Consider the following 64,188-nt stretch of genomic DNA (forward strand, 5'->3'; position numbering starts at 1 on the left):
GGGCCTCCGCCCACTAGATGCTAGTAGCACCCTCTCTTTTCCTTCTCCCTACCATCATTGCCAAATCACCCCTGGTTGAAAGCCACTGATCTAAGCAAAGTCACCTCATTTCTTCCCGTTGTGTTCTCAGGAGAGACAGAAAGCAGCTTTTCATCATCCTCTAAATAACAACCCCATGAAAGTCTTTGCTTTGTAGAGTGTGTGTTTAATTTACAACCTGATTAGAGTGATGATAATCATATTAGTGTGTCTAGACTTACGAAGGTCAAACCCCTGGCCTCTGTAAGGTTTATTCCTATCTTATATCTGACATCTCAGGAGACCACTTGGCCATCTGAAGCAGTAGCTTCTTCCAGAAGTTCAGAGATGCCTTGTAATTATAAACCCCTTTGTCAAACGGCAAATTCAACTCTCTCATTGCATTAGGCCAGAGAGATTCGTTACCCAGCAACCACATTTCATTCTCTTCAAAGTGAATTCCATCTTGGAATTTATCAGTAACTTTTTTGTAAGCTATCGTATCTTCTTCCATCTCAGAAGCTAAGCCTCTAATGAGTCAGATTACGTTAAATATTTCAGCAGTTCAACTTCCTCTGTGATCTCAGTTTTGTAAGTACTACAATTTGAGGAAGCCATTTTGCTTATAACAGCAGGAAAGATACGTAGTAATTTTCTTTCTTATTATTCAAAGGCCAAATTCATCACAAAAAATTTATAACACAGAGTCAGACTTGGAAGTCAATTTATACTTGGAAGGTAAAAGTCCACTTCTGGACACCGGTTTTGTAACAACACCCTGAAAAATCCCATAATCATCCATGCAAACTGTAATGTGAATCATAAATAGTCAGATCAATGAGCTAGAAATTGTTCCCAATGATCCACCATCTTCCACCTTCACCCTCTACTCTGTTGAACTTTCATAAAATTCTGGGTCCATGTGTGTTTTTTCTTCCAGGTAGGAATGATGTATGTTGGAGTCAACCTACATTAAAGATAATGAGTCTATATATTATACCAGTCAGAGTTGTTGGCTGCAAGCAACAGAAACTAATTATGGTTGATTAAGCAGAAAAAAAAGCATTCGTTGGTGAGTTGTGAAATAGTTCCAGGACTTTCCAACATGACTGGAACCAAGCAAGGAAAGGAAACCAGACAAGGGAAGCTTTGCCGCAGGTGGACCCCAGCCAAAACACATCACCTAACCCACCTAGTAGGGAAACCACCACCACTGACCCACCATTGAAAAATGGAAGCCACAGATTGCCTGGCAACCACAGACACCGGACTTTGGATGCTGCTGCTCCTGCTACCACCCCCTTGGCGCCTCTGGATTCTCCACTGTCTCTGCCTCTTTATGTCACCAGCTCCCAACTCAGAGTCTCTAGCAGAGGCATCTGTTCAGTCAAGCCTGGGTCACCTGCCTGAATTCTAGCTGCAAGAGAGGATGGGACAATGTCTGGGCTTTTCAGCTTCTAAAATAGGAGGCAGGTCGCCAAGGAAATGACAGGTGTCCATTAGAGGTGTGCTAAAGGGAGGTCGTTAATAATAACAGATGAAGTCTTGGGCTCTGAAGTCAGACTATCTGAATTTGAACTTATGCTCTATTACTAGTTATGTGACCTTGGGCAAATTACTTAAACCTTTAATCATTTCTTTTTCCTTATGAAGATTAAATTAAAATATCCCTGTATGTACAGTATATGGTACATAGTAAGTCGTTCTATCTATCTGTATATGTGTGTGTGTATAGACACATATGTGTGTATGTGTGTGTGTGTATATGCCAGCACGCAACATTGATAACAGAGATAGAGCTTCTCCACCTCCATTCCTTTCCCTCTTTTATAAACACCCACCAGATACTGAGACTGTACTTGCCTATCTTAGACTTTTCATTTAGTTTAATGCAGGACAAGGCAATTCAGTTTAACGACAAGGCAATTCAGTTTAACTTTGGTCTCCCCAGTTAAAGCATACGTGATCTAGCAGAGTGACACCAGTGAAGGAATAATTATAATTCAACATATGCTATTGTAGCATGAAAATGAAATTTCAGAGAAGGATAGGATTAATTTTATCTGGGGAGCTAGAAAAATCATTATAGAAGAAACTTGCCTGGGAACATAATGAATGGGTAATAAGATTTTTCCAAAGAGTTGAGAGAGAAGGATTTCTACCAGGCAGTGAGAATACCCTCAGCACAGCTGTGTAAGTGCAGGGTGTGCCTGGGAATTGGGAAGAGTTCAGAAGGACAAAAGCAAGGAATTGATGGGAAGGTGGGAAAAGATGAACTGGGAAAGATAGACTGGGGCCAGATCGTCCAAACCCTCAGGGTCACACCAGAGTGGTATTTTTTCTTCTGCTAACACACATGCCAGCAAGACTGCTAAGAACTGATCAAAAGCCCCAGCAATGTGTCTCATCACTGCTATCAATATGTTAGGTCAATATTTATTCCTGGTAAGATTTTTAATTCATTATTCAGAAGTTCAACCTGTCAACTGAAAAAAGATGCACAACTAAAAGTTGAGAATTATATTTTATTCAGCAGACTTGCTGAGGACTTAAGCTTGGGATACAGCCTCTCAGATAGCTCTGAGGGAATGTTCCAAAGAGGTCATGGAGGGGCCAGGATATATTGGAGGTTTTGCAATAAAAAACAGGTGGTCAGAACATCAAAAATTAATTACTGTTAATTAAAGAAAAAGCAGATATCTCAAAGTAATGAATTTAGCACTTTTCTCTGTATGGGAAGATGCGAGAGTCTGGGCTCATTGAAATCACTCCTTTGATATGCACCTTAACTACCTAGGACCACTGTCCTGCTTTTCTCCATCCTGAATCCCCTCAGGGTGGGTGCACAGTTGGGGGCGGCTGCAGTGGCTGATAGTTTGATGGCTGCACCATCCTTTGTTTACTGATAGGGCAGGTGACATTCTTCGTCCACAAACCCCAGGGATTAAGGTTGGCTTAACGGAGACAGGGGGACAGGCAAAGCTTGTCCCAGTCCTTCATTTTGATGAATCTTCCTGTCCCTCCTAACCTAGGTCCCCAAGGCCACCTGGAAGCCTCTGCCTGTACAGGACACCCAATGTTATACTGCCAGAGGCTTCAGGCTCCCACTTGTGCTCCCAGCTCCATGCCCTGCCATTCTTCTTCCCTAACCACTCATCAGAGCCCCGATTTCTGTCCAGGACGAGATTGAGAATGGGCCAAACAGATAAACAAGCCTCCACGGCAGCCCCGGTCCACGGCCATTCTTAGTAGCACATTGTGCTAATTGTACAGGACTCCCCAGAAACCCCATGAACAGTTCTCCAACTTCAACTTCTGTTTGCTCCTAGACGTACATTTTTCCCAACCTCTCTTCCGCCCACCCCTGCCACAGTTAGAACAGATGCTCTCATCAGATAGAACTTCTATCCACCACAAAATAAGGGTGCTCGAAAGAGGATTGCTCCAGAAAGTCTGAAGAGAGCGGTTGCTTCTTCGTTTCTTCTCAGGAACTAGAAGCAGCTTTGCGCTGGGCCTGAATCTGCTCTTTCCTTCTGGACCTAGAGTCTGGTCTCAACTTCTCCAACCCTATTAACCAACAGATCTGAGCCCAGTGGCTCCAGCCTCCGCAGGACTGGAAATGGAAGCGTTTGGCCCCTTGCTATGGACGGGGGCTTCAGCACACTGATTGCAGAGCCCAGTGGGTTTCTTTCAGCTTTTGTTTCAGCTGCCAAGAGCCCGGGGGCTCATGACCTAGGAGAAGCTCAAGAATGTCAGGGAGGAGGGGTGAGCCCAGCAAAGGCAAGGAGGCCTGGGGCTGAGGGCCATCTGCAGAGCTCAGGCTGAGAGGCCTCTGTGCCGCGGGGCCAGCCTCTTTAGTAACCCATTCTAGTAAGACACGAGGGATGGATAAAAATGAGCCATTATACGTAAGACAGATCCGTTCCTCCAGGGGCAATATATTTTCCTCACATGCTTTTCTCTTCACAGCAAGTAAATGCATGTGAAGCCAGTGACTCTGAAGTCGGTCGTATTGAATTGACTCAGTTTTCCTCAAGTCTTCAAGCGTGAAGTGTTGCAAACCTTCATATGTACACTGGGGAAAGAAAGGATGAAAAAAAAAGCTCCAAGGCAAGGCCTAAGGAAAAGCCTGTGAAAGAAAACGGTAAGATAAAGCAACACAATTTCAAATCTTAATCTCCTGAAATGGTGCCTTGAAAGCCACACTTTCCACATTTCTGAAGGGAGCCTTCCAAACTCCGTGTCAAATCACGTTATAACCTTGCTTCTTATCTGTTTGTGAGAGATTTCAAGGGCCAGTAATTCCCCCAGATGTGGCAGAAAAGTTCACAGTAGAGATGTGCACACTTGACTAAGCTTCCTGCATTGCTTTTCGTGAGGGCTGGTGTAGGAGAGAGATTTGTTCTCCCTTCAGAACTAAATCATGCCACTGCCAAGGACACAGTCTCGAAGCCAACTCCCTTGGTCAGATACTCTCCAGGACAATGACTTCATAGTATATACTCTCTGCTTTGGTCCAGCAAAACACATAGCCTGGGAGAATGTCCCTGCATTTTTTTCTACCAGCAAAAACTAAGAGGCAAGACCCCTCCTATGAGGGACGCCTTTGGGTGCCCTCTCCCCAGACACTCCTGTGGTACCCGGTCCCATAACCAGTGATGGCCTGGATATTTGGGCACTGGCTGGAGGCTGCAGTGATGACAGTACAGGGGGGCTTAGGAGAGAAGAGTCACGGAAACACTAATAGCTGTGGAGAGAGGGTGTCACCTGCCATAGGAAGGGTGGGAGACAACTTATTTGGTCTTCTCCTCTACCCACCTGGTGGCACTCTGACCGGCCTGAGGCTTCCACAGGAAGAGGCAGGCGTGATGAGCTCTCAACAGCATCCTCAGGACCAGGGGTCTCAACACAAGCGTCGACTGGGGTCAGGCAGGTAATGTCAGGGAGTGACTCACCTCAGTCGGTGAGGTGTAAGGCTGTAAAGATGGCTGGGGTCTAGAAGAGAAAAGAAAAAAAAGACAACATCTACTGTGTTATTTGTTTGTTTGTTAAAATAAAGACAACTTTCTGAAACAAAACCAAAATTAGTGCTTCTTGGCAAACTAATATACTTTCTTGTAGGCATGACATTCAGCATTCCCTTTTCCTCTTGACTGTCCAGAGGCTCAAAGCTATATTCTGTGCTTCTCTTTGATTTTTTGATTTTCCCTTTGATTTTTTCCCTCTCCTTCCCATCCTCTTCCTCTCCCATACACACACACACACACACACACACACACACACACACACACACACATACACACCTGCTTGGTAGTCTGTAAAGACGTGACATAGATAACATAGGAGTAATACTGGTTAAGTATTTCAGAGTTCTTAATTCCTTTTTATTAAGCATTAATATATGCCAAGGTCCTGTTTTTTATTTTCTTCTGTTTTATGTATTTTCATGTAAAACTCTCTACTGAATGTCCAGACTCAGTAGAAAAGACTGTTAGGTTAATTCTAAATTCTGGCTCTGCCAGTGAACTCCAAGGGATTCTAATTTTAAAAACATCCTGTTATCTTCATTATCAGGACTTAAAGTATCTCCCTTTGGAAGTTTTTTCATTTTGTTGTTGTTTTCTTTCACTCACTATCATCTCTGTCTGCAAGCCAAGATTATGAATAGAGATAATATATTTTAGGGAGGGGCCGTAGATCAAAAATTAATCTCTACCAAAGTTAATTCCTGCATAAATTAAGCTGAATGTGTTTTTCAACACCATAAATCCTGTGTAATAGGTATAAATAAAACATGAACGTGGGTTTCCTTATTTATAACTTCATATCTATGACGCTCCAGGGTAGAAAGGGCAAATTTGTTTTTTCTTTTTTAGAGCTGTTGGGCTAGCCATCTCAAAGGTGGTAGCAGACAGGGTAAAATTAGATTTCCTCTCTGTGGCTGAAACAGCTAATAATCAGAAGCTCACAGAAAAATTTCCTCTGCGTACTTCTTGTGCAATACTTCATGACCCTCCTCTTGGAACCAGCAAACCAGCAGAACTGCCAGGGATGATTTGAGAATGAGGTGGGAGAGAAACCAACATCTCTGGGGACTGGGAAGTTTGTTCTGCTCCATGAAGTCAGTGGCCAGTTGTTGGCTTCAGGTTATTCTGGGACTGTAATTCAGTTCTTAGAGAATCTGTGAGGTAGGATGAAAATAGGGCGTCAGGATGACCCTGTTGATCATCCTGTGACCTGCAGGGGGCGCGCTAGTGCCTCATCCGCTTTACTTGGCCAGAACGCACACCCCACACCCCTCAACTGTCTGAATGTCCACTGCTAACAGGGTTTTTAAAAAATTTTTATAGAAATCGAGTTGATTTACAATGTTGTGCTGGTTTCAGATGTACAGCAAAGTGATTCGGTTATACACATATATAAATATATTCTTTTTTTACATTCTATTCCATTATAGATTATTACAAGATGTTGAGTATAGTTCCCTGTGTTATACAGTAGCTCCTTGTTAGTTACCTATTTTATATATAGCAGTGTGTATATTTTAATCCCAAACTCCTAATATATCCCTTTTCCCCTTCCCCCTTGGTAACCATAAGTTTGTCTTCTATAACTTATTTACAAAACATAAATAGACTCACAGACGTAGAAAGGCATCTGTTGATTAAGGAGAGAAACGTAGAGTGAAAAGCACCGCTAACAGTTTTGCCTGGGAAATTATGCTCTACCCACCCTCCCACCAAAGCCAGGGCAGCCCATAGCCAATGAGAGCATAAGATGCTCATCCCTTCTTCTCAATTCTGACTTGGGGTTTATACTACAGGACTGCATTGTCCAACAGTAGCCATGACTCTTATGTAACTATTTACATTTTAATTTAATTTAATTAAAAATTGTATGTCAGTTACACCAACCATATTTCAAATGCTCGATGGTCCTATGTAGATAGTGGTAACTGTACTGGATTGTGCCAATTACATAGAACATTCTCCTCAGTGCAGTAACTTCTACTGGACAGCACTGCTCCAGAGTCTACCCCTATGGATCACACAAAGGCCTGTCCTGCTTCCATATCTGACTTCCCTGCCTCCCCTGTATTTTTTTATTTATCTTCTTTTTTTTTTAATAGTTAAGAGATTTTATTCCAATAGCTGTAATTATAGTGCTTGTTTGTCGAAATGAAAACTGAAAACAAGTATACAAAACAGTTGATTACTAATTGTGTATTGAAAGCCGTAAGAGGTTCCATGACACCAAATGAACCAGCTGGGAGGTTTTCCCCAAGATAAAGTTTAACAGCTCCAGCTTCTTCGGTGTTTATCCAAATACAAAAGAAAAAAGTAGAGGTTATCGTTTTTGATGGCAAATCTGACGCTTGCAGGCTAAGGGAGTGAAAGCACAGGTAGACAGGGGTTCCCAAGGGCTGGGGCTTAAGGATGACCACCCACGCTCCTGCTGGTGAGACCCCAGAGAGCCCAGAGCAGGCAAGCAAGGGGACTGCAGGGCTCCCATTCCAACCAGAACATTCCAACCAAAGTGCCCATGCTGACCCAAGAAAAGGCTCGGGTTCCTCCAAGGGGTCTGAGAGCGGTAGCTGCAGCCTCCAGCCCATCTCCTGGGCGGCCATGTAAGCACAGATACAAGCACAAATGCTGTGGTGTGTGGGATGACCCGAGACAGGGCAAATCACAGGGACCCCACTGTGACCATGCAGAGTGGATCATGGCTGGCTCTGCCCCGTTTCACGTTCCCAACAGGAAGCAGACCACTGGTGGACTGGACTCAGGCCATTACTGCAGAACCTACACTACGCACATTTCTCCCTTCTGTGTGTTCAAGTCTTCTCCTTATCTTGTATTTGTAACTGTTTTTAAAAATGCACTGAGTTTGGGTTAAAAGCCAACCACCAGAATGGCTCTGAACACAGACCTAAACCCCAGAGGAGGAGCATCGGGCTTTTCTGACACAGTGACTCCTGGATGACCCGTGTGCCTAAAATCCCTTCTCAGTACTAAACAGTGGGTTGATTTTCTTTTTGCAATAAAAAAAGCTGAGTAATATTGCATAGGAGTACCAGAAACTGCCTCATAGGAAACAAAAACTATTTACATTAGACAAAAACCCAGTTGCAGGCTGCGTCTGCACATTTACAGCATGGTGAAGCACACTGTGACTGACCATGGAGACAGCTTCTGGCACTCACACCGCAGGGGCACGTTTGCCACATGAGAATAACGTGAGGGTAGAAGGAGGGAGTGTGAGGGGAGGAGAGAGCAGTACAACTCACTTCTGGTTCCAGAGCTGATTGGACAGCTAGTCCGGTCCCTCATAGAGCCCGTCCCCGCTGGTGGCACAGGTGGCCTGAATGTACCAGTTCCTGTGGTGCAGAGAGTGTAGACCCAGCTTGTCGGTGATCTCGGCTGCATTCATGGCATTGGGGAGGTCCTGTTGGTTAGCAAACATGAGGAGAATGGCGTCCCAGAGCTTGTCTTCTGCCAGCATCCTCGTTAGCTCCGTACGGGCCTCGTTCACATGCTCTCTGTCATTGCCGTCAACCACAAAGGTGAGACCTTGTATGTTCTGGAAGTAGTGGTGCCACAGAGGCCAGATCTTGTCCTGGCCGCCGACGTCCCACACAGTGAAGCTGATGCTCTTGCATTCCACGGTCTCCACGTTGAAGCCTGTAGTGGGAACGGTGGTCACGATTTCACCCAGCTTTAGTCTGTACAGGACGGTGGTCTTTCCCGCAGCATCTAAACCCACCATGAGAATGCACATTTCTTTTTTGCCAAAAAGGCCCTTGAAGAGGTTTGCAAAGATATTCCCCGTGTCGTAGAAGGACGGCAGCAACACTGGCCAGAGAAACCCTTGGCGGCCGCGGAGCAGCTGCTGCTCTGAGGCAGGTGTTGGTTTCACTCCCACGAGATGCTTTATTTATTTTCTGAAGAGCGCTCCCTCAATGAGTCATATGCACCCAAATCCCTGTGTCAAGCTCTGCTTCCAGGGAATTCTATCCAAGACACCATCTCTATTGCTTTCAGCTCTAGGCTCACCGTAAACCAACAACTAAGCATTAACATTTGGAAGCCTTAGATATCCTTACTCTAAAAGATACTCACTCATGCGTGCTTGCTTTCTAAAGCACAGGCCCATAAGGTCAATGGGCCAGGCTTTTGTAAAATCAAAAGCTTTCTGGGACCACAGTGAAGTAGTTTTCTTGCTGGTTTGTTTGTTTGTTTTTGAATTTTATTTTATTTATTTTTTACACAGCAGGTTCTTATTAGTTATCCATTTTATACATATTAGTGTACACATGTCAATTCCAATCTCCCAATTCATCACACCACCATCTCCCCACCCCACTTTCTCCCCTTGGTGTCCATACTGTTTGTTCTCTACATCTGTGTCTCAATTTCTGCCCTGCAAACCGGTTCATCTGTACCATTTTTCTAGGTTCCACATACATGCATTAATATACGATATTTGTTTTTCTCTTTCTGACTTACTCACGGTGAAGTAGTTTTAAATTGCCCAAGATTGTGACTGAGGAGTGTGAGTCTCTGCAGGAGGCATGTGATGCCCGGGTGTGGGAGATGAGAGGCCTAGCTGAGCCTAGCTGCCGGTGGAGCAGAACAGTAAGTGCCCTGGGTGTGAAAGCACATACCTGACTGATGGTTGAAGATGAGCCATAGTCTCAATGTCAACTTTTTCATCCTTAACAGGAGCTAAATATCCAACAGAGGAAATCCAGTTATCCCCTGCCCTTTACCGGGAGCCTGCTTGCAGTTGTTTGGCATGACTTCTGCCTCCACTTTCTGTACCTAAGTCTTTCCTATGAGTCTACCAATGAGTGCTTTCCTCTTCCTGAATATTTCAACACGGAGCTGTCCGACAGAAATGTAATGCAAGCCACTTATGTGATTTAACATTTTCTGGTAGTCACATTTAAAAAAAATAAAACGAAACAGGTGAATTTAATTTTAATTGTGGATTTTAATTAACCCAATATATCCAAAATATTATCACTTCAACATGCAATCACTATAAAAAATTATTAATGAGACATGTTACATTGTTTTTATCATATTAGACCTTCACAATCCAGTGTGTGATTTACATTAAGAATACAGCTCAATTCAGAGTAGCCACATTTTTTGTTTAATCAGAGTGTAGTTGATTTACAATGTTGTGTTAGTTTCAGGTGTACAACAAAGTGATTCAGTTATACATACATATATATCTTTTCTCCTTCTTCAGATTTTTTTCCCTTATAGGTTATTACAAAACATTAAGTATAGTTCCCCAGACTAGCCACTTTTCAAGTGCTTGCTGTCACGTATCGGGTATTGCAGTTCCAACCATGGCCTTAACTTAAAATCCGTCCATATGTCAGTATATCAGGAATGAGTTCTGTGAACAAGGACAAATAAGTTTGTCTTCTGGGGCCTCATCTAGAACTACTTAATCTCTAAAAACCCCTCAAGCTCTAAAATTCTTAAGCTCTGTGATGTCTATTTCCAAAATCTCCTCCAGCTGATTTAACCAGTGTGACCTGCCGTCTATCAAAACAGCAAGATTTGAGGTAGTGAGCTATCCATTCGTGTGTGTGTTTGGGCCTGTGTGCAAAAGTCGGCCCATTTTCAGATGGCATAGGCTGTCTGCAACTGGGAAAGGAGACTGGCCCATGAAAAGAGTACAGTTTGGTTCATGGCTTTTAAAGATAATTAAATTAATTTTTAAATCTTTTTTTTTTGTGGTACGTGGGCCTCTCACTGTTGTGGCCTCTTCCATTGCGGAGCACAGGCTCCAGGCGCGCAGGCCCAGCGGCCATGGCTCACGGGCCCAGCCTCTCCACGGCATGTGGGATCTTCCCGGACCGGGGCACGAACCCGTGTCCCCTGCATCGGCAGGCGGACTCTCAACCACTGCGCCACCAGGGAAACTCTTAAATCATTTTTTAATTTAGTTTAAAAGCAGTGAGCTTTACCCATCTATGTGTAAAATTTAATTGTATATCCACACAAATATTAAGTAAATATATACATACACACAGGGGTATTCATTGCAATATATATATATATATATATATATATATATATATATATATATATATATTTTTTTTTTTTTTTTTTTTTTTTTTTGCAGTACACGGGCCTCTCACTGTTGTGGCCTCTCCCGTTGTGGAGCACAGGCTCCGGACGCGCAGGCTCAGCAGCCATGGCTCACGGGCCCAGCTGCTCCGCGGCATGTGGGATCTTCCCGGACCAGGGTATGAACCCATGTCCCCTGCATCGGCAGGCGGACTCCCAACCACTGCGCCACCAGGAAAGCGCAATATTTTTTAATATAGCAAAATATTGGAAATTAATTTTGTCTACTCAAAGGTAGCTATTAAAAAAAAATAATAAGAGGCAGTTCTACAAACTAGTGGTTACCAGTGGGGAGGTGGGGAGGGGTAATATAGGAGTGGGGCAGTAGGAGGTACAAACTATTGGGTATAAGATAAGCTATAAGGATGTATTGGACAACACAGAGACGATAGCCAATATTTTGTAATAACTGTAAATGGAGTGCAACCTTTAAAAATTGTATTAAAAATTGAACATGCATGACAATAAAGCCATAAATCAACTAAAAAATAAAATGAGGCAGTTCTAGATTGAAGTGGAAAGATCCCCAAGAAATTTTATAAAGTGAAGAAAACTAGATGCAGTACAGTGTATACTATCACGTATAAGGGGAAAAGAAAATACACACACATGTTGCAAGTGCATGGAACAGTTCTGGAAAGTTGCAAAATCAACTGATAACAGTGAACAGGTGGATGTCTGTGAGGAGGGCAACTATATAGTTTCCTCAGGAATAGAAGAGGGGAGAGATTGACTCTTACTCTTGCTGTATACTTTTTCATACACTTAAATTTTGTGCCTATATTATCTACACAAAGTAAAGTGCAAATGATTAATTTTAAGTGAGATTAGAAACAAAATAATTTAGAACAAATGTTTCCAAACAATTAAACGTGTCTGCCTTACAGAGGATTTTAAGGTCAAATAATATTGTTCATGTGGATGCCCCGCACAGCCTGCCATGGAGTAGGTGTGCAATAGATTATCAATAAGCGTGAATTAAAACAAGAAAAATTACAGCTACCCTCATTTACATTAAATAGTGAATTGGTTTAAAACCTATGGCTTTCCAACTGTCATGACACTATTTCTTTGGAAGGAGTGTGATGGGCTGGAAAAAAAGAAGTCGGTGGGATTAGGTGGGCTAGACTGGAATCCCACTCAGCCACTTCCTAGATGGGTCACTTTTGACAAGGGATTTCACTTCCCTTAAGCTCCCCTCCACATTTGGGAGTGAGGCGGGGAGCGGGGTGGGAAGTCTGCCAATTTGTAGATTAACCGATTCTGTGCATGGGTTTAAAAAGACAGAGCCACATACAGAAAATCTCACCCTCTCTTAGGAAAGCAAAATTGGACACACTTAAAATGTTTTCAACGTTGCCCAGATATATGCTGCATTCACTTCTCCCTCTTGCTTTCCCTTACTCTTCTCCAGTGGAGCTCCTTTGCCATCAACCGGGCATCCAGTCTGGGGATTTGTATCAGAAAAGGACACTCCATCTGTATGATAACGGCTAGGTTTGTCCATAGAAAGAAGGAAGAAATAGATAAAGCAAGTGGGGTGAGACAAGGAGGGCAGTGTAGAACCACCAATTATCTGGACAAAGAAACTTCCTAGTCACCAGCCCAGGAGAAAAGAAATCTGGATGGGGGATAGGACAGTAATGAACTCTCCTCCTACAAAAAAGCGTAAAGGAAAGCCTCTGGATTCTCTTTTGCAGCACAGTGAACAACATTTCATCTGGTTCCGGAGTATCTCCCCTGGGATTTACGATGGCCCTGGGTGTGGCCCCAGGTATGAGAAGCAACCTCACTGCAGAGGCTCTGCCTGTAGACTGGTCCATAAGGTCATGGAAATAAACATATTCTTCAAAGACTGTGGTCTGAGACCACACAAAATGCAAGGTGTTCGAAAATTGGAAATAACAGGATAAACTTTAAACAGTCCTATTAGTTACTTTTTTAAGAATCAGCTCAGTATGTTTTCAGGTGAAATATCTCTGAATTTAAAGCAATGGGCCCAATTTTTTAAAATCCGGGGTCCAATTCTGAAAAAAATTGCAGAAAGAACTCCATTTTTAATGTGTTTCTCAGACTTGTGAACACCCTTTGGAATTTCTGGAATGTATTCACAGTAGTTTCCCACCTTATCCATGGTTTTTCTTTTTGAGGTTTCAGTTACCTCGGTCACCTGAGGTCTGGAAATGTTAAATGGAAAATCCCAGCAATAAACAATTCCTAAATTTTAAATTGCATGCACTTCTGAGTAGCATGATGAAATCTCACACCATCCCTCCCCGTCCTGCCCAGGGGTCCCCAACCACCAACATCATCTGCTCCTGATATGTAACCATCAACATCATCATGTCTTAATGATCCAGGATCACCCAAAGTCGATGATCCTCCTTGTGATGTATTTTTAGAAGGTCAATAGTAGCCTAACGCTCCGTCACAATGCCTACATCATTCACCTCACTTTATCTCATCAAGTAAGCATTTTGTCATCTCACATCATCATGAAGTGCAGTGAGTCCAGTACAATAAGATATTTTGAGAGGCCGCATTCACATAACTTTTATTACAGTATATTGTTATAATGGTCCTATTTTATTATTCGTTACTGTTTTAATCTCTAACTGTGCCTAATTTATAAATTAAACTTTATCATAGGTAGGCATGTATGGGGAAAAAACATGGTATAATATATATAGGGTTTGGTGCTATCCACGATCTCAAGCATCCACTAGATAAGGGGGGACTATTATATTACTTTTTTTTTTTTTTTAGAACTGTGTTGAATTGTCAGGACACCCAGCTGGTGTCCGGAGCATTGCTTGGTGGTGTGGAGGAAACCCCCTTCTCATGTTGGAATTGGTAACAATCCTTTTAGTAAATTAACAGTAAGTTTATCCTATAATTCCCAACTTTGCAGATATCCTGTTGAACCCCTTGGTTCAAAATGCAGACTCCTGTGCTGACTCCAGACCTACTGCAAGCGAGTTTCTGGGAGGGTAAAAATTTGCATCAGCAGCTGTCCTTCTCCCCCAGGTGATTCTTACATATACCCAGGTCTGAGAAAAGGACCACTCTGGACGGGCTGCACAGGCTACTGCATAGCTGTCAGCTAAGACAGATTCTGAGGGCCGACCGCAGTCCACCAGCTTTGATGGACCTCACAGCAGAACGGGCCAAGAGCACTAGCTCTGAAGTCGGATATGCTGGCTTGAATCTTGGCTCTACTGAAACCACACAACTCAGATGGCATTCGAACGCAGCCAGAACTCAGATTGGGACTTGAACCCACAGGCTGGGACTCAAACCCACTGTCTTTTAATTCAGCCCCCATACTTTTTGGCACCAGGGACTGGTTTCGTGGAAGACAATTTTTCCATAGATGGGGGGGTGGGTGGGTTGGGAATCATGAGAGAGGTAATGCAAGCGGTGGGGAGCGATGGGGGCAGGCAGATGAAGCTTCGCTTGCTCGTCTGCCGCTCCCTAACAGGCCTTGGACCAGCACCTGTCCTCGGCCCTGGGGTTGGGGACCCCTGTTTTAATTGAAATCACACACCTGGTCTTAGGACTTAAGAAGTTCAGGTTCTTTATGTCTCAGCGCAGAAAGAATTCAGCAAGAGGCAAAGTGATAGGTAAGAAGTATATTTACTGAGAGATAAACAATCCATAGACAGAGTGTGGACCATCTCAAAAGGAGAGAGCGGCCCTGAAATAGGGGGTGGTTAGTTTTTTTATGGGCTGGGTAATTTCATACGCTAATAAGTGGGAGGATTATTCCAACTATTTTGGAGGAGGGGCAGACATTTCCAGGAATTGGGCCACAGCCCACTTTTAGGCCTTTTATGGTCTGCCTCGGAACTTTCATGGCACCTGTTGATGGGGCATTAACTAATGTATTACAATAAGCATATAATGAAGCCAAAGGTCTATTGGAAGTCGAATCTTCTGCATCGTGGGCCTAATCAGTTCTAACTAGATTTTGTCATGTTGTCAATGGCTATGTCATTCTTTTCAAGGTTGTGCCCTGCCCCCTTCCCTCCTGTCTCACTACAGTTAGTCCACTACATAAGAACCTTCAAGTTGCAAACTTTCAAAGATGCTAACGTGCATTTTCATGTCCAATTATGTAAGTTAGTTCACGTATCTGGCTTACATTGTCACTTGTGTGCATCCTCTACAAGTGGTTGTGTTTTTGTGTACTTTCCTGTACAGTACTATATAGAGTACAGTAGTACAGTGTCTTTATTTCAAGCCCAGGATGTCGGGAAACAAGGATAAAAGCAGCAGTGATGTAGCTGGTACTGCTAAGAAGTGCCAGCTGTTGTACCACACTACTGTACTTTTTAAGGTACTGTACTGTAAGATTAAAAATGTTTTATTTACTTTTTGTGTTTGTTTTTTATGTAGTATTTGTGTGAAAAGTATTCTAAACCTATTACAGTACAGTACTATATAGCCGATTGTGTTTGTTGGGTACCTAGGCTAACATTGTTGGACATACGAACAAATTGGATTTATGAACTCGCTCTCGGAACAGAACTCGTTCATATGTAGGGGACTTACTGTACCACTTTATAGCTGGGTGACCAAGAGCAAGCTACTTAAACCCTTAACTTTTGTTTCCGCATCTACCAAGTAGGGTTAATGATTGTACCTAACTTGTAGGGTTGTAAGGATGCCATCAAGGGGAGTGATGGTTAATTCTATGTGTCAACTTGACTGGGTGACAGGATGTCCAAATAGCTGGTAAAACATTATTTCTGGATGTGTCTGTGAGACTGTTTCTGGAAGAATTGGTAGGCTGAGTAAAAAAGGTCATCCTCACCAGTGCAGGTGGGCATCATCCAATCTGTTGACAGCCTGAATAGAACCAAATGGTGGAGGGAAGGTGAACTTGCTTTTTCCACTTGAGCTGGGATGTCCATCTTCTCCTGCCTTTGGACTTCAGTGCTCTTGGCTCTTGGGCCTTTGGACTCAGACTGGGACTTTCACCATTGTTTCCCCCCGTTCTCAGGCCTTTGGGCTGGGACTGGAACTACCCCACCAGCTCTTCTGGGCTTCCAGCTTGCAGAGGGTAGATGGTGGGATTTTTCAGTCTCCATAATCATGTGACCCAACCCCTCATACTAAATCTCTATCTCTATAGATCCTATTAGTTCTGTTCCTCTGGAGAACCCTGACTAATACAGACTTCAACATATCTTTTTTAGGGGGGCACAAATCAATCATTCATTACATGATAACAGCCAGAGAAGATAAAAATCTGAGGAAGAGGACTTCCCTGGTGGCACAGTGGTTGAGAGTCTGCCTGCCGATGCAGGGGACACGGGTTCGTGCCCCAGTCCTGGAAGATTCCACATGCCACGGAGTGGCTGGGCCCGTGAGTCATGGCCACTGAGCCTGCGTGTCCGGAGCCTGTGCTCCACAATGGGAGAGGCCACAACAGTGAGAGGCCCACATACCGCAAAAAAAAAAAAATCTGAGGAAGAGTTGGGAGCTGGAAGCCATGGACAGAGGACCACATCAGGCATCAGACATCAGGCCGTGGATCGTACTTCCTGAAGTTAAGGGTTTGAAGGAGAGTGAAGGCGGTTAGATATGAGCTTCTATTTCTGTCTGTCTCCAGCAGAGGAAGCCAACTGCAATTCCAAAGAACACAAAGGGAAGTGCTCTAAAATGTGCCGCAAAATGCCCAGTTCCTGAGCCAGATGCTGTACCAGAGCTAAAAAAAGAAGAAAGTGGGGGCAGAGGGTGGCTTTGTACTTACTTTCCTCCAGTCCCAAGGGCACAAACAGTTTTAGCTGGAGACTTTTACTGCCGAGATTCTAGCAAGGTTTTTCAGAATGCCCCAGTCATCGGCACATCCATTATTGCTTGGGAATCCCAATTTCTTAGGCATTTTCCACAACCCATTCAGACTCCATCAGCAACCAAATCCTCCTACAGGGATGTCTCTTGATTTAATTTCATCAGACCTGAATGACTTGGCTGGAACCCTCAGGATGCTTCACTTAAACATTACGCATTCAGAGTGAACCATCCAAAAACATTCTGACGCACAAGCCACATCTGCTGGGCATTAACACAAAGATTCTGGCCCTTCATACTTAGAATTCCCTTCTTGGCATCCATATATGTGCTTTTAAATGCTTTGTCGGACAAGCCCTGACTATCGCTCATGAGGTCTGTCTACTGGCATTAAAGCTGAGATGCACTGGGGACCTAGAGGTGAAAATGAGTGGATTACACCCTGACACATGACCATCGATGAACTTGATTGCACACAGTGACCAGAGGGAGGGAATATCCAGAAATAAAAGTAATAACAATAATAATTGCTCCTTACATTTTCTGAGCATTTACTAAGTGCTCTAAAAGTATTATATAAGCCTCTAAGAGATAGGAACTTATTGCCCCCATTTTAAGGGTGAGAATACTGAGGCTTGAAGGAGCTAAGTGATTTACCCAAGGTCATACAACCAGTTAAGTAGCGGTGGCAGGACTGAAACACAGGCTATCTGACTTTGAAGCCAGCCCTACTCTATTTTTTTTTAATCCTATAATAATTGATACTTGCAACATATATATATATATATATGCACATATGTTACAAAGTGTAGTAGTAACATAAATACTCATAAACCCACCATGCAACTTAAAAGATATGTCATTACCAATATCTTTGAAGTGAGCCACATGTTTCCATATGTCCCATCTCCTGCCTACCCCCAGCAGAAACCACCATTCTGGGATTTTGTGTTTATCACTCTCTTTGTGTTGTAAAACAGCTTTTATCTAATAGGTGTATATCCTTAAAATTAAGTTTAGTTTGGTTTTGAGCTTCAAAAATGGGGTTATATTATATACAATCTTCCGTGACTTGCCTTTTTTTTTACTGAATATTATGTTTCTAAATTTCATCCACATTGTACTGCTTAGCTGCCCTTTCATCATTTCCACTGATGGGCTCTGTTTGTTTAAATAGACCACAATTTTTTTTTGGATGAATAAGTGTTTTATTCACATTTTAAATTATAATTCACATTTAATTGCATGCAGAAACAAGGATCTTATATTGAGAAAGATAATTCAGGATAACCTGCTTGAAACTAATTTACTAAGTTCAATCTATAATCTCTATGCAATTTCTTTCTTTTTTCTTTTTTTTTTTGCGGTATGCGGGCCTCTCACTGTTGTGGCCTCTCCCGTTGTGGAGCACAGGCTCCGGACGTGCAGGCTCAGCGGCCATGGCTCACGGGCCCAGCCGCTCCGCAGCATGTGGGATCCTCCCGGACCAGGGCACGAACCCCTGTCCCCTGCATCGGCAGGCGGACTCTCAACCACTGCGCCACCAGGGAAGCCCTGATAACACTTTTTAATAGGACTTATATCCTTAAGTTAAAGTGGCAAAATTGATAGGAAAAAAAAAAAGCACCAACAGCTTCCACCAGGTGAGGTTCAGAGTTTGGGTTCTAGAGATGGACAAACCATGTTTCCACTTCCTGCTTTGTGGCCGTGGGGCTATGGGCAAACCTCCTAGCCTCTTGAAGACTGTCCCTCGATTGCCAATGTCCACAACGATAGTGCTGACCTCAAAGTTCTGTGGTGAGGACTGAAGAATGTAATGCAGGAGGGGAGACACTTAGTATAGTGAACAGTAAATATCAGCTGCTATTATTGTCAATATTATCTTTATATATGTTATCTGGGTCAAGTCTCTCTAGAAGCAAGCTAATGGTTTTCCCTCTGGGTTCACCCTTTATGGGCTTCTTCAGTTTCAGTAGCCTGAACAGTGAGAAAGAGAATGAGGCTTCTGATGCTTCTTCTAAGCTTTACTGAGCAGATCTGGGAAATACAGAGCAAGCCTGATGGCCCTTTGCAGATAAGTAGGGACTGTGGCCGCAAGCACTCCCCTCCTGAGACTTCTGGGTATGTCCTCTTAGCCTGTGACCACCCACCTCCAGGAGCTCAGCACCCCCTGGGCGGGTGTTAACATTTCCCCTCATCTATTGTTCCCGAGTCCATTGTTCAGAGCCATTGTTCTGTGGCTGTGAGGACCAGGCCAGCTCCATTCTTACTGCAGGCACAGGCTTCCTCGAGTGTGAATGTTATCTGTCACCAGATAAGGGATGTGCTCAGCCCAGGTCAAACACTTGCTTATCTGCAGGCTGCTGAGCGCCAAGTCTCTGCTTCTGTTCCTCCAGGTCGTTTATTCGCTACCCTTATCGCCTCTGACCGTGGTGTGGTTTGCACACCGGATTCAGATTCTGGTTTGTGGCCTGAGAGGTGCCCTGCTTCTAGGGGACTGGAGTGTGGAGCGGCCTCCTCGGACAGTGCAGGGAGAAGAGCCCTGGGCCAGGGGTCAGGACATGCAGCACCCAGTCTGTCTCTAAATGATTGGATTGGGCTCAGCGGTGTCTGACGCTTCTTCCAGAGCCAACATTCTGATTTACTACAAAAGGCCCAGTGTGAGCATTCTTAGGGCCTGTGGATGAGGAGTGTCGCCTGCCCTATCAGTAAACAACGGATGTTGCAGCCATCAAACCCTCAGCCACTGCAGCTGCCCAGACTGTGCACTCTGAGGGGATTCAGGATGGAGAAGGGCACAATACTGGCCCTAGATACTTAAGGTGTGTGTCAAAGGAATGAGTTCAATGAGCCCAGACTCTTGCACCTTCCCGTACAAAAAAAAGTGCTAACTTCATTTGAGATGTCTGGTTTTCTTGAATTAACAGCAGCCTTTTGATGCTCCAACAACCGGTCTTTGTTGCAGAACTCCTGTGTATCCTGGCTACTCCCTTACCTCTCGGGGCAGAGTCCCTCAGAGCGCGTGAGAGGCTGCCTCCTGGGCTTGAGTCCTCAGAAAGTTCACCAAATAAAACATCATTCTCAAATTTTAGGTGGTGGGCTTTCTTTCAGTCAACAGGCCAAGGAAGAAAAGTTGAAGAAGATTTAAAATGAGGAGCAGGAAGTGGGAGTGTCTTCAGCCTCCTAGTGAGGGAAAACCGTGAGTCCTTCTTGACCGCACTGTGGATTTGATGTTGCTTGTTTTAGCTTGTGTGGTCCACGGCGCCGAAAGTGGGCAGGTGGAGGCCTCCCGCTCATCGACTTATTCATTCAGAAATAGCTTGTAGGGAAATTCCCTGGCAGTCCAGTGGTTAGGACTCAGCACTTTCACTGCCATGGGCCCAGGTTCAATCCCTGGTTGGGGAACTAAGATCCCGTAAGCCACAAGATGTGGCAAAAAAAGAGAAAAAGATGGGCTTCCCTGGTGGCGCAGTGGTTGAGAGTTCCCCTGCTGATGCAGGGGACACGGTTCATGCCCCGGTCCGGGAGGATCCCACATGCCACGGAATGGCTGGGCCCGTGAGCCATGGCTGCTGAGCCTGTGCGTCCGGAGCCTGTGCTCCACAACGGGAGAGGCCACAACAGTGAGAGGCCCACGTACTGCAAAAAAAAAAAAAAAAAAAAAAAAGCAAACAAAAAAGAGAAAGAAATAGCTTGTAAAAACAATGACTATATCCCAAGCAAATCCCAAACAAGGTGGGGGAAAATTCTAGAATGATGGCAGGAAGTTAAGTAATGGCATAAAGAACTCCTTACTTTAAGAAATACTTCACATTACAAACAGAACTTACAGAATGAACTGGTGGTGGGTGGTGGAGGCATATACTATTTATTTACTTTATAAGATGATTCCTCACTTTATAAAAAGCCAGATGTCTCCTCTTGGAAGTCAGCTCTCATGATGCACTAAAAGTAAGGTTGACACTATAATAAAGCTAATTAGACAACTTTTGAGTAATTAACCATTGTGTAAAACAAACAGCCATGTTATGCAGTGTTATATACGAAGTGTTTTGGTTTTTTGTAATAAACACACTCACATTTGGGGGATAAATTTCTGTAAGATAATGTCTTTCTCAAGGTCCAGTGTGACTTGTGTGCCTACTGTGAATTGAACAGTGAAGATTTTTCAGGTGCATGTGAAAGCAAAATCCATTTTCTTCTGTGATGAAAGGTCTGCAATGCCCACCTTCTTCCACAAGGCGGAAGCGTGCCACAGTGTAGTTAGTTACAGCAAAGGCCTGGGGTTGGGAATGCAAATGCACAGCCTTGGGCGAGAGTGCCTCCTTCCCCAGGGAAGACAATTCACTAAAAGTTGAGCAGAGGCGGATCTGATGGTGCCTTGGCAAACCGAAAGCCTGAAGTACAATATTTGCCAGGAAACTTTTGGCTGTTCTCCTGCAGAGAAAGGATGAAATCATTTTGCGTGATGCACATTCCTTAGACAGAAACAAATTATTTTTCCTATATAAATACAAAATTTGTCCACCTAAGTCATCAACAAATGTGATTTTAGGTAGATAACAATACACACACAATCATAAACATATTGTTTTCCCTTCAAGTTTCTTTTGTGAATTTATAGAAATGCATGAGTTAATTCATTCGTGTTCCAGTGCTTGTGTCTTTGGACAAGCCCTGGATGGAAAGAGTGCTTAAGCCTTGAAGTAAATTGTTATTGAGTAAAAATAAATTCCCAAGAAATTTAGGGTAGAAAATTAGAGTTTTGCTCTTTGGGGTTTTTTTAGGGGGAATTTTCCTTTCATATTTTTGTACTGGGCTGTACTTCCATTGAATGTATGTAAAGCATAATAAAATGATTCAACAGGTCAGGAAAACAAGTGATTCTACTTTATCTTGTCTATACCAGCTGAAGGAGAAACCAAAGGGCCTATTAGGTGCCAAGACCCAGATCTGGCCTAAAGCAACATGAATTGATCACTCCATAGTTTTCACTTCATAGGAGAACTTAGCCAGGGGGACTTTATGCTTGACTATGTGGCATCCACTTATGTCTCCTAATGCCCATTTCCCTGTCTTCCTCGGTACCAGAGCTCCCAGCTGTCAGCTGAGTATATCACTGCAGAGAATAAAGTCTATATTTCTTGGGCTTCCCTGGTGGTGCAGTGGTTGAGTCCGCCTGCCGATGCAGGGGACACAGGTTCGTGCCCCGGTCCAGGAAGATCCCACATGCCGTGGAGTGGCTAGGCCCGTGAGCCAGGGCTGCTGAGCCTGCGCTTCCGGAGCCTGTGCTCCACAGCGGGAGAGGCCACAACAGTGAGAGGCCCGCATACCACAAAAAAAAAAAAAAAGAAAAGAAAAAAAGTCTGTGTTTCTCAAACTTACTCTGTAGGTATAACCAAGCCATGGCCAGTGGGATGAAAGCAGAAATGGTGTTCTTTAAAGTGGCAGGGCATTACTTTCCTGATTGTTGAAATGTGGATGCGATGGTTGGAGCGGGAGCAGCCACACTGGGTGTTGAGGAGAAAGGTGGATCATGAGGAGGGTGGAAAAACAAGAAAGAGAAACCCAGGTCCCTCATCATTATGGAGCCATCATAGCAGCCTGGACTGCCTACCTAGATTTTTATAAAAAAGAAAAATACAAATATTTTGTGTTCTTAGTTACCTCCAGCTGAATCTCTACATCAATAGAGTTATCTTGAGAAAACAGAAGATGGAATTTTTACTCATTTTGTCATTATTTCATAATTTTTATCACCAATCAACGCTTAATTGAACATTGTGTGAAGGACGCCACTGGGTGACCTGGTGTTATCCTTAAGGATGGAGCTGGATCAGGACACCATAAGCAAAGGTCAGTTGTTAAAAAAAAATCCTTCAAGAAAATTGCTCCAGCACTACTGTATAAATGCTGCTATATGTGGTCACAGCCGTAGCTGTGTTTTCCCTGGGAGTAGAGGTTGTGTTTATCCTGACTTTCTCTTTGTGATTTAAGAACACAAAGTCAAAAGCCTGTTCCTCCCTTCAAGGCTGATGTTTGATACAAAACATGCAAAACCCATGCATACTGAATTAACGGCTGTGGCATTGTGAGGCCAAGATGCATCTGCTCCCTCTGTGCTGTTCTAATTAAGAACCACTTTTCTGGTTCTAGGTTGAGGACAGGCAGGTCATTTTCCCTCTAGATCCCTAAACAGATTCTAAATAGATGAGTTCTCGTGCTGTCCCTTGTCCACGCTAGCCCCATAGGGAAGATGGAGTGGGGAGTCCACGGGCCAAACGATTTCTCACCACTCCAGGGGTGTGAGGTCAAGGGGGGTAGGGGACATCTTCTAGCAGCCTTGAGTCCTTAGCAGGCTGGATGAGGGACAGGACTTCTGTCAGCAAGTCCCAACAGATCTGAGAGCAGCATGTGCCCAATGCTCAGGCTCTCTCAGGATCAGGATCAGGCCCTTATAGGGAATTATTATACAACTTACAGGGCCTGCTGGGTCCAGCCTAGCTCTAAGGGAGAGCTCCGTGCAAACAGGGGCCCAGCAGCCTCATCTCATCCAGAGTAACAAGGTGGGGCTGCACAACACGATGACAGTCGGGGAGGAGGCTTCCTGGGCAAAAAGAAGCAACCAGTCCCTTTTAGACAGAGCTAAAAGCCAATGGCCCACTTATTTTCCAAACTAGCCATAGCATCTGAATGCAGATGGTGGTATTATACTCATGTTGCACAAGCCAGCTTTATAAAATCCAAAGCCTACATGCTTCACCTACTTCAGGGGACAATCTGGTGACCAAAGGAAGAACATTTCTCTATGAAGCAGCTCTTGCTTGGAAGGGCCTAGGCCCCATGATGAGAATTATTCCTGGGGTTCCTTACCAAAACATTCCATAATTTACCACCACACCTAGTAAAGTGCCACATGTTAACACAAAAGAAGAGTGGAGACAAACTTGCAGTAAAAATGTGCCTGATGTCCAAGAGACTCCCTGAAGACAACAGAGAAGCATGTTTTAAAGAAGTGTTCCATCACCAACAATTTGACAATATTGTAAGAAAAAACACAAACATTAATGACTCAGTTCAAAAACTTCTTCCTCTGATTAGGAAGAAATTTGAGGAATACCATACGCAATTTATTTTGTATATATTTTCCTTTTAAAGGAAGTACAATATAATGAAAAACACCTACATCTAAATAAGTTTAAAAGAACATTCAATGAATATTAAAGAAATGCTAAGCAATAAGAAAGCATTGTATCAGTTTCATTGGCAATATTTTTCTCAGTGGTATAATATAACCTCACAGTCAATGACATCTTAGATTTAATGAAATTCAAGAGTTTATTGTCTTTGACTTAAGCTTCTCTAATTATATCACCAAATATAAGTGTTCTAAAAGAATTTCACAAATTTTTCATTTTTTCTTTGAAAATTAAAAACAAAAACAAAACCCATCAGGGATAGGCTTTTTTAAAGTTCAATTTAATTTTTACTTTCATAATTATGTCCATAGTATTGCTCTATAAACACTTTGGGAATTTCTTTTAAAGTTTAATTTTCTGAATTTTATATTCCAAACAAGTGACTTTCCAAGAACCCCCGAAATCACATGAAATTTATGAATGTTTTAGGTGGTTCTGTCTCTTGAAAGGGGGCGGTGCTTAATTAAAGGGTGATGAATTCAATTCCTCTGAGCTTAGCTACAGACATGGTGGGCACTGGAGAAACAAAGAGACTTAAGAGGTACCTATTAAGCATTTATAAAGCAAAAGAAGGGATTGTGTTGGCTTTATTACTCCTGTTAAAAGAATCAAAACTTCTAGGGCTTCCCTGGTGGAGCAGTGGTTAAGGATCCACCTGCCAATGCAGGGGACACAGGTTTAAGCCCTGGTCCGGGAAGATCCCACATGCCACGGAGCAACTAAGCCCATGAGCCACAACTGCTGAGCCTGTGCTCTAGAGCCCGTGCTCTGCAATAAGAGAAGACACGGCAACGAGAAGCCCGTGCACTGCAACAAAGAGTAGCCCCTGCTCTCCGCAACTAGAGATAGCCAGCGCACAGCAATGAAGACCCAATGCAGCCAAAACTAAAATAAATAAATTTATTAAAAAAAAAGAATAAAAACTTCTACAGATTTCAAAAACAAAATTTATTCACAAAATATATTAAAAAGTTTGACAAAAAACAGGGCTACCAAAAGCCCCACAATCTTATACATCTCACACAACATAACCACAGTCAACAACCAGAAAGTCTCAGGAATTCAAGTCCTGCTTTTTAAGTTAAAAAAGAGGTCTTTGTCAATCATACTATTTCATTTTATGAGTTAAACGGTCGAAAACAATGGCCTAAATCTCGGCTGATCATGCCATTTTGGTATTTTATAAAGTAATGTTCTTTAAAGAGATTTACTGACACTGAAATGTCTCAAAGTGTATTTATTTATGAAGGTTAATTCACAATAGTCTTACCAAGGCAAACTATTTTAAACCAAATTAAGTCACTGCTACAAAATTGTAAACTCTAAAATGCAACACAAGTATTATTACAGAATATGGAACTTTGGGGATACAAAACAAGTTTAAAATAATTAAATATAGAAAACTTTCAACTTTTTACTAGAAATGGAGGGGAGAGGAACAGAGTTGGCGCTGGAGACTGTGGTGCCCCCATGTGCCACAGCAAACCACCATCCAGTCAGGTCGCTGGACACACCGTGTGGCCTTTCACCCGGAGGGATGCTGGCCCAGAGGTTTGCATCTGGGTCCTTTTTTCATCAGTCAAATCCCACTTTGTTCAATGAGAATCAGAGGATCCCAGAACGTAGTCTAAATCCTCTGAGTGTTGCTTTGGAAGGTTTCAAGTCCAAAGTCTTCAGATCAAATTTTGTTAAGTTTTGTAACAATCAGGACTCTTACCATTTGATCAAATGAACTACAGATGCACAGACCCCTCTTATCTGGACTCCAGTCCAAATTTGAAATGGGCTGGGAAGACAATGTAACATTCTGCAGAAGGCTGACCGAACCCGCAACTCCCATCTCTACACCCTCGGAATCTTTCTTTGACCGCTGAATTGGGTATTCGCTGAAAACAAGATCAAAGTGGTAAGAGGAGATAAGTCTTAGCATTCGTCATTTTATTCTTATACATATACTCCAATAACTATTTTTATTTCTCACTTGACTACTGGAACTGATAAATACTTAAGGCACCTTTCTAATACTGAGTTGTATGGAAATAAGGAGACAGTATTTCAACCTCAATCCCAACCCCCCAAAGTCTCATAAAGAAGCATTCGATCTACTAAAAACGTTTAAACATCATTTCTGTTCAGCATGAGTAGGTATCTTTTCTTTTACTATGAAAGTTCTAGGTTGATCTAGCATTCTTTAATAAATTGACTCGGTGCTCTAGACATCACTGCCTCAAAAAAGAAAACAGGGATTCCTAGAACATTTGATTTTCTATCAGCTGAAAATATAAATTTATAAAGTAAGAAGGGCTGAAGGTTAACAGCTCATAACTATGACTTGGTCTAGATTTGAGAGAGGGAAAAATGGAACACCCCTCCCCTATGGAGGGATACAGGGGTATCCCTTCTCAGAAGGTCTTTTAAAGCCTGTTAGGTATCAACTATGATACTACCTTTATTTCAAAAGTGCTAATAAAGACCAAGACTTAAAAGGCATGAAGCAACTCAGAAGCAGAACAGAAACAGAAGTAGTGATAAGCAGATAACATTCTATTCTTTCTTCCTCACAGACCCTACACCTTCTTTTGATTTTTTAAAGGGAATAAAACATTCAGATGGATAAACAGGTTACAGAACATTTTTCATGTCTCTTGGCAGAGGCTGCAGTTACTTAGTATTTAAAAGATAACACAGGGGCTTCCCTGGTGGCGCAGTGGTTGAGGGTCCGCCTGCCGATGCAGGGGACACGGGTTTGTGCCCCGGTCCGGGAAGATCCCACATGCCGCGGAGCAACTAAGCCCATGCGCCACAACTACTGAGCCTGTGCTCTAGAGCCCATGAGCCACAACTACTGAAGCCCGCACGTCTAGAGCCCATGCTCCGCGACAAGAGAAGCCACCGCAATGAGAAGCCCGCGCACCGCAACAAAGAGTAGCCCCCGCTCGCCACAACTAGAGAAAGCCCGCGTGCAGCAATGAAGACCCAACGCAGCCAAAAGTAAATAAATAAAATAAATAAATTTATTTAAAAAAATGAAAACAGTTTAAGAGATCTCTGGGATAACATTAAGTGTACAAACATTCTAAAGGCAGCAAGAGAAAAACAAAAAGTCATATACAAGGGAATCCCCATAAGGCTATCAGCTCATTTTTCTGCAGAAACTTTGCAGGTCAGAAGGGAGTGATATAGTCAAGGTTCTGCAAGGGAAAAATCTGCAACCTAGGATACTCTACCCAGCAAGATTATCATTTAGAATAGAAGGAGAGATTAAAAAAACTTCTCAGACAAGCAAAAACTTAAAGAGTTCATCAATACTAAATCTACCTTAAAAGAAATGTTAAAGGGTCTTTTCTAAGTGGAAAAGAAGAAAGAATCTATAGGAAAGAGAAAATCCCACTGGAAAAGGCAAATATATATTAAGGGCTGACGCTCAAACGCAATGACAAGGCTTTTCCTGGAGACCAATCAGGGTCCTCATGCTCTGTGTCTGTTCTATCATAGTGATGTTACCTGAACTTGGGCAAGTCAATTATCAGGAACCAAAACTAAGAATTTCAACCCTTTTCCTTTCTTCTATAGGTACTGCTCTAATGGCTGAATTATATTTCACAAAAGCCTTTGGTCAAAGTTTTCCTATTTTTTAAAAAAACTAGCAAAAACCATGATTTCAAATCTATGAAAAGAATTGTTCATGAGCTACTCTAATATCTGGAAGATGTCACTAAAAAACATATTTGGTGTGTCAAAAGAATGTTAATATTTAAAAAGTATAAAATAAGTATATTAGTAAAAAAAAAAGGCTTAGAGAGTAATGCTTATGTAATACCATGAAATTTAAAATCATATCAAAATGAACCAAGTCAAAGGAGGAAAAACAGACAAAAAGTTCAATCGAAGCCTACTTTACACCCACAAGTAACTTAAAAAGGAGCACTGTGCGCTGGTAGGGACTTACTACTTCCAGAGGTGCAGGCTGCCGGTGCCTCCTGCTGTCAGGAAGAGCTCTCTGTTCTGTGGTAGGTGTCGGACCTGCCACACAGTAGATTTATGAGCCTGAACAGAATGAGAGGCACACAAGTGGTTTATACGTTTATACGATAAAGAAAGACTATCCTACACAGAGAACAGATGTGTGGTTGCCAAGGGAGAAGAGGGGTGGGGGAGGGAGGGATTGGGAGTTTGGGATGAGCAGATGCAAACTATTATATACAGGATGGTAAACAACAAGGTCCTACTGTATAGTGCAGGGAACTATATTCAATATCCTGTGATAAACCATAATGGAAAAGACTGTGAAAAAGAATGTATATATATGTTAACTGAATCACCTTGCTGTACAGCAGAAATTAACACAACACTGTAAATCAACTACACTTCAATAAAATAGAGGAAGAAAAAAAAAAGACTGTTGTAGAAGAGAAACCTGTAAAAAAAAAGATTTTTACCTCTGTCACTTCAACAACAATTTCAACAGCATCTATCACTTCAATTATAGTTACTATTATAAAAGTTAACTATTTTCTGGCACTTCTCTTTATAATGGCTACAGAGAGTTACAGGGGCCCATCAGGAATTAGGAAAAGAACCATCATTCCTCTTTACTGTCTTACAAAACAAAGTTCTGCTGGATTAAAAAAAAAGATTATCAGATTAAAAGTCTTAACATTTAACCTTATAGTATCATACAAATTACACAAATAGATTTTATACATTTAAATATCTCTAGCTCACTCTAAGGAGGAAAAAAGCCTCAAAATACAAAGAAATACTTCTTCCTAAAGGGAAAAAAAGGATAGATTGAACTTCTTTTTAATAGACTTTATTTTTTTAGAGCAGTTTTATGTTCACAGCAAAACGGAGTGGAAAGTACTGAGGGTTCCCATAAACAGAATGAATTCTGATGTAAAGCTCTCAGAGCCTTATCTTCAATTTACACTATTTGACTTGTCTAGTCTTCAAAGTAAGTACCAGGAGGACTTACAGACGGTGTTTACGGTTATAAGCCCAGGCCTTTATCAGTCATATTAAACAAAAAGATAGAAATGGCAACTGGATGAAGGTTAACAGCTTGTAAATCAATCCTAATAATGCTACATTCACTGTGGAGAATTTAACAAGACAGGGACGGGGGGAGAGAGAGAGAGAGAGAGAGAGAGAGAGAGAGAGAGGGAGGGAGGGAGGGAGGGAGGAAAGACTTCTGCTTTATAGAAGCAATGAGACCAGCCAACTTGAGCTAAGCCACACATAAGACACTTTGCATTTTAGTTGATGATCAGTCTTGACATTTGATTTTAATAGTCTTTGAAGAGAATTACCATTAGCAGAGAAAAATACATATCTCAAAATGCACACTTTAAGTGTGTGAGAGTCCTCAAGTGATTAGGTTCAAGCTATTAAACCTTAATTTGTTTTGTAGCTTAAACTTCTCTTTTTCTCCTGGAAGTTGATAAAAAGCAAAAAGAGGGGAAATGACTTGTTAAAATACACCAGTCATTTATTTGACAGATTTAGCAATTACTGGATTAACTAAACGTAACAGAAAAATTTTGGAGACACACTATAATTTCCAGTTAATGAGAAATGTGTTGCACTTGTATTTGGAACAATTTAGTAAGTGCTTTATGTTGTGGATAGATACTTCTGAAATGACAAAGGCAAAACAATATTATAGTGTATAGTTAGTTACCTTAAGAATATAGTTCATCAGGCAGTAACAGTAATTTATATGCAATAATTATTTTAATAATGAAATAAGACAAAATAGGAAGGTTTGGGAAGTACTACTGACTCCATGACATAGGGAAAGGGAGTAAGGGAGTGAATTTTTATTTCCTGAGCAACTTACATATTTTAATCTTATGGAAACTACAAATCTATAACTGATTTTTCTTTATTTTTATATTCAAGAAAGCTCAGAGTGACATTTCCAACCCATCTCTTACAAATGACAGGATGTTTCAGCATGAATTTTATGCAATCCCCTTACTCCAGACATCAACTTCAGCTTTTTAAACCAGTGTTTTCCATTTGTGCAGCTTTCTTCATCAATTTTTCTAACGCTGTAATACCAAATGTTTCCCTCTAAGCTACCTAAAATACAATTTGGAACAAGGCAAAGTATGCATATATGTATGCATGAATAAATAAATTTATATTTACATTGCTACTATGTACCAATCACAGTGATTAGCACTTTAAATAATCTCATTTAATATATCAAACTGGAATATAAAATATTAGCTATTAATACAAATATATATTTATTAGGAAACACCAGGCTAGGTTTTGTTGACCAAATTCCTAAACCAGCTAGTTTTCTTGTGATTGCTCCTAAACTACAAAGTAAGAGTCATTACCAACTGAGGCCTTTATTATAATCAAGAAGTCTAGCAGAGAGTGGCACAACATTGTAAATCAACTATACTTCAAAAAAAAAAAAAAGCCTAAAATTGACAAAGTTTAGAAAGGTACTCTTTGCACAGAAAAACTTGTCAAGATCCTACAAAAATATATTAAAAATAGCTCCCTTCATATAAAAACCTGGAAGGAACTTGGTGACTCATTCTATTTATTAGTCTAAAACAAGCTATAGCGAATATTCCTCTTCATAGAAAGACATTTCCCTCATATTTACCTTTTCTGAAACAGAAGCAAAACCTTTGGTTGGATGCTGTGTTCTCATGTCAAAAACATGAAACTTTCCTTCCAGAGACGTAGCTACTAACTTATTCATACTTATGTCTTTTCTATCAAACTCCAAGCTACATACCTGAAAATAGAGAATATTTAGTAGTGATCATTCATTTAATAATGATTATTATTCAAGAGGTTCTTTCAAACTAAGTAAAACAACTTTAACATTATCAGCTCATGTGAAAGCATTTTAAATAATCACTTTATCTTTGAATCCATATATCAAATACTTGAAACTATAAAAATTTCTTCTTGGTTAGTAAGATCCACAAAATCATCTAGGGTACCCTGTTCTCGTGGGTACATTTGGAAAGCCATAATTTAGCTTTTTACTGTTATTATGTAATTATTTTATAAAGTTAAGTCAAGGCTGACTAGAGAAAACAGGAGGGAACCACATTCTTCATTAAAGATGTACAACCTGGGAACCAAAAACCTGAAAGTACTTGGGAGGCTATTACAAGTTCAAGCTTCCTGATATTAGCAGAAGAAGGCCTCTTACTAGGTCATTTTAATGCCACACGGATGGCCCACAGGAGTCCACAGATGGGCCACAGGCGTAGTGACTCACCTGGACATCACACCACATCTGGGTGTGTGTTCACTTTCTGAAGAGAGCATCCTTGATTTTTATCAGACCCTCCAAGGTTAAGCCCCAAAAGGTTAAAACCATGCATGCACAGAGGGGTTTTCCTGAAATGAGTTATCAGAGGAGCTTTCCTTTTGTAGTAGTTCAGGGTGGGTAAAAACACATTCAGAGAATCTGGAAAGAATCCAAATGTATGTTACCCCATTTTTTATATTTGCCTCCCACCGTAAAGACATATTTCTGAGATCGAACAGCTTGATATCTCCGTTGTCATAGCCAGCACACACTACACGTTCCTCTTGATTGTAAGCATTGCCTGGAAATCAAAACACAACACTTCAGACCTTCATAAATGCTCATATGAAGACTGCTAAAAAAAAAACTTACGAAACTACACAGATAACTTGTACCAAATCAGGTGAAGAAATCACATTAGGTAGAATCTCATTTTATTAACCCTGACAGGACATCAAGATCACTAATTTGGTATCTAATACTGTTTACAAGAAAAAGCTCATCATTGAGATTGTATACTCAAGGGATGTATGAAAGTCTTTATTGGATTTCAAATTCTCTCTATTCTCTATTTGCAAAGACTAACAGTTCAAATGGTAGTAGGATTTGGTAGAATAAATACAGCTAGGCTTCCATTGCTTTCTTTGGCAGTAACTATATTTGAATGCCAATAGAAACTACTTTAAACTTATTTGTATTTTGCAAAATGTTGTTCTGGTGTTATCTTGTCTTTGCAAGGAAACCTCAGATAAGCTGTGGTGCACTGTGATGTATTTTTAGTTGTATGGATGATTGCACCCAAAGTAAATCTATAATCTGCAGTGAAACACATCCTGCTCGGATCCAGGGATTTTTTTTTTCCATAGTACCTCTTGCTGAGGAAAATGTGTTAGGTGAGAGGGAAGCCCCTGTTAACTGTGCCAGGCTCTGTGGGCATCTTAACCCAATGCCTTTGTTCTCTGCTGCTTGCAACTCCCTTTTTCTTATAAACTCCAGCCCTGCATTTCCACTGTAGGCTCCACCGAGATGACACGACAGCATCTGAAACTCATGATGTCTAAAACTGACCTCACCATCTTCCTTTACAAACCATCATATCCGCTGTGGCACTTCTTCAATTAATAACATCATTCACCCTACATTCAGCCTCAAAATTCAGTCACCTTGGACATAATCCTTTCCCTCGTTCCTCATCTCAAAAAACCTGCCAAATTTTATTTCTTTTGCCACAATATCATCTTCTGAATCGACCTGCTCTGCCCCCTTCTTATTGCATCTAACCTACGTGTTTCCTGGAATATTGCAAAGAGCTTCCCTCTGTCACTCACCTCTCTCCCCTACATGACACCAGTTCAGTTTTCCCAAAGCTCTGATCATACCTCATCCTTGCAAAAGCCTCCAAAGGTTTACCACTACCTCCAGACCATCGAAACACCTCTGGCCATGGCCCTGTGCCATCTTTAAGGCTATTCCTACCACCATTCCTTCTCTGTACTTTCCTCCCAATGTTTGCAACCCCCTCCCAATTTCAGTGGTTCAAATGCTACATATCCTTGGTCTGAGGTTAGTATGTTCTTCCTCTCCAGTTATCACTCCCTTGGGATTCCTTCTGCATTTATCCAAGCTTCTGTGACCTTTTATCACTCCTACCTCGTACTATAACTAATGTAGATAGCATGCCCTCTTTATTAAAATTACAAGCTTCTTGAGGCAAGAATATGAGTCTGTTTCACCTTTGTATGACCACAGCTATGCACGTACTTGGCATTTACAAAAACAAACAAATAAACAAACAAAAGATGGTCAAATCAATGGATAAATGTTCTTTCTTTAAATTTAATGTCCTATATTTAAAATGGCACTTATGGGCTTCCCTGGTGGCGCAGTGGTTGAGAGTCAGCCTGCCGATGCGGGGGACACGGGTTTGTGCCCCGGTCCGGGAAGATCCCACATGCCGCAGAGCAGCTGGGCCCGTGAGCCATGGCCACTGAGCCTGCGTGTCTGGAGCCTGTGCTCCGCAACGGGAGAGGCCACAACAGTGAGAGGCCTGCGTACCACAAAAAAAAAAAAAAAAAAAAAAAAGGCACTTATGTCCCTTAGATCAATGATAAAAAGGCTTTCATGGACCCAAAGTTAATTACTTTTTAATTATTACATAAATTTTTATATGATGATTCTAAACACTAACTCTGAAATTTCTGCACAAGTGTGCATGTCTTCAGTTTATATTATTGCTTGTAATATATATATACACATAGTAATTATAATATACACACACAATGAAATCTCCTCTCAATTTCAGTGGTAATTTATTTTTAAGATCGGAAATCTAAAACTTTCCTCTGATTAAATAACAATTCAATTTAAAAATAACATAAAAAGCTAAACAGTTCACATATATCATTTAATCTCACTTTTATGTCTGTTATCTACACTGGATTATATAAGAAAAAGGGGAAAGAAAATAAAGGTTTAAAGTGAAATATGGCCCATATCCTTTCTTCCTTTTTTTTTTTTTTTTTTTTAAATCTTTGGCTGCACTGTGTGGCATGTGGGATCTTAGTTCCTGGACCAGGGGATCAAACCTGTGCCCCCTGCACTGGGAGGGCAGAGTCTTAACCACTGGACCACCAGGGAAGTCCATATCCTTTAGTAGCAAAAATGATTGTAATTTTGGTGCTCAGTAAGAGATACAAGGGCAAACATCAATGAGTCCTACAAGATCAATATTCATTTTAAGTATATTACTAGAGGAACATGGTTAACAACTTTATAAGAAATAATTCTGTAATGGCATAACTATTTCCTAGAAAATAAACATACTCTGTATATACTAAAATGTAGGATTTGTTAGGTTACCATTCGCATCTGAGGCTCTACTTAGTTTCACTAATGGCATTTGGTTCTAAACTAGGTCAATATTACCAAGTTAAACAGAAGTACATAATAATAGCAAATATTTCTGAGCACTTAATATCTAAGCACAATTCTAAGCACTTTACATGTATTAACTGAATCCTCATAACAACACTATTATTTATTACTTCCATTTTATAAATGAAGCAAGCAAAAAACAGATAACCTGCCCCAGGTCACACAACCAATAATAGCACAGTGAGGATTCAAACCTAGGCCCCAGAGGCTGCCATTAAACACCATGTCTATTTGCCTCAATAAACTGTCAGATAATCCACAAAACAGACTATAAAGAGACTATTAGGACTTTCGTGAAGCACTGGCCTTTTTACAACCTGATACTTCAAATGCAAGGGTACTTCAGTAATTTACCAAATGCCACCGTCCAACAGTCTCTCTTGTTTTCTCCTTGTACAGGTTCCATATTAGCAACAGGATCATCTTTTTGCCTTGGGTCCCACACCTTCACGGTTCCTGACATTAAAAAAAGTGAGTTGGCAAAATTCAATAGTGAATGATGACATTTCTCTCTGCATTCTCTTCATATGGCTTCCTACGGACATGGAGATATTATAGATGTTATAATATCTGAAAAATATTCACATCTTTCTGAACTTCCAATTGGGCAAGTTGCACTTAATATCAGAGATATAACCCACATGTTACTGCTTGATTTGATTTCCAATTAATACATACACACAAAAGCCAACAACTGTTCCTAAGTCATCATCAACAAGATATGATTGACAAGGCAAACACAAATGTTATGTAATTCAAATCATGCCTTACTTTCTTGGTTTAAGACTAAAACAAATGTAGTATTTATTTAGAATAAAGCCAGTGTCATTTTAATGTTTTTTCCTTACTACTCATATAATCATTGCCATTTTTCTTATGCAGATGAATAAAGTAATTTTTACATCTATGATTTCTTATCTGGAGTTTTAGAATACCATTTCATATACAGTTAAGTTTAATTTCCCCGTCCAATAAAGAAGAGAGAAGGAGTTAATAAAAGTAACAAATAATTCTTCTCAATTTAATTTCAACTCCCTCATTTTAATGCAAATTACAGGATAACTAACTAGCTAGTGTCACTAACTTTGAGAAACACAAAGATGTAATAAAATGGCTAAAAGGCCTAAGTGAGAACAGGAAAAGGGTAAAAAAATTATTAAAAAAGGGTAATAAATCCAGGAAAAGGGAAGATATTCCACTAGACTTATCATCAGGGATAAAATAAAGTTGGTCATTAAAAAGGCTGCTTCAAGGAGAAATACATTTCCTACAAATGTGACAAGAGTTACATCATTCTACAGGGTTCATACAAATTGATAACGTTTATATTAAGTCTGTAACAGTTAAATGAGAAAAGAACACAAATAGACAATTCACAAAGCAAAATTAACTAATAAACAAATATAGAAAGAAGTTAACAGAAGTCGGAATGGAATACCATTTTATCTCTAAAATTAGGGGGGAAAAACGGAAATCAATGCTGGTAGGGTAGACTGGAAATCTACCTCATCTACTGTAGCTGAAAAGATAAACAGGTACTTTGGAAAGTTTGACAATTTTTTTAAAATCATAAAGTATGATTATTCCAAAAGAGCTCTATATACATGATACTCATTTCTTCATTATTTTAAAGTCCCTCTCCCAAAACAATAAAGAAAAACTTAAAGCAAATTGAATGTTCATTAACAGGGGCATGGCTAAGGACACTGGGACACATCCATAGGATGGAACATTATGAAGTCATTAAAATGATAATTATGAAAACCACATGGAAACAGCAATATTTACATAAGGACAAAACATTAAATAAATAAAAAGGTTAAGATACAAAATCGTATTAACACTGATAATACACATAAAATTGTATCTATGACTGGAAAGGAAAACAAATCTAATAGTTATGTTGGTGTAGCAGACTGTTATTTTTCCTTCTATATTCCACACTGTTTCTATGATTGGAAAAAAAAAATACCTGATTTCTAAAACACAGCTGCTCTTGAGAAACTATTAGAAAATTAAATTCCACTTTTCTTTGAAAACAATTTCCTCATGGTCTTGAGCAGCCACTAAAAAACTAGCTGAACCAACTAAGGTACCAAATCACTTACATAACCCTTGTGAAGCAACAAAAATTCTGACTCTGTTACATTCAGGACAGCTCAGGACACCGAAAGACCTGTCCCTTGTTCGTCACTGCAGGGGGGAAAAGCAGAGTTGGCGCTCTTGGAGCTTTCTTTCTACAATGCTCAGCGGAAAGACCACAGAACTGCAGTGTTCAACCAGCTGGCAATATGACCATTTTCACAAGTACTAATTCTGCTTTTCAAAAAAAGAAAAAAGCTGCCACCCACAGTATATCATCAGCTGCCTCAAAAACCTGTAGAGACATTTTAAATCCTCAAGGTTCAGAGGAAACTATGGTTGTTAATAGTTGAACTAGCTCAAAACTAAAATAGTAAGTGCTATGCCTCTAACTTGAAATACCCCCAAAGTCTGAAACAATTGAGGGATATGCAATCAAACCTGCCTATCAAAAAAGTAGAATGTTAGATTTAGGGGATCAAGGATTGAGGAAGATTTCCACATAGACTATACTGTTGCACAGAGACTTACCTAAAAATAAAAAAATTAAAATACACAGAATATTCTGACTTACCGTCTCGGCTGCCAGTCACAATTTCAGGAGCCCCTTCCCCGATTCCGAGTCCACCTACACCATCTATAGTATTTATAATTTCTTTATGGCCCTGTACAGAATATACTGGGATCTCTGGAGCTTCCAAATTCCTAAACAACAGAACACAGCTTCTTACTTACACATGCCCCGAATGTTTAGTATACTACTCAAATTTAAGAATGCATGCCATATTGAGATTTTTGTTTAAAAATAAGGGTTTTGCACTCAAGGTAATTTACACACTTACTTCCAAATTTTCCTCTCCACTTTAGCTTCTTTCAAGGCCTCAATGAGAGTTGTCATCATTCAACTTGGAATTCTAAATCCTGAGCCCACTTTACTCAGTGGTCCTCAAAGATGATTGATCTAGGACCTCTGCACATGAATTACCACGTATGCTTGTTAATAAATGCAGATTCACGGGCTCCTCCCCAGACATAATGAATAAGTATCTCTGGGATGGGGCCCCAAATCTGCTGACTTTCTGGTACACTGAGGTCTGATAATCACTGCTTTAAATACAGAGTACATGCAAAGTGATATAGAATATTTCCAAAGTAGTCTTGGTAGCTTGATCTTGGGATCTTTTGAGAGATTAAAATATGAGCAGTGTTTACTTTGTATACCTTTCTTCCTTAATAATATATTATTTTCTCACTGAGTTCCACACTGATTTTCAACTAGTTATGTTTTTCAGTTTATCATCATGCTGGTCACAATAAATATTATAGTCAGACTGGATGAAGTTTGTCTAATTCTAGGTTAATTAAGTGAAGGGAATGCAGGAAAGCACCCACTCCTATGTGTGTCTGAAGACTACACTACAGGGCTGGGTGAGTGGCTGAAGTAGGTTATGCTAATACACCCTTCTCTTGCCTCCCAGCCCTTCCCCCCTCTTCTGCTTTTCTACTGGAGCCTCCTTCCACATTTCTTTTTAACAAGTCAGTTTTTAACAACTTATGTTTCTTCTTTTTTAATGAACGTAGCTCTTCATGACACGTAATCCCAATTTATTACTGGGCCCAGATTTATCAGTAAAATCTTGCAAATCAAAATTTGAGAAGTTCAACCTAGTTTAGAGATGATGTTTATCTTTGTGGCGTAATTGTGGAAGCATCAAGAGACTAAACAGGACTGGGGTTCTATTTAAAGAACTGTTTTACTGTTTCCACAGACTTTGAAACATCACTTCTTTTAACATGAAATTATGACTTACCAATGAAAATAAAGCAGTAATACGTGCACTATACTAGGAAGCTCTATTAGGGAGATAGTCAACCATTATATTTGTTGCATATTCTTGTGTTGTAATATATTTATTTTAAAAAATAACACTCAGACTGGTCTCTCTCCCAAGTTCTTTGAAAGTTTATGACACAGCAGGTAAAAACTAATGCATTCTAATAAATGCTAACTTAATTATTAAGTAGTTAAAGCAAGGAGAATTAAAATAGCTTCATTCTATGTTATATTATGACTCTAAGACAGATAAATATATCAATGTAATTTAATTACAAATAGCAAATTCTAAGTTAGAATCAAGAAAGGTCACAATAAAAAACATAATGTAGGGAAGACAGTTACTCTAGAACATTGCTGTATACTTTACATGATTAAGAGATATTGTTGAAAAGTAATTACAGAGGAATTTCAATTCATTCAACTCTAATTTAAATATGAGGAAATAACTCTAGGTAAAACACAAAAATTAAAAGCACTTGGGGGATTTCCCTGGTGGCGCAGTGGTTGAGAATCCACCTGCCAATGCAGGGGACACGGGTTCGAACCCTGGTCTGGGAAGATCCCACATGCCACAGAGCAACTAAGCCCAAGTGCCGCAACTACTGAGCCTGTGCACCTAGAGCCAGTGCTCCGCAACAAAAGAAGCCACTGCAATGAGAAGCCAACTTAATGAGAAGCCCGTGCACCGCAACGAAGAGCAGCCCCCGCCTGCCACAGCTAGAGAAAGCCGGCATGCAGCAACAAAGACCCAATGCAGCCAAAAATAAATAAATTTATTTAAAAAAACATTATAAAAGCATTTGGCACAATTGTGATTTTGCTCATTCGAAACAGGTTTATCTTGATTTACTCAACACATGTGTTCCTAAAAACTTGTGTTCAGCTAAAGCATTAAAAGAAAAAGAAAAACATTTAATGAACTGAGAGTTCTATGTTAAAAAATTAAAACATACAAAAATACAGTGTTTCATTCTGTAATGCCAAGTATCTTTTAAAAATGTAAAAGATACCTGATTTTTTAGTGTTATACACGAGCATTTTTATATGTTGTATCCTTCATGGTGGAGGGGAAGAGCCCTTTATTTACAAATATGGGTATTAAATGCTAGCACCAAACAGCATGTGTGGAAATAAATATTAAAAACATTATTTGAAATAGCTAAAGAAAAATATGTTAGTATTTTAAAATGGATATTGAACATGAAATCTAAAAATATATATGAGGTAACTGTCATATTCTTATAAATTTAAAATTTAACAAAAGACATTTCAAAGTTAGAACTCTTTCAGAGGAAGAGTAACACGACTATCAAAAAAATTGCTTATCTCATGTCTTAACACTGATGAAATAATCTTACCATATATGAAGGTTTCCAGCAAAATCTCCAGTAGCTAAGTACCTCTGCTGTAAAGATGTGGCACCAAATGTTCCACATTTAATGGGTTTGGCCTTTTCAATCTTGATAGAAGGGAAAGAGAGAGGATACATTATTTATGTAAGCAGCTATCCATAATCCACGATATTTATGGCTCTATTATGGGAATCAAATAAGGCACACAATAAAAAAGGCAATTAAAACGTTTTCTGATTAAAAAAATGATCATGCTTTTCCTTTAGTCATTTTTGTATAGTTTAAAAGTACAGGCAGACCTCAGAGAAATTGCAAGTTCGGTTCCAGAACACCACAATGAAGCAAATGTTGCAATAAAGCAAGTCACATGACTTTCTTAGTTTCTCAGTGCATGTAAAAGTTATGTTTATACTATACTGTAGCCGTGCAACAGCATTATGTCTAAAAAGACAATGTACATACCTTAATTAAAAACTACTTTATTGATAAAAAATGCTAACCATTTTCTTTGCTCATCCATAAGAAGCAACTCCTTATCCATTAATGTTCTCTCATAAGATTGCAGCAATTCAGTCACATCTTCAGGCTCCATTTCTAATTCTAGTTCTCTTGCTATTTCCACCACAACTGCAATTACTTCCTCCACTGAAGTCCTGAACCCCCCAAGGTCATCCATGAGGGTTGGAATCAACTTCTTTCAAACTCCTGTTCATGTTGATATTCTGACCTCCTTCCATGAATCACTAACGTTCTTAATGGCATTTAGAATGGTGAATCCTTTCCAGAAGGTTTTCAATTTACTTTGTCCAGATCCATCAGAGGAATCATTAGCTATGGCAGCTATAGCCTTACGAAATGTATTTCTTAAATAATAAGACTTGAAAGTTGGAATTACTCCTTAATTCATGGGCTGCAAAATGGATGTTGTGCTAGCAGGCATGAAAATAATGTTAACCTCATGGGTACATCTCTATCAGAGCTCTTGGGTGACCAGGTGAATTGTCAATGAGCAGTAGTATTTTGAAAGGCATTTTTTTCCCTGAGCAGTAGGTCTCAACAGTGGGCATAAAATACTCAGTAAAATATGTTGTAAACAGATGTGCTGTTATCCAGGCTTTATTGTCCCATTTATACAGCACAGCCAGAATAGATTTAGCATAATTCTTAAAGGCACTAGGATTTTCAGAATGGTCAATGAGCACTGGCTTAAAATTAGAGTCACCAGCTGTATTAGCCCCTAACAAGAAAGTCAGCTTGTCCTCTGAAGCCAGGCATTGACTTCTCCTTTCTAGCTATGAAAGTCCTACATGGCATCTTTTTCCAATAGAATGCTGCTTCATCTACACTGAAAATCTGTTGTTTAGTGTACCCTCTTTCATGAATTATCTCAGCTAGATCTTCTAGATAACTTGCTGTAGCTTCTACATCAGCACTAGCTGCTGCATCTTGTACTTTTATGTTATGGAGACATTCGTGTATTCACTGGAGAACTTTTAATTTCCTTCGAGGACTTTTCCTTTGCGTTCACAACTTGGCTGTTTGGTGAAAGAGGCCCAGCTTTTGGCCTATTTCGGCTTTCAACATGCCTTCCTCCCTGAGCTTAAACATGCTTAGTTTTTGATTTAAAGTGAGAGACCTATGACTCTTCCTTTCACCTGAACACTTAGAGGCCATTGAGGGGCTAATTTCAATATTGTTGTGTCTCAGGGAATAAGGAGCCCAAGGAGAGGGAGAGGGACAGGGAAAGGCCAGTCAGTGGAGCAGTCGGAACACATACAACATTTACCAATTAAGTTTGCAGTCTTGTCGGGGTGTGATTCGTGGCGCCCCAAAACAATTACAACAGTAACATCAAAGATCACTGATCACAGATCACCATAACAAATATATTGTGAGAATTACCAAAATGTGACACAGAGACACAAAGTGAGCAAGTGCTATTGGAAAAATGGCGTCGATAGACTTGGTCAACACAGGGTTACCAAAACCCCTCAATTTGTAAAAAATGCAGTATCTGCGAATGCAATAAAGAGAAGTGCGATAAAAGGAGGTATGCCTGTATGTCCAAAGAATGAGTTTTGCCTTTCCTCTCACCTCACTAATGAGACATTCAAATGCTGGCACCTCTAACAACTTCACTGGTTTGCAAATATGCAGATTTCAGCATTTAATGTGGTATTCTTCTTTAAGATCCTCAAAGAATAAGGACAAAATGAAGGTATTATTCTTTCCAAGTGACTAAAGAAACAAAAATGCTTATGTGTCTCTTATAGTTTTCCCTGCAAAACCCTATAAACAGAATGGTTATGTCCTCTGAGACCCCTTCAGTACAGAGATTTGTATACCTGTGTGCACCAAAGGCACTGTTATCAGCATGGATTAGCCAATCTTTTGAGGTTTCTTTAATTTGAAAGGCTATTGGGAATTCCCTGGCAGTCCAGGGGTTAGGACTCTGCGCTTTCAGTGCCGAGGGCCCGGGTCCAAACCCTGGAGGAGGAAGTAAGATTCTACAAGCCACACAGTGCGACCAAAAAATAAAAACAAAAACAAAAACAAAACTATTGCTCCAAGTATTATATATAACAGGTGACCCTTGAACAGCACAGGAGTTAATCCACATATAACTTATAGTCAGCCCTCTGTATCAGAGGTTCCTCTGCAACCGTGGATTCAACCAACCTTGAACTGTGTAGTACTGTAGTATTTACTCTTAAAAAATACCTGAGTATAAGTGACCCGTGCAGTTCAAACCCATGCTGTACAAGGATCAACTGTAATCACATCAGTAAAACAACCACAGGCAAACTCCACCTGCCCAAGTCACTGATGTCTCTCTTGGAGTCTACCTGTCCGGCTGCCTTGGCCCCCCAGAAACTCCAGGCAATATGGAATTGAGGGCTGCCTCACACCACACTCTAGATGTATAATAGCACCTTCCACTTACTGTCAGCCTCAACAGGGTAAAACGATTTCTCTTATTTAGTCTCTTACAATCTTTTTTTTTTAATTTTTAATTAATTTATTTTAATTTTTTTATTCCTAACGTTCACAAAAGTAATACATGTTCCCTATAAAAATTCAAACAAAACTGTGGAATCTAGAAAAATGGTACAGATGAACTGGTTTGCAAGGCAGAAATAGAGACACAGATGTAGAGAACAAACATATGGACACCAAGGGGGGAAAGCGGGCAGGGGGGGAAATGGGAGATTGGGATTGACATATATACACTACTATGTATAAAATAGATAACTGATAAGAACCTGGTGTATTAAATAAATAAATAAATAAAAATTAAAAAAAAAAATCAAACAAAACCAAAGACTGAAGGATGAAAAGAAGTTTCCCTTCGACATGCCTCAGAAGTAATCCCCATTCTTCTAGACCCTTTCCTACACATTGACAACCACATATAGATTTGTTTTAATATACAGAGGGTCATAATATATTGTTCGTTGACTTGATCTTTTTTCACTTAGCAGTATATCTGGCTGAACTTTTTTCCCCTCCACAGAGTTCCCCAGTTTCTAGGGCACCTCCTCTTGTAACCCTTCAGTTGCTGAGCCAATCTTCCCCACCCCACTAGGGCTGGCCCGATTCACATACTTTGTGAAAATAACTTCCCTGCCACTTTCAGTGTTTGATTGGGCATTTCCACATAGGATATACATAGCAATTTTCAAAGAAGAAAATAAAATTCACTTAACACAAACTATAACTGAACTTTTCTTTCATGATTCAAAAGACATCAACATATGCTCCAGGGCTTTGGAAACTCCCAGCTTGCTGAGCTTTCTCACTGTTTGGGATCTGGATAAATTAGCAGTTACTATGTAGCCTGGTCTAAAATAAAGCATTCATAGCCTCCTTGGAATTGTCCGGTAAACTTTGATTAAATTGTGTTTAATCAGTCGCCTATAATAACACGGTTGTAAAAGACAATATTGATGAGAAGCACAGAACCACAGAATGTTATTTTTCTCCTTTTTAATATAGGTGGTCCAAGAGAGCATCAGTTATTCACTACACCAGAAAACTGATATTCATTTATTTCAGCTATTTTTCCAATTTTATGAAAAACCTATCTCACAATGGGGCAGCATGGAGATCAAAATTTTATCAATTTAATAAAGCAGACAGTTTCCAACTCCAAATCACTTATGTTCTCCTCACCATCCCCTCCCCCAAATAAAATTACCTGAAATAACATATTAATAGTGATATAGCGGACTTCCCTAGTAGCGCAGTGGTTAAGAATCTGCCTGCCAATGCAGGGGACACAGGTTTGATCCCTAGTCCGGGAAGATCCCACATGCCGCAGAGCAACTAAGCCTGTGCGCCACAACTACTGAGCCTGCACTCTACAGCCCGTGAGCCACAACTACTGAGCCCACGTGCCACAACTACTGAAGCCCATGTGCCTAGAGCCCGCGCTCCGCCACAAGAGAAGCCACCGCAATGAGAAGCCCATGCACCGTGACAAAGAGTAGCCCCCGCTCGCCGCAACTAGAGAAAGCCGGCACGTAACAACAAGGAGCCAACACAGCCAAAAATAAATTAATTTTTTTTAAAAAAGGAAAGCTTTGCTTAAAAAAAAAAGTAGTGATATAGCTAATCATCCTTAATTAACTAATTAATCACTGTAGCTAATCACCTGATCACACTATTAGAACACACTTTTTTTTGGCTAAACTAATTCAGACTTCCAACTGAGGCCAACTGATAAAATAGCTACCCACCTCTTCCTCCCATTTGTCTCCCCCAGCTCCAAGTCACTGATAATGGCTCCCATGATCTAAGGCAGAGGGTGAAGACAGGCCTCTCAGGCAAGAAACAGGTGGGCCCTGATGGACAGGAATATGCTTCCAAGGATTCGGGTATTAAGAGCTGCAGGAGGGCTTGCACCATACACTGATATAACTCTCTGGGAAACTTCTTCCCCAAGTAGCCCTGGGAAGACTGGTCCCCCATTTTCTTCTCTTCTACCAGCTAGAGCATTCTGCTTCCTGTAATTCCACTGCTATCCCTGGGAGCCTCTGATGGGATCTCTATTCTTCTTAGGCCATGGAAGAGATAAAAGCTGACCCCTGCTTTTCAGTCCCTACAGTAAGCACACAGTTCTAAGAGTTTACTGCTGCTAATAAAAAATTGGGAAGCAAAAGCTTTCCTCTCTGTTACGGCTTTACCTACCTTTTGCCTTTAGGCCCTTTGGAATAGAGAAACCATGCAACTGGAACCACTGATCTTCCAGTACCAACATAAATTTTCTTTCTCTCTCTCTCTCACACACACACACAGCTAATGGATATGTTTTACTCAAATTTAAGTTTTCTTTAGTAATTTTTTAGCTTGTCTATTAGGAAATACTAGCTAATAAACACCAATAAGAAAACCTGGAAATGAGGATTAAAAATTTTATGTATGGGGCTTCCCTGGTGGCGCAGCAGTTGAGAGTCCGCCTGCCGATGCAGGGGACACGGGTTCGTGCCCCGGTCCGGGAAGATCCCACATGCCACAGAGCGGCTGGGCCCGTGAGCCATGGCCACTGAGCCTGCACATCCAGAGCCTGTGCTCCGCAACGGGAGAGGCCACAAAAGTGAGAGGCCCGTGTACCGCAAAAAAAAAATAATAATAATTTTATGTATGGTTACTTCTTGTGATCTAAAGGTAAGAGTATGTATAATATAGTCAGATTTTTCTACTGGGAAAACCCTTCCTTGTGCAGAGGTGGAACTGATTATCGCAATATTTCATGGTGTTCTAAAAACAGCAGCACAATGTCCAGATGTTCTGACACCTGAACACATCTGAGAATTCCTACCTTAGGAGAAACCAAACTGGGAACCATTCCATTACATGATGGGCCCTATACTAGTTTCACATTTGTCATTGCAGATTCTAAAAGTGGGTTTTATTGCAAATACAATGAATGAAATGAAACAACATGTATCTACTTTTAGAGGCACAGACTCACAAGAGTAGCACCAAGGCCTGTGGTATATAAAATGTACAAAGCCCTTTGAAGTCTGGCCGTGCCTGTCTCTTTGACCTCATTTCCTGCTTCTCCCCTTCCACACTCCAGCCACACCTGCGGCTTTTTGTTCTTCAGATTCACTGAAGTCATTTCTACCTCAGGGAATTTGCATTTACTGTTCCCACTGCCCGGACTGCTCTTCTCTCAGGTCATCATGTCCTCTCCCAACTCAGATTTCAGTTTAAATGTCACCACCTCTAAGAGGCCTTCCCTACCCTTCCAAATCTGAAGTGAAACCCCCAAATCACTATCACTTGCCCTCTTTAATCTTCATTTCACTTATCAACAAAATTCTTTTATTCATTCAATTATCTATCTCCTCCCTTTCTAGAAGGAGTACCAGGGGAACGGGGCCGTGCCCTACTTGTTCAACATGTAGATGGTGTTCAACATTTGTTAAATGAAAGTATAAATGAACATGGATTAATCCCTCAGTCCTAGTGCTGGGGAGAGAGAAACCACTGCCAGAGGTCATGTTCCTCTTTCTCCCACCATGTTTTCACCTGACTGTACAGTTTCCAGTGTCGTTTATAAGCAATAATGAAAATGGCATCCATACATGGAACACTAATGTATCAGACACTATTCTGGATGCTCTTCTGTACTAGACCATCCTTTCTCTTTCTAACACATGCAACTGCAAACTAAGTGTTTGAGACACCCCTTTCCAGAGGAGGAACAGGCTGGGAGGACTAAGTGACTTGCCCAAGGTCCCCAGAGCCAAGTAGATTCCAAGCTCTTCTACTAAACTAGGCTGTCTGCAGGCCTGTATGTTAATCAATTAAATAAACATTTTCTTACGTAGCCCCCATTCTGTCAACCTGAGTCATTGGAAGTACCAAAGAAATGTTCCAATCCTGAACTAGACTGGTGAAGTAAATGAGGCCTGAATTAAACCTACTTTCAGATTTGTGTCCTTTGGTCTTACCTTCATTCATGTCTTTATAAAACACAAATATATGGTATTCATGCTTCCCTGATGTTCTCTTTCATCCTTAAATCAAATCTCTTTTATCCTTGTATATTTATATCAAAGATTTTTAGGTACTAGTGGTCTGTTCTGCAAGAATCAAATTAAACTCAAAATACAGAAACCTACTGAAAAATAAACTCAAATGTATAAGCATCTTGTCATCTGCACTGCAGCGAGGGCTGCACTTTGCTCAGAAAGGCTGAGCTATGCTGGCCAGTGGACTTAAAAAAGCAGAGGTGTTTGCTCTTTCCTTAGACATTCAAGGAAATCATAATAGTAGCTAAATTAAGAGGACATTGGAATGAAGCTAATTTTTTTCTATAGTTCATAAAAGGGCCCCCTCCCTGTCCCTGTTAAATCTTTTACCTTTGGAAAAGGAAAGATGCAAAGAATTCAGCAAACACTTAAAACTTTTCTTGCTGGAAAACTGGTTAAAAGAAAATAAAGATCTATTTTGCGAAACTTGTCTCACAAAAAAATTGGTATATATTAACTTTTGCCATATGATACTGAAAATCACCACCAGTGATGAGCATATTTGACCTAGCTGTTGGTTCTCTTTGCTCTAATAAGTTAACCTGACTAAGGAAGCCCATGATCCATAATTCCCAGCAGAGCTATTTTTGTTCTGTCTGTGGGTGGGTCTAGTACAGCTTGTCAGTGTCTCCTCCACCACATCCTGGCACTACTTAATTAATGTTAAAAGGTTTAGTCACCCAAATGTTAATAAGCAGGGAACTCTGCTGCACAGGGGCTAAAAAAGCAGAACTTTATTAGCCTATTACTAACTTTTAAAGTGTAAACATCCCCAACTGTGATTCCACTTTGCAGGGCCACCCCTAGTCCTTTGGGCCAATTAGAAAAAAAGGTGCCCGCTATGGGCTGAAGGAAGTCTCACACACGCAAGGCTTGATGAGAGACAGAGATGGATTTCAGCTCTCACTTGAACCCTTGGCCAGACACCTGTGTGCACTTCAACAAACTGCTTAACTATATATGAAGGCCCTGCCTTCACTCCCTATCTATCTGCTTAGTAACAAGATAAGGAGGCACCAACAAATACCCATTTGCTTCCTTCATTTTATCTTGGACAAGGCTTGAGTTCTACAAGGATATAATCAAGTATGTTTCCTAATATTTTAACAAATAATTCATCTAGCCCAATGATAGTCAACCCTAGTACTTATTAGAATCACCTGGTGGAAGTTTAAAAAATACCGATGTCCAGGACTCACTCTAGTCTAGAGGCGAGAGTCCTGGTGCATCAGAATTTCTAGGGGTGGGACCAAGGCACGAATATTTTAAAACACACAGACACACACACACTCCACAACAGCAGCAATACACATTCGGGTGATCCTGATGCACAGTAAGAGTTGAGAATCACTGAGATTGTATTTAACCTATATTCTTTCCACTGCATCATCACAGCTAAATGCAATGTAAGCTCTCAAATTTGTTTGTGCGTTTGTTTTATCCTCTCTTTAGACAGTAGGTTCTTTAGGAGGAGGGACTCACCTTTCAAATACCTTTGGTTCTTCTTTAGCACAGTACCTTGAAATGATAGGTTCTCAATGGACCGTTTATGGTAGAAAAAGAGAAGAGCCGCAGGATACAGGCAAAAATATAAAAAGTGGTTTTACTCCTAGTGTGGAGATGGGTGACATTACTTTTCTCCTTTTTCCTATCTATATTTTTGGTATATTCTATCATGAACACACATTACTTTCATTAAAAAGCAAAGTTATTAAAAAAAAAAACCTGGTAGAATCTTCCAGAATCTCTAGAATAGACAAAGAGCACTGTTTCTCTCTACAGAACAAGTGTATTCCTGAAATGTACCCAAGTCATACAGCCTTATAAAAAGAAGTCAGGAGTCTATAGATACTCTCTGGTTAAGCTTTGACTAGTATTTGTTCCTAATAATTCACTTTTCTTTCTGCAATTCCAGTGTTTCCTATTTGTTCCAACTCCTGACCCCAAGTGATTAATGAACCAATATTTAAATGTCCCAAGTTATATCTTTTTACAGACGTAAATTTACTCATTCTTTAAATAAGTAATTTATTGAGCGGCTGCTCCTTACATAACACATTAAAGAAAGAACTACTGTCCTTACTCTCCGGGAGCTTACAATCTAATTAGAGACACATGGGACAGAATGATATATTTCTGGCACAGATAATAAGTACTATAGGAATGCAATGTAAAGAAAAGTTACTTTGTGTTGACGGGGGACTAAGTGATGAACAACATAAGGAAAGGTAGAAAAGAACACGCCATGTTTAGGAGTAGAGTGGCTAGAGAAGACAAACTGAACAAGAAAAGTGGCATTCACAGAAATTTAAAGTAGGATGAGCCTTATGTACCTTCTAATGTAATCCTTCCTATTGCAAGTGTATTCATCCTTTACCTACCAGTTTAAGCCCTAAAAGCCCTAACTCCTCCAAGCAGATTCTCTCCGTAGCTTTTGGTCCCTGGAGTTACAGACTTCCCTGCAGTCTATTAGGATTCTAAACATCTGAGTATGACTGATCTTTTCTTTTTTTCAGGCAACCCAAATAAAGGCATTTTAAAAACTGTAAACAGGTATAAAAGTGTTATTTAATATCGTTATTCTCCAATTCTTTCACTAGTAATCTTTTACAAAACTTGTAAACCTGATCGTGCCACACCCTGCTTAAAGCCCTTCAGTGATGTCCCATTTTTCTTACAAAAAAAGGCATACATCTTTTAAATGACCTACAGCTCTTGCAATGTCTGGTCCCTGCTTACTACTCTTTTTGTTTCTTAAGGAGATAAATGTGTCTCCCATCGCTGAGCTGCTTCCTCTGGAACTATCCTCTACGCCTAATTTGGCCTAGTTAACTTCTACTCAACCCAAATCTGGTTTTTTGTTTTTGTTTTTGCTTACTCTCAAAGAACCGTGTTCCTTTAGGTTAGAGAATTCATCTCGGTTTGTGTTTTATGTATCATTGGTTTGATTTTTTAACTGATTCTCTCTCCCACTAGAAAATAAAGTCCATGATATCGGGGACGTTGTCATTTACATGCCTAGGAATACCAGGCAATCAGCTGATACTTGTTGAATGAATAATTGTTGTCAGATTGCCTCCTCCAATTACATAGCAGGCAGTCCAGTGCCTGCTTTGGCTCTGCTTGTCTGAAAAAGCATTTTACTAACTTGTACCTATTAAGAGACTCTCCACAAACAACTGCGCACTGCCCAGAAGGGCCTCGAATTTAAACAGGAAGTCGTTACGTCACTTCCACGGGCTTCGCTCTAGACTGGGAGAGTGGCTCGGAGGTGGCCGGAGGAAGGGACCCGCAGCGCGCGGATGAACTAGCCCGACGAGAATTCAAGTCTCCAACCAAAGCGTTTTGCCTCCGAAGTATTCCTCAATCTCGGTCAACTTAGCTACTCCCGCGCAGCTCGAGCGGAGCTTTGGGGGGACGCTGGGCAAACTCTTTGGCCAAAAGGAATGCAGACCCCCCGACCCCCAAGATCCGCACTCTCCCCCCAATGGCAGTCCCAGATCTTGGAACTGGGCAGTCTCGAGCCGGCACCTACCTCCCGAAGCAGTTTTAGGTCCCCCTGCTGGATTTCGTACAGCTGAATGACGCCGGTGCCGCGTGCGAAGTTGCCCATGGTCACAAATTTGGCGCTGCAGGGCACCCACTTACAGTCAAACGCCGTGTAACTGAGGCCCTTCTGGATATGGGTGATGATCTGAGGCTTCTCGAAGGCCGACATGGTCCAGCCGATTGATTTCGCCTCCGCCAACAGGCACACTGCCGACAAACCCTGACAAAACACTAACCTGGAAACCAGACTCCAAACAGTCAAGGATAGTTTGTCCCTCCCGCTTGCCGTACGCGCCCCCAGACGCCCTAGCAAGTTGGTTTTAGGTGTCTCAGATAATGCCGGATGCTCTACTGAAGGCACAGAAGATTTTTCTTCACCAACAACACAGACTTGTTTATGCTTTTACTTTTACCTTTCGTACATATACAGGTTAGAGATTACAAAACGTTTTGGCTGCGAGCGGCGGGGCAGAGGGCGACCATAAGAATCAGGCATATTTTAGGACAGCCCTTCCCCCTTCCCAACAAACACAAACTCCTGCTCCAGGTCCCTTGCATGGGACTTCTTAGGAAAGGGGGCGGAGCCCTAGGGCTGGTTGGCGAAGGCTGGGTCCTGCGAGGCGCGCCTGCGCCATGCAGCCCTGCACGTGTTCGAGCCGCAAGCTTCCGCTGGCGCTGGAGTTTCTTGAGGATGCAAACCGAGATGGAGGCACAGAGTCCCTTGGCAGAGGCCGGCTTCACCCAGGTCACCCGAAAAGGTGGCCGGCAGGCGAAGAAACGGCAGGCTGAGCAGCTGTCCGCACCGGAGGAGGGCGGGGACGCATCCCGCATGGACACCGAGGAGGCCCGGCCCGCCAAGAGGCCCGTCTTCCCGCCCCTCTCCGGGGACGGGTTTCTGGTACTGGCGGGGACCGAGGGACAGGAACGGGGCAGGGGCCAGAGGCGGGTCAGGACGGTGGCCTCTGGGTGATGTTGAAGCTTTTTCTGGAGTGAAGCTCTTAGAGAGGTGACTCTCCTGATGTTTAATTCGTCCAGTTAAAGGGGGCTTTTTGATAATCAGCTGTTGTTTCATATCTCCACCCACCCACTGTTCCTCCAGACAACTCCTGAGTTGTGTTTTCTTGTATCATAGGGTGGGAAAGAAGAAACCAGAAAAATTCCAGTCCCAGCTAACAGATATACTCCCTTAAAAGAGAACTGGATGAAGATATTTACTCCTATCGTGGAGCATTTGGGACTTCAGATACGCTTTAACTTGAAATCGAGGAATATAGAAATCAGGGTGAGGATGATATTAACTATTTTCAAATATACTGCGGTTTCTCTTTTCTACGGGGATGAAAAGGCATGAATAGACTTTACTTAATGAGGCTTATTTTGTTGAATGATTTTCTTCCAGTTTTCTAATATATTTTAGTGTTTGAACCTCTCAAATGCCTTCAGAATCTGCATGCAACACAATTATTAGTTGAACTCATAAGTTCGGCCTGAAATCATACTAAAGTACTAGCTGTGTCTTAGAAGACTTTTAATAATGTTCTGTTTTAATTGAGAAAAGGCTTAGTAAAGAGGTTGTCATGTTTCAGAAGTATTTAAATAAGCAACCAAAGTACTTGCTGCAGTACAGGTGCTATATATTTTAGTGGTATTTTTTGAAAAAAAAGTATTATTTTAAGAATAAGTGTAAATTATGTATAAATGTGTTTATTTACGTATTCATTTGTTCATTCCATGATGTCAGTCTGGGAGTTAGACAAATAAAATTAGTAAACTTTGGGGTATTTTTTTATTATTTATTTATTTATTTATTTTTGGCTGTGTTGGGTCTTCGTTGCTGCGTGCAGACTTTCTCTAGTTGCAACGAGCGGGCGCTACTCTTCGTTGCAGTGCGCGGGCTTCTCACTGTGGTGGCTTCTCTTATTGGGGAGCACAGGCTCTAGGCGTGCCGGCTTCAGTAGTTGTGGCGCATGGGCTCAGTTGTTGTGGCACACGGGCTCAGTAGTTATGGCTCAGGGCTCTAGAGCGCAGGCTCAGTAGTTGTGGCGCACAGGCTTAGTTGCTGCGCGGCATGTGGGATCTTCCCAGACCAGGGCTCGAACCCGTGTCCCCTGCACTGGCAGGCAGATTCCTAACCACTGCACCATCAGGTAAGCCGGGTTTTTTTTTTTCAGGGTGCCAATTTTGTATCAAAATCAGTGACCAAAAGTAATTATATCTTCCTTTTTAACGATTCATTATCAGGAGTGGTGTAGACTCATCTCTGTTGAAGGACTAGAATAATGGAATAAAGCAAAGAGGCACTGGTCTAAATAGTTGGCAAAGTTTAAAATACAGAACTTGACAGTAGCATTCCTCTTTGTTCCCACTGGCACTTTCATTCAGGTTTTTATGGCTTTCTGCCAGAACCTCTTGTTTGCTTATAAGTGTCTAAGTGTCCTTTACCTCATTGCTTTAAACCTCCTTTCACCATCCCATCCTCTATGCCAGAGCCAGATTAATTTTCTCAGACCACACTGGTTTTATTGATATCTTGGTATCTTCAGTATTTCTGAAAGATAAAAGTTTTTGACAATTTGCCTTTCAAGTAGGAGTCTCATTCCCAAGTTCTCTCACCATCTCTTTGAACATTTTTCTGTCCATCATTATGGATGGATTTGCTCTCTGAAGGCCCTCTCCTCCCTTCTCCCTTCTTCTTCCTCAGTTTCATCATCTTTCAGGGTCTAGCTCAAGTTCTTTCTCCTTTACCATCAGTCCATTTTTCAGTCTTGTCTTCAGGGCCTAAACGTTTATTGTGCTTAACTGTCTTAAGAATTGCAGCACCATCAATTTGGATTCCACTGACATTTGTTGATACTGCTTTGTGCCAGACACATAGCAGTGGTTTGGCAGGCACTACATCATTTTGGTCTTCAGGACAGTCCTTTGAGGTAGATGACATACCCCATCTAACAGATGTGAGGAAACCTGCCAAGGAGTTTCTTGGCCAAAGTCATCAATGCTAGTAGGGACTCTTCCATTCCAACCTCCTTATTTTACAGATGAGAAAACTTAAGACCTAGAGCATGCATGGGACTTGCCTAAAGTCACATATAGAATTGCGCCTGGGATCTAGTTTTATATGTGCTATTACACAACCCTGTATGGTTTCAAATTTGTCAAATATGTGGTCTCCTCAACTCGATTGTGAGTCTGTGTGGGGGAGTAGAAATGATGGTTTTGGAATCAGATCTGTGTTCAAATCTTATTTTTTCACTTTTTGGTACTTGAGTTTCCTCAAATATAAAAGTATTTATCTTACTTAAATTTAGGTTGACATGAAGATTAGAGCTATAGTGTGTCAGGCACCTTTGTAGTACACATCATTTACAGGGATGGGCATTTTATGAATAGCACCTATATCTGTGATTACTGAATAAACTCTTTGAGGGCAGGATCCCCTGCTTTAACCATTCTTGGTAATTAGTACTAGAGTTATTGCTTTGGGAAAGAAAAATCAGCACAGGAATGATGGTTGAAGTCGGGAGATTAGATCAGGACTCCCAGGGAGACTGCATTGAAGGAGAAGAGAAGAGGACCAGCTTGGGTGGAGATGGGCTGAGGATGGAGGTCCTTCAGAATGGGAGCCATTGGAGGAATCTTGCTGGTAACTCCAGAGTCAGATCAGCCTTGGAGTACAGTAAGTCATTTGACAGTCTTTGGGGGGCACTGCCCAGTTCTGGAGTTAGCAGAGTTTTGTTTTGAAAATTAAACATGGTACTTACCTCACCAAAAACTGGGTCATAGAGAATGTATTGGGGAAGGGTGGTGGTGAAGGAAATTATAATAATTGGAAAGGTCAATCCTAGTAGTTTGTTAGAATATTATCTTTTTCATTCCGAGCTATAATTTGTGCTCCCTAGCCCCACCTTTTTTTTTTTTTTTTTTTTAACAGACTTGTAAAGAAACCAAAGATGTTAGCGCTCTGACAAAAGCAGCTGATTTTGTGAAAGCCTTTCTTCTTGGGTTTCAGGTAGAGGTGAGTGATTTCATGATATCTGAAATGGGGGCTCGGAAAATACGCTATATGACTGATTTGATGGATTTGGGCTTTTTTTTTTTTTTTAATTTGAGTGTTGTAGTTCTACAATTTATGAGAGTTAGCTTAACACTCATTCGCAGGTGCCTGAATGGAAGAGCTTCACAGTATGTATTTCTGTATTGTAGGACGCACTTGCCCTCATTAGGTTGGATGACCTCTTCCTAGAGTCTTTTGAAATTACAGATGGTGAGTGTATGGTGGTCTTTTCATATGAACTACTAGATGGCACTTTTGTATTGCTTTGTCTTGTACCTGAGTCTCAGCTTTCCAGTCACATTAGTTGAGTCGTGTTATTAGCAGCTTTTTCAAAAATGCGTGTTTTGTGTCCTTCAGTAGGGAAATTTGGCGAATGATTAAACTTCCCATGGAAGTGGGTGATGCTGGGATGGCTTCCCTCCTGAGGTCTTGCTTTTCTCATTTAGTTAAGCCCTTAAAGGGAGACCACCTGTCGAGGGCAATAGGAAGAATTGCTGGCAAAGGAGGAAAAACCAAATTCACCATCGAGAACGTGACACGGACACGGATAGTTCTGGCTGATGTGTAAGTATGTGGTCTTGAGAAAATTATTGTCATAATTTATAGTTGATCGTTTGCTGGTTTCAAGAAGTGATAAAGATTGTATTTTACATATAGCGTAGCCACTAAATCTTTGTCAGGATATGGTTCTGGGTGAATAGTTACCTACTTTGAAAACAGATTTAGTTGAGAAAATCTTAGATATTATAGCTTTTTTCTCAATTAGTAATGAAGGAAATGTTTAGAATCACTGTTAAAAGAAATTACATGACAGGTGAAGATTGAAATAGTATCTCAGGAGAATCTATTAAATCAGTAGAGGAGAGCAAGGAGTAGGTGTGTTGAATGCCATCATGAGGCTTTCCTTTAAAAAAGAGAAACATAAATGTATATACACACACATGCACGTATATATAAAGGCCTTTCATAAAAGGAAGGTGAGCATTGCACATTGTGGGAAAAACTAGAGAGCAGTTATATGTGAACATCAATAAGATGATACAGGCTTAAAATAAGGGTGCAGGAAGTCAAGCTGGGATTACCGTTCCCTGCCGGAGGTTGAAGCTGCTCTGTTGCCAGTTTGGGGTTACTGGCAGATGGCACAGAGATTATATAATGCCGTGAAGTTGGGAAACGAAGCAGTTGACTGAGAGGAGGAGGGACCTGCCTACTGCTAAATCCAGAAATAATTTTATTTAAAATCATCTCATCTTTGCTCTGAACCAAGGGGCTTACCATTATTTTCGAATCTGAATTTTAGACTTTTTTATACTGTAAATAGAAAACTATTAACACTACATTGGTGGCCCTGTTTACCTGAAGACAGGTGTGTTATAATTTTGACCTTTTATGACTTGAGCCTGGAGTTGGGACCACGGAGCCATGGGAAAAGCTCTTTTGAACTAGAAATTTCAAAAATTGAAATGTTTACCACACTTTAAAATATCATAAACAACCCTGAACGTTTTTGTTAATTTAGGAACTTTAAAATGTAACTGATTTGCTAGTCCAGTTATGGTTAACGCATCATATTAAGTTTATAATTTATAAATGTATCAGTGTATTTCTAAGGGCTAACTTAAAATTTACTCATTGAACTAATTTTTTAAACGGCTGTGTTACAGTGTGGTTTACATACAATCAAAGTCACCTGTTTTAGGTATATAATTCAATGGGTTTTTGGCAAATACTCTGCAGTCCTGTGATCCCACTGTGCTCATTTCCATCAACCCAAAAGTTCCTTGTGCATCTTTGCAGCCCCTCCCAATTCCCAGGCAATCGCTCATATCCTTTCTGTCACTATGGTTTTGCCTTTTCTCGAAATTCATATAGGTGGAAATACACACTATGTAGTCTTTGATATATGGCTTCTTTTAATTAGCGTGTTGTTTCAAGTTTCTCCATTTTGTTGGGGGTTAGTAGTAGGTTTTTTTCAGTGCCAAGTACTGGCAACGAAATGTACTGTCTTGCAGTTTTTGCTGTAAATAGGCTAATTGGAATCCACATGTTCAACAATTTATATTATTTGTGATACAGCCATAAGATGGACTGTTATGCACCCATAAATGTTATTTTTGATGAGTTGCTGAAAACCTGGCAAAGATCACAGTAGGATGTGAACAAAATATAAAACTGAAAACCATTTGTTCCAGATACATTCCGGATATCGAATGGGAAAGAATGTGACCTATGTGTCCTGAGACCTGTTTGCCATTCCACCTACTGCCCCATTGCTTTGGTTGTTTTAGCAGCAAAACTACTCACACTGTATGCATCCTTGCTTCTGTATCTCCTCATCTTTCATGCTGTACTTCACAGAATTTTGTTTTTATCGAAGTTACACATACACATACTTTAAAATAATTCCTCCTGTCTGCTTCCATTTCCCCCTCCTCTGAGGGAGGAAATTTCAAGTCTTCAAGTTCAGCTAGCTAACTTGTAAAAATTATTTTTCCTCTGTATTTCCAAATAGCTTTGTATAGCAGCTTAATTTTTTCCCCTCAGATTCACTGTTGCTTTTCTCCTGTGAAAGATGAAGATTTCTCTTTTGGACTTCCCCACCTCCGCCCGCATGCTCAACCTTTCCAGCGGTCCCGTTTGCTTGCCCCTCCCTCTACACTGTGGGTTTGGTTCGACTCAAGCTCAGTATTACCTGAGCGTGAAATCGGTGCGCAGGGTATTAACAGCTGAGCCAGGTGGTGTACTGTGGTTACTTTATCTGTCCTCTGCAACTTTGTTGTCACGTGAAGAAATAATTCTTACGTTTCTGTGTGCTTTCTCAATATTTCAGCGTACTAATTGAATAGAAAGCCATACATTGTCTGTATCTCCGCTTGGTGGACTCAGATGCATCAGACATTTTGGAAATCTCTCCTGGAGCCTTCTGTTCCAGAAGCACTGCTACCCTCTGCCTGGCACACAGCTGCCATCCCGGCTCCTTCTTTCACCATTGCCCCTTTGGTGTTTGAATCCCTCGGTTCTTGGATTCTTTGTCCTGCGTCCTCCTTGTTTTGGTGGTGTAGGTAGTCCTGGAGCTCGCTTAGCACAGGAAGGACATTTGTGAGACCTGGTTGGGAAGATGTCTTCTCTTCTGGCCGAGTATACAAATCTGTTGTGAATCATTCTCATTCAGAATTCCTTCCTGCAACTTAATCTTCTAATCCTTCTATTCAGTTTTCTTAACATCCTGTTGTTGATTCATGAGTGCCTGAAAATTGCTTTTCTAATCTCACTGGTTCTGGGGTTTGTTTTGGTTTGTTTTTCTTCTTTTCTCCCTGCACTTTCTGTTTCTGTACTGCTTTATTCCACTTGCTGGTTGTGCCTTCTACTCTTTTGCACTGGGTGCTTTCCTCGGATTCTGGTTCCTCAGTGTGGGCGTCATATGTTAAGGGTGGGGCCGTAAGGAGCAGACTAGAAACCTGGGCTCGGGATGCTTGTGGGTGGGCTAGGGGTGGGGGGCTGGTGGCCTGTAGGCTTCACTTAGGATGATTGCCAGCCTGTTTCTTTGGGGAAGCCCTGTTGTCAGTATCTTTAGTCTTTCCCAATGAGCAGGCCAGGTTCCCCAGAGAAGCATTCTCTAGTCTCTCTGCTGACAGACTTTTGGAGCCCAGTTACGGAAGACAGTTGGAAGTCTCGCTGCTCATTGTGCAGACGTTTGCTTGGCATTGCCCCTGTTGTCGTCCTGGTGCTCCTACTTCCACTGTGCCTGGTGCCCCTGGTCCAGACCCCAGGTCTTTCACCTTCTGCAGTGAGCAGCCCCACCCCTTAATTTTTACCAGAGTTACAGAGGGGTAGTAAGGTGGTTGCCTGGTCGCCCAGAGTGGGGAAGGAAACCTGGGGATCATCCTGAACAGACTTTAACTGATTCTCTTGTTTTTAGCCTCATTTTTACCCCAATTTCAGAAATGCCTGAGCCTTTGGAAGGGAGAGGGTTCTGTTTGACATCCCCCCTGAAGATTTTGGTGTCAGTTTACTAAGTTTACTGATATTTTGGAAGATGGTCTCAGAAAAGCAAAATGCTATATTGCCAGTCTAATTTGAACCATTTGGCAAGGAATGCCCATTAAAAAGGTCTGGATGATCTCCAGAGAGTAGTGAAGAAATTCAAAGAATCTTAAATCTTTTTTTTTCTTTTAATTTATTTTTATTTATTTATATTTGTCTGTGTTGGGTCTTCGTTGCTGCGTGCAGGCTTTCTCTAGTTGCAGCAAGCGGGCTTCTCATTGCGGTGGCTTCTTTTGTTGCGGAGCATGGGCTCTAGGCACGTGGGCTCAGTAGTTGTGGCGCGTGGGCTCTAGAGCGCAGGAGTTGTGGTGCACAGGCTTAGTTGCTCCACGGCATGTGGGATCCTCCCGGAGCAGGGCTCGAACCCATATTCCCTGCAGTGGCAGGTGGATTTTTAACCACTGCGCCACCAGGGAAGTCCCTAAATAATGTTTAGAAAGCTTTGCAGTTAAAATACAAATATGTTTTAACTAAGTACGGTATTACCTGCATCTGGGTACTTTAATATTCCCAGCTCTGCCAGTGCGTCATCTCGGACAGGTGTTCTGGTTTCTCACTAACTTGTTTCCTCGTATGTAAAGTGGGCATAACTTCTGCCTGATAAAGCTCATGCGAGGATTAAATGAGAACATGTATGTAAAGCCCTAGCGTGTTGGAGAGCACTCAGTGGATAGGAGCCATTGTTCACCAAGGGTCTTAAAGAACTGAATTTTGTTTTTTAATTTTTATGTCTTTCCCTCATAATTTTCTGCTGGGATATAATGCACTTATCATTCCCCTTCAGAGTGGTTTTCAGTATACTTACAGAGTTGTGCAACCATCACCACCACCTTTATTTAGGCATCTGTATCTATCGTGAGTTTCCAGAGTTTCTGGATCATGGGACTTAGTTAAGGAAATGCTTTTTGCTGCTAACCTGTCTCACTTTATCTCTTGCAGGAAAGTTCACATCCTTGGTTCTTTCCAGAACATCAAGATGGCAAGAACTGCTATTTGCAACCTCATCCTGGGTAACAGCAGTTTCTTCCTATGTTGTTTTCTCTGAAAGAAAAGAACAGGGAATTTAGGAACTCAGATCACATTTGCAGGTCACTTTAGGGTCAGGGTGATGATAAAGGTAGCAAGCAGAAACTCTTGGGGGTTGACAAATGTGGGCCCAGAGAGAAAGCAGGAATATTTTTGCTTGGATTCCATCTGCAAACCCGAGAGAAAGGGTTTATTGGATTACATTGCTTACATCATCGCTGCATCCCCTGATGAGGTGCACTAGGGAGCCCTTCCAGAATAGCAGGCAGCACTGTTTTAGGTTCAGCCAAAAGGGAGCTGCTGAGCAGCATCAGTCAGTCATCTTAATTGACTTACTTAGTCCCAGTCTCAAACCACGAAGTACAGTCACTTGCGGTCAGAGCCGTGGGTGGTAGCGCTTGCTCGGGAAATGTGTGGGACTCGCCGCAGTGCCCAGGTCAGTTGTGCCCAGGTCTGACTGGCTGCTTTTCGAAACATTTTGACAACTCGGTGTCTTTGGCTGTTAGGATTTAAAATGTTCTTTGGAGAATATTTATGTGGTTTCCTTTATGGTTCTTTTGTTGATTTAAGGTAGATCCAGCAGAAAATGTCCCTGTCCTTTGTAGAGTTGCAGACCATTTTCCATGTAGCATCTATATGTATACGTGTGGATAAGCTTTTTTATTTTCTCCTGCAGGAAATCCTCCATCAAAGGTTTATGGCAATATTCGTGCTGTGGCTAGCAGAGTGGCAGACCGATTCTGATTTCAAATCAGAGACTTTTTATCTTGTCTTTGGACTCTAGAGAAAAAGGCTTTCCCCTCTACAAGTGGTCACCAGACACCATGTGAAGAACTTTTCAGTCATGGATACCATTATTTATACGAGCACATTAAGTATAATTTATATTTTCCATTTTAAATCACATGTAGATTTGCATAGTTTATAATCCTCTCATTTGGAGGGAAACTTATTTTAAAAAACAGTTCTGTATTAGCTTCTAAGCTTTTTGTTTATAAATTTATAAAAAGTTATTTCTTCTCTGTGAGTTGTAATTAAAAGAATCATCTCAGAAAACCTCTCTTGACTTGTGACCCTTAATACTGGATGGTGTGTGAATATTTTAGACCCAGGTCATAGCAGCAGTTTGGATATACTCTGAACCAAGGAAGGCTAATATTTGTACCTATTTTTGCAGTTTGTAAAATTAAAGACTACATACATCACAAGGTTGATGTGAGGAAAGAGTTTTATTTTTTAAGTAAGTGTTTAATGAAAGCAGTCAGACCTTACCAGTGTTCGGGTATACTTCTTCTAAGTAGTAAAGGTGAAATATGATAAAAGAATATTTTGACCCCTAAGAAAACTACTATATTCTGCAAATGTTTTAACAGGTGTCTACCTAAATGTTCTGATTTATATTATGCATTTTTTAATGAAAGAAGCCTACTTCATTAAACTGTGTGATGTTATTCTCTTGTACATCTCTACAACCATTGACCAAAACTTTAAACTTTAATGATAGGAGTATTAGAAAGTACATGTAAGAACTAGAAAAAGTGCTGTTTTTAAGTATTGCTATTAAGCTTTCTATTACGTGTGCCACTGTCCCAAACTAGTCTGTACATTGCATTGGGATTAGATATACTTAATATTACAGTGGGAATCCAGTGGGAAATTGCTGGAAATGTCCCAGCAGTAACTTTTTGATCCTTTGGCAACACAACAGCATGGAGAGTGTATGTGTATGTTGATATCATTTTACTCATATCCTTTTGAAAAGGAATTTGTTGGGACTGTCTTATTCTGGAGCCTGCAAAGGCTTTAGGAGGTACTTGCCTACCCCCCACCCTTTGTCCAGGAAGTTATATGCAAAATTGTGAGTACTTAGGGTGTACTTTTGTAAGGAATGGGTCCACAGTTTTAATCAGGTTTCCAAAGCGCGTGGCTGAGATGAACCATCGCTATGTAACCATAAACATTTTGTGTTGATTCTTAAAGAGCATAATTTTGATTGGAAAAACACGGGTTTTCTATGTTAAAGTGAAGTAATCTTTTGGTATTGTTTGCATTTACTTCCTTTTGAAGATTTCTTACGTAGTTAGAACTATCGGGAATATAAGAGCAAATATATTTCTTTGGCAGTTGCTAAAATTTGGGATACTGAACTTTTACCATCTTGAGTTTTGGGCCTCTCCCTGGGCAAACATCCCCAACCCCCAGGGAATCAGCACTGCTTGGGGCTTGAAAGGGAAACAAAATGTTAGAGGAAACCCAGCTAATTTCTGGAATGGAATAATGAAGAAAAAATAGAGGTAATAAATCTGACTACATCACAGTGGTAGTTGCAGTGGGAGTTGATCTTGACCTGGATGAAATCACTTCTTCAAATTCTTCTCTAAGGCCTGGACATGAAATCTAACACCAAAAACCTTAGCGATGCTTATCCACATTTTTGTGGCACCTGTCATGCTAACCTGTGATTATTTTAGTGTCTGCCTCCCACCCTAAAGCCTCTGATCTTCAGATTCTCAGTATCTAGTACAATTTCGGACACATCATATAACAGTTTATTAACGTACTAATTGCTACTTGGCTGGGGAACAGGCATGAAAGAGGAGTATTTTCTTAGATACTCAGTGGCCGGTAAGGGAAGAGACCTTGTTGTTTCCTCCTAGTCGTTCCAGAAGATTTGGACTCTAATTCTCATCCTAGCTACAGAAGAAAGCTCATGTTCGTTAGGCATCTGGGAAAGAGACCTGATTTTCCTGATTCCAGAGCCATGGGACAGCATGCTGAATGTTAGATTATTGAGTACACGGTGACAGTGTACATAACCATCCTACAACTTGCAAAATGCTTGTATTATACAAATGTTAATTACTCATTTGGTGAAAGAAATCAGTAATCTTCAAAGACACCAGTAATCTGAAGGAGGTTTGGGAGAGCAAGGACTCGCTAATTTGATCTGGTTAGCTGATAAATTTATAATGCCCAAGGTTAGTAGAAAGTTGAAGTGGCAGTGGACTTTAGCTTAAAATGTGAGCTAATTTAATGAGCGATTTTTGAGCACGTGGGAATTTTTTTTTTTTTTTTTTTTTTTGCGGTACGCGGGCCTCTCACTGTCGTGGCCTCTTCTGTTGTGGAGCACAGGCTCCGGACGCGCAAGCTCAGCAGCGGCCACGGCTCATGGGCCCAGCCGCTCCGTGGCATGCGGGATAGCCCCGGACTGGGGCACGAACCCGTGTCCCCTGCATCGGCAGGCGGACTCTCAACCACTGTGCCACCAGGGAAGCCCGGAGCATGTGGGAATTTTTGAAGATGAGAATTGTTTGAAGGACTTCCCTGGTGGTGCAGTGGTTAAGAATCTGCCTGCCAATGCAGGGGACACCAGTTCGAGCCCTGGTCCGGGAAGAGCCCACATGCCGCGCAGCAACTAAGGCAGTGCGCCACAGCCACTGAGCCTGTGCTCTAGAGCCCGTGCGCCACAACTACTGAAGCCCGCACGCCTAGACCCGTGCTCCGCAGTAAGAGAAGCCTGTGCACCGCAACGAAGAGTAGCCCCCGCTCGCCGCAACTAGAGAAAGCCCACGTGCAGCAGCAAAGACCCAACACAGCCAAAAAAAAAAAAAAAAAATCCATTCTATGAAACAAAAATTGTTTCAAGACATATATGAGCTTGAACAGCATTTCTTTCTAAGTCCTGGAAAGTATCCAGAAAGATTTCTACCATCTTGTCTACTCTTTCTTTTAAACTGTGGTAAAATATACATGATTCACCATTCTAGCCATTTCAAACTGTACAGCTCAGTGACACTAAGTACATTCTCATGCAACCATCATCCACCATTTCCAGAACTTTTATATCTTCCCCATCTGACAGTGTACCCATTCAACACTAACTCTCTACTTCCCCCTCCTCCTGGCCCTTGGGAACCACCATTCTACTTTCTGAGTTTGACAACTCCAGGAACTTATATAAAAAATACAGTATTTGTTCTTTTGTGACTGGCTCTTTTTTCTTAGCATGTCTTCAAAGTTCATCCGTGTTACAGCATGTGTCAAAATTTCCTTTTCTGGCTAATAACATCCCATTGTATGTATATACCACATTTTGATTATCCATCTGTCATGGATGTTTTGGTTGCTTTCAAGTTTTGGCTGTTGTGAATAATGCCGCTATGAACATGGGTGTGCAAACACTTCTAGTCCCTACTGTCACTTATCTTGGGCAAGCATCCAGAAGTGGAATTGCTGGGTCATATGGTAAATCTGTGTTTAATTTGAGGAACCATTATACCATTTTTCCACAATGACTACACCATTTGATATCCACACCAACAGTGCACAAGCCTTCCAGCTGCTTCATATCCTTACCAACACTTTTATTTTGCTAATGGCAATGCTAATGGGTATGAAGTGGTATCTTGTTTTAATTTGCATCTCCACAATGACTAGTGATATTGAGCATCTTTTCATGTGGTGTTGGCCATTTGTGTACCTTTCTGGAGAAATACCTATTCACGTCCTTTTGCCCACTTTTTAATCAGGTGGTTTTTGAGTCGTAGTCTTTACATATTCTAGATAGCCATCTCTTAGCAGATACATGATGTACAAATATTTTCTCCCATTCCGTGCATTGCTGACTCACTTTGTCATCTTTTCTACTCTTAAGACCATTAGAACTAGGTAAAGAAAGGGAGACCTAGGGTTTAAAATGTTAACTATTGGTTTAGGCCTAACTAACCTATACTCCTGGTTCAAAGAGCCAAGGAATCCAGTGCATAGTATCTCATAACTAGTGCATGCCTGACAATATGGGTGTTTTGGG

General features: G+C 41.1%; 3 protein-coding genes across 3 annotated transcripts; 1 reads left to right on the forward strand and 2 right to left on the reverse strand.

The window, feature by feature from the left end:
* Positions 1 to 8,331: 8,331 nt before the first annotated feature.
* Positions 8,332 to 8,796, reverse strand: LOC132501609 (ADP-ribosylation factor 3-like). The gene is made up of 2 exons (XM_060117264.1): positions 8,700 to 8,796; positions 8,332 to 8,588 (listed from the first exon to the last, which is right to left on the reverse strand). Exons 1-2 carry the CDS (start codon positions 8,794 to 8,796, stop codon positions 8,332 to 8,334), a joined length of 354 nt encoding a protein of 117 aa, XP_059973247.1.
* Positions 8,797 to 25,105: 16,309 nt separating this feature from the next.
* Positions 25,106 to 50,541, reverse strand: DNAAF10 (dynein axonemal assembly factor 10). The gene is made up of 8 exons (XM_060116831.1): positions 50,241 to 50,541; positions 39,669 to 39,769; positions 37,048 to 37,178; positions 34,746 to 34,847; positions 31,643 to 31,758; positions 30,795 to 30,929; positions 28,116 to 28,213; positions 25,106 to 26,052 (listed from the first exon to the last, which is right to left on the reverse strand). Exons 1-8 carry the CDS (start codon positions 50,421 to 50,423, stop codon positions 25,845 to 25,847), a joined length of 1,074 nt encoding a protein of 357 aa, XP_059972814.1. The 5' UTR covers positions 50,424 to 50,541; the 3' UTR covers positions 25,106 to 25,844.
* A 327-nt stretch (positions 50,542 to 50,868) lies between these two features.
* PNO1 (partner of NOB1 homolog) lies at positions 50,869 to 60,734 on the forward strand. The gene is made up of 7 exons (XM_060116832.1): positions 50,869 to 51,152; positions 51,387 to 51,536; positions 54,186 to 54,269; positions 54,458 to 54,518; positions 54,755 to 54,872; positions 59,292 to 59,362; positions 60,055 to 60,734. The coding sequence occupies exons 1-7, from the start codon at positions 50,946 to 50,948 to the stop codon at positions 60,120 to 60,122; spliced, it is 759 nt and encodes a 252-aa protein (XP_059972815.1). The 5' UTR covers positions 50,869 to 50,945; the 3' UTR covers positions 60,123 to 60,734.
* The last annotated feature ends 3,454 nt before the right edge of the window (positions 60,735 to 64,188 follow it).

This window comes from Mesoplodon densirostris, chromosome 14 (genome assembly GCF_025265405.1).
Source record: "Mesoplodon densirostris isolate mMesDen1 chromosome 14, mMesDen1 primary haplotype, whole genome shotgun sequence".
Classification (NCBI taxonomy): domain Eukaryota; kingdom Metazoa; phylum Chordata; class Mammalia; order Artiodactyla; family Ziphiidae; genus Mesoplodon; species Mesoplodon densirostris.

Excerpts from the sequence above, each read along its gene's own strand:
- DNAAF10 (XM_060116831.1), bottom strand. The coding sequence starts at position 50,423 with ATGTCGGCCTTCGAGAAGCCTCAGATCATCACCCATATCCAGAAGGGC. Across the intron at positions 31,759-34,745 it reads CTGTTGGACGGTGGCATTTG|GCAATGCTTACAATCAAGAG; the intron begins GTAAATTACTGA and ends TTTGATTTCCAG. Across the intron at positions 30,930-31,642 it reads AGGCAAATATAAAAAATGGG|GTATGTAGCTTGGAGTTTGA; the intron begins GTAACATACATT and ends CTCTATTTTCAG.
- LOC132501609 (XM_060117264.1), bottom strand. The coding sequence starts at position 8,796 with ATGTGCATTCTCATGGTGGGTTTAGATGCTGCGGGAAAGACCACCGTC. Across the intron at positions 8,589-8,699 it reads GACCACCGTTCCCACTACAG|GTCTCACCTTTGTGGTTGAC; the intron begins GCTTCAACGTGG and ends AGAACATACAAG.
- PNO1 (XM_060116832.1), top strand. The coding sequence starts at position 50,946 with ATGCAAACCGAGATGGAGGCACAGAGTCCCTTGGCAGAGGCCGGCTTC. Across the intron at positions 54,519-54,754 it reads GTCTTTTGAAATTACAGATG|TTAAGCCCTTAAAGGGAGAC; the intron begins GTGAGTGTATGG and ends TTTCTCATTTAG. Across the intron at positions 59,363-60,054 it reads TATTTGCAACCTCATCCTGG|GAAATCCTCCATCAAAGGTT; the intron begins GTAACAGCAGTT and ends TTTCTCCTGCAG.